Source organism: Mytilus galloprovincialis, chromosome 8 (assembly GCF_965363235.1).
Source record: "Mytilus galloprovincialis chromosome 8, xbMytGall1.hap1.1, whole genome shotgun sequence".
Taxonomy (NCBI): Eukaryota; Metazoa; Mollusca; class Bivalvia; order Mytilida; family Mytilidae; genus Mytilus; species Mytilus galloprovincialis.
In genome coordinates, this window is record NC_134845.1 from 4,832,809 (window position 1) to 4,904,897 (window position 72,089).

The window sequence follows — 72,089 nt, forward strand, 5'->3', positions numbered from 1 at the left end:
CATTGCTTGGTTTAGCCAGGATAGAATCACTCGCACAAAATTTTGTATCAGAAAATTGAAATTTTTGACACCAAATGTGATCAATGAAAAGGTGTAGTTCAAATTAGATCCGTGCTTTTCATTCGGGTTACACTTCATATTACTACACAGTCTTTGTTGCTTTTCCTTTACCTTTTTCAATTCATAAATCCTTTAATTACAATGTATATGGAATTAATCCAGTTTAAATTGAAGGAGTTCTATTCATTTGGATATTTAAGTACGCATTCAATTTCAAATACTGAACCTTTTTCAAGATTATGTTTTATTTATTTTCCGATTTTCAATATGCTTTTTATTTGGAATGTTTAGATACGCAGCCATTTCTGTATCTGTATTGATAGAAATTCTGCCAATGTAGGCGCCCCTCCAAAGGAGTTGAATGTGTAATCCTCCACCACACAATGTTATAATACACAATGAATGTCTAATCCAATTATGAATACACAGTAATATATCGATAAAAAGTGACTTCTATAATGCCACCGTTATGTACATTTAATATTTTATACATACAAAATTTATCTTTAATTGTGATCTGTATGCACCCATATAATAACCAAAATTTATTATGGTTGATTTCACTGTCTATTTGATTTAATTACAACTGATGATACCTGTGGAGATTTCCACCCTGATGTCACATGTTGCTTAACATTCACTCCTCATGAAAGATTGTTTTTCTTTTCACATTTGTGTTGTTTAGTTAGCAGATCATATCGCTTCATATGCAGATTGTTAATAAGCTGTCTACACACTCTTTATAGTTGTCCAGCAATATTTTGACAAATTTCATTGTTACATTTATCCACAGTATAGTAGAAAGGATTAACAATTAGTTGAACTAAGTCTACTTTCTCTGCAAAGTAAGATTTTGCTAAAAGTTCACTACCCATATCAATAATTATTTCCACCAACCTTTTCCTGACCATTTCAAGTGACTCACATGTCAATAGAAAATGTGGCAAGGTTTCAGGACTCTTATTACAAAGTTTACATGTTGGATTGACTTAGTCCAGTAGCTGTGCACTTTATTGTCTATAAATGATTTCCATTTTGTTTTTGTAAGTGGGTTGTCCAGATACTTCTCTATATTTTCTATATTATATAACAAGTAGATTTTTTTTATATCAATGAACCAACTGTTACTATTAAAGGATTTCAATTTAAGCTGTCTTTCTGCTATTCGCCACTCATTTGAAGTTTTTTCTGATTTAGAGATGGTTCCAAATAATGTAAAAATTTTGATATGTAACTCAGCGTTAATTGCTATCATGTCAGAGAGTATATAAATGGCTGGGTCTGCTGTATTTGTAGATAATGATAATAGCTGTTTTAATAATTTCTTGTGGTATAGATTTAAAGTACATAAGTTTTAACTAGTGTGAGTATTTTTTCTGGGTCTAATCCGTTGGTTCCGTGTTGACCTGATCCCATTAAACTATATAAAGTGCGCCTTGCTTTTTTTATGTTTTCTTCGACTGTTAAAAGGACTGAGTTTTTATCTGATTTATGTATTCCAATGTGTTTTGCTGTTTTAACTACTGGCATTGGCTTATCATCCATATTCCAAAATCCTTCTTCAGTGTCTATTGTTTTTGTGGTTGTTCTTACTGGCAGTTTGACACTTTTAGTTGGTTGTAACAGATATCCTTCTCTTCTACTGAGGTCAACTGCAATATCGACCAAAGACTGTATCTCAAGTGGATAAGTTGCTATAATATCGACATCATCAGCGCAGGTAGGTGCACAACAGTTTATGTTACCAATTTTTCCGCCTAGTCCTGTTTCACACAAGAGGTTCAATAAAGGGTTAACATATACTTTATACAAGTCAGCAGCTATAGCTCCACTTTGCCGTACTCCTTGTTCTACTAGAAAAGGTTCCGAAAAGTGACAATTCCATTTAATACATGTAGCAGCATTTTGGTAAAGATTTTGTATTATTAGTAGAGTGGTCAGATATTCCAATTTGGTATAGTCTTCTAATGAGATTTGCATGTACTACAACATCAAGGGCTGATTTCCCATCAAGCATAGCTAAGTAAGTTGGTCTGTTTAGGTCTGTATTTTCTCTCTCTATGATGAATTCACACATTAATGGGGTGGTAACCTCTGTGAATCCACTTTGTAACGGGGTTTGAGATTCTATAATTTTTACATTTTCTCTTAGTTTCAAAATATTTTCTATTATTTTCGATAAGGTTGGTGTGACAGTTATTCCACGATAGTTAATAGCATCCTTAATTTTTCCTTTGTTTTTAAATATTGGAAATAATGTGCCTATTTTTAGTAGGTATGGAACATAGCAGTATTTAAATGACATATTTATGAGTTCACGTATATAAGCTCTCAGATCTTCACCACCATATATAATATTTTCTGCTGCTTTATTTTTGTTCAAACTTGATATTGCTTTTTCTACTTCTTCATCAGTTACTTGCATATGGATATATCTTTCTTGGCAAATATCAAATATAACTTTAACTTCTTTTTCGACATTTTTCAAATGTTTATGATCAAACTTTGTATTGAAAGACTTTTTAGCTAGTTCTCCAAAATGTATATGCCAGCCGTTAATTATTTAATTATTTGTTGTAATAACTTTATAACTTTACCGTTGTTAAAATTTAAACATTATACCAGCAAAATTTGAAGACCTAACATTGTTTGGCTAAACTGAGATGAATTATATACATATACATAATTCCCAAATGAAATAAACTTAAATGAAAAGGATAAATGAAAATACCTAGTAACTCAAATGCAAACTCTAAAAGGGGGAATCCATGAAACCTTACCAAATCAAACGCACGACTATAACAAAAAAAAAAAAACAAAGGCATCGAAAAAAACGCATGCTATAATTACTGCTGGCACAACAGCAAAGATGTGTTTTTGAATACCCTTGAACATAAAAGTTTCGAATGGGGATCGAATATAACATTAGTTTAACTATATAAATGTATGTCAGAGTTGCAGCCATAGCTTTAACAAAATATACATAGGTTATCTTATGGACTAGAAATATATACACAAAATAATCATTTGACTTATGAGAGGTTAAGGTAGAATAAACCCAGGTTTAATCTACCATTTTCTACTGAAGAAATATGACATCTGTTTTTCATTTGTTTGATGTGATTGATCCCTCGATTTTTGCCATTTGTTAAGGTACTTTCCGTTTTTGTCGAGCGTGCGTCTTTCGTCGCAGAAAACTCGACATAGGGATACTGATCCGGCGGCGGCGTTAACTAACTTCTAAAAGCTTTATATTGTAGAAGGAGCAAGACCTGGATGCCTTATACTTTGTATATATATGCCTTATGCTACGACGTTTCCATCAGTCACATGTACATTGTCCTTGACCTCATTTTTATTGTTCAGTGACAACTTGAAACAAAAGTTAAGATTTTTTATAGTGTTAATTTCTCTCTTATTATGAGTAATAACTTATTTGGTATGTGCGTTTTTGTGTTTTGTCTGTTTTTCTTATACAGTATGCAATAGGTCTAATATATTTGGTGTATGGAATAATTGTAAAGTATACATGCACAAACTGACATAGATATAGGAAGATGTGGTGTGAGTGCCAATGAGACAACTCTCCATCAAAATAACAATTTAAAAAAAGTAAACCATTATAGGTCAATGTACGGCCTTCAACACGGAGCCTCTGAATTTGACCTGATTTTCATGGTTTAGTGGTCAAAGTAAGTTTTTTGAGTTTTTGTCTGTTTTTCTAATACTATATGCAATAGGTCAACTGTATTTGGTGTATGGAAATATGCTATGATGTACATGTCAGTCTCGCAGGTTTATTCGACCTTGACCCCATTTTCATGGTGCATTGCTCAGTGTTAAGTTTTTGTGTTTTGGTCTATTTCTTTTAAACTATAGGCAATAGGTCAACTATATTTGTTGTATGGAAGGAATGTGTGCCTGGCATGGTTCATCTGACTTTGATCTCATTTTCATGGTTCATTGGTCAAATTTAAGTTGTTTTTGTTAAGCCATTTCTTAGAAAAAATAAGCAACAAGTTAATTTAGTGTATTGAATGGTTGTAAGGTAGACAATTTCTGTGCATAAAACAATGTTTGACCTAACAATTCATTTAGATAGATCGTTATGTTATTATAAGGTCATGCATCGAGATTTTTGATTGAAGTAAAAACTAATGCTTCACTAAATAATAGATACTGACTTCCTTTTACAGAAGAACATGGGAGGCGTTTTGTGATTCAGCCCTACAACATACTCAAACAGGCATTGCATGGGTTGGATAAGGTTCACATGCTTTGCTGATTCGTTTTAGCATTCAAATGATAAATGAAAGTCGACTGTTTCATGAAGATTTTATTAATAAGCTAATTGGTGCTTATCTTCTTGTTCTTTCTTTGATAATTACATATCCATCAACACTGATATGACCATTGTTTCGGCAGTATCGGAATCTACAAATAAGTAAAATCAAATACATGAGATTCGAATTTTAATTTTATGACCTGAGGTCATTTGGAAAAGGGGGGTCATTAAGACCATTGTGACGTACTCAAATTTGGTTTGTGACTAAAACTTTTCCGGGACAAAAAAGTGACAATAATCATTTAAATAAACATTTGGGAACAGTATAGCAGTATTTATAACAATTGTCCACACCTATATCTTACGTTTATGTATATTTAACACATGACGTTTGGGTTAGAGACCGAGCCGTGCATATTAAATCTTATATACCAATTTGCTTGGTCAACAACTATTACATAATAAATATTGCAGAACCCTTACTTATGAAAAATCTATTATATTATTATCAGTTCAAATATATCAATACCCTCCTAACAATAGGCAAGGATAAAATTATCTTATAGCCAACGATTTATAAAATCTGTAGGATAATTAAGGTGGTTCAACATTTGCAATATAAATAATCTAATGAATGCACTTTCCTGCAAAATTTATATTAAACGTTTCGTATGTGAAGAGCGCAGGATACAAATACTCAACAATTAAATCAAATCAAATTTAAGAAGAAAGTAGGGACTAAACCACTAATATGATAGACTGAAATAGTACAATTATTGGTACAAAGTATCATGGCTGCATTTGTTCTAAATATGATCAAGCATATTACCTTGGTTGTAATTCCTGGGAGAGTGGTTTCGAGTGTAAATGAATACTGGTGCAGGTCCTCTCTTTTCCCATTTACACGGCTTGTATGTATCCGCTATTACGAACCATCCATAGTCTTGAGCACAACCAGCGTAACTTCTGTTAACAAGAAACCTCCTGTCTAACCATCCATTACGAAGGTCACTGAAATATTGTATATGTTAAAATAAGGAGATGTTTTTGATTAGAAATAAGCTTTAATGATTGTTAAATCGTTGATCGTGTGCAAATTTATAGTGAAAGTGCTTCATACAAAACATGCTTCATCTATTTGAGGTAAATCACACGTTACTGTCAGGCTATGAATATAAGGTAGACAAATTATTGTATAGTTATGAAACGCAATTTATTTGAAACTTGCCCTAGCTCTATATTGAAAACAAAACAATCCCCCAATCGCACACAGAAAGATAAGGATGAAGAATTTACTGATGTAAATTATGAAATAGGTATTGTAGTTCGTTAATAGATCGACTTTTCTACATCCAAACATATCGACTTGTCGAATAGTTAACTTATTGATTGATGGTCGACCTGCTAGCCTATTGAACTGTCAGACAATATAATGTCACGCCAGATAAACCTGAAAATAAGAAAGAGGTGGTATGATTGCCTATGAGACAACTCTGCACAAGAGACCAAATGTCATAGGAGTTAATTTATCAGATTAGGGTAGACGCAAAAGTTTGTTGTGCATCGGCGTAATCGTTGCAGGAACTATTTTACTTAGGTCGATTCGACTAAAGTTCAGTAATCATTTAAAAACAATGCATTTATCAAAACAGTTTGAGCTAATTGTTGTTCGTAAATTCAATAAGTTAGAATTAATATTTGAAATGTATATATTTTACCCGTTAATTGAAAAGACATTGAAAGTACTGCATGGAGCCAAATCATTAAAGCTGCTGTCAACCAAGTTTTTCTTATCAAACCAATTCATATTGTTTGTGTTTTTACCATTGAAGGTCATCCACATCACTCTTTTATTCTTATCAAATAGTTCCAATTTAACCTGAAACAATGGAAGAATACATTCGTAATGTTTTCATTTTATCAATTTGTGTTTTACTGCTATATGATCGATATTACTATTATGAGAGATTCTTATCCTTTCAGATTTATCAGAAACGTTGGGACTGTCTTATGATTAGACATTCACAGTAGAGTCTGCTGACATATATTTGGAGAATAACACAATGAGAAAGGAAAACAAGGGAACTGTCAAACAATACGTATTCACTTAACTACTGACTTTACCAGTTGTCAAAACATCGAATATGAAAATACATTATTGTAAAAATATAATGTAGTAAGTTGTCAAGGAGTTCGAGTAACACATCAGGCAACATAGACAAATACAAAAATAACATTTTGAAAGTTAAGGTCAACTTAATAAAATCATCATATATACCAGGATTTTATATCTACGACAGACGCGCGTTTCGTCTACATAAGACTCATCAGTGACGCTCGAATCAAAAAAATTAAAAAAAAAAGGGACACATAACTTACTAATTTAACTTTCCCCCAATTGTCAATAAATCTACTTCTAAGGTGAAAACGTCTACCAATGTGTGGGTAAAATGCAGGGATTTCATTCCACATCGATTGTGTCCGCCATGCATCATACACAGATTTACCATTACCAGCAAATGCCACAAATATCGGAAAATAAACTGAAAAATCAAGAAAATAAATGTTTAAAAACTTATATATGAGAATTATAATTGTTTTCTGCCTGAATCATATATATGTACTTTTCAGTCTCATTGGATTCTTATACGACACATGTTAAATATGTTAATATGGAAGTATAAAGAAATAAAAAAATGAGAACTTTGTTAAAATTGGTTTTTATCTTGGCATTTGAGATTAACCAATAAAAATTTTAGGTAAAAAAGGAGATTTTTTTCCCAACTAATCATAAATAGTAGATTAACTGTACTGAACACCTGCAACGTCAATGGATTTTCATTTCGCTACACTGGTTATGCAGGTTGTTAAACTCTCCTTAAGAAGTACTACACAAAAGGATAAGTTTTAAACAATTACTTGCTAGTCATTTTTAGGGGATTTCGAAAAATACGTCGGTTGATGTCATCATACATGCACAAGTTTCTGAAAGTGACATGAATAATTTCATTACGCACGTAGCCACCAATAGTTTTACAGCCATCTTCAAGAATTAATTGATCAAATGTGTGACTGAAAGTACCCTCTTGTATTTCGTTTTTCCTTTTAATTCTTTAATTTACAGACTGGAATATAGTTGTTACAATCAGTTACAATAATTAGAAAGAGTGTGTTTTTTTCTCCTCCAAAGTAATAGAAACCGTGTTTCGGGAACTTTAAATTCACAATGAAAACCAAAACTTTCTAACTTTTATCCACCCTAAGACCAGTTTTTGATTTTCCTTCGTAATGAACGATCAACCAAACATTCAGACCCTAGGATGTTCACGAACACACAAAATAATTAGTAAAACGGATATCGAAAATCCTTTTAGAGTTGTGTGGGAGTACGAACCTTAATTTATAATTTTGATTACTGTAACATCTTTAATTTGTAATGAGTTAGTTAAAAGCAAGGGAATCATTCATTAAATGATATGGCGGGACAAAACAAGCCGAATATTTGCATTTGTTAGATATATTAATATATTGGAAGTGTTGGGTACTCAGTTCTATGAGTTTCATATTTGCTAAATTGACAACATAAATTTAAGGTTCATTGCATAATTTGATCTTACCTCCACACGAAACAATTTTTATAATCACAAACACGAAAAGGCATGTTAAATAGCTTGACATTGTTTTAGTATAGTTCTTGTTATTCTGAAAACTGTATGATCACTTAAAATTCTTGTAAAAGTATTCGATATTATGTAGTATTGTGTTACACAATAATGTTGAATTTCCGTGCTTTAAAACAAAAGCAAAAACACTTAATAATCTAATACTGAGAAGTCCATATGTTCTATTTAGATATAATTTGAATAATATAATTTATTCGGTTATCGACTATTAAGTAAAAGTATAAAAATGGATTTTCGAAATGAACAACGGCATGTATGACGGACAAAACTTACCAACTACATGTATAAGGTTGAAATGAGTTTTTAAAAAAATGACCTGAAAGCCCACACAGATAAAAATGCACACAATTATAACAATGTTTATTGGTGTTCTTTTACTTGTTTACAAGATCAATGTTATTTGTTGATTTATAAGATCGTACACTATAACGTTTGATAAAAATAAAAACAGAAAACTGGTTGTCCAACTGTGATCAATAGTATCATTTTACGAGAAATATACATTAAGAGTTTTGTTTGATAAAGTTGAAATCATCCTTTCGAAATTGTACTAGTTGATTTAATGTTTTGAAATATATATATATATATATATTTATATATTTGTCTCACAGATGACGACGGATATGTTCAAATCGTCGTAACTACAACTTCATCCTCCTTTTCCTCGAATGTAAACTACCATATGATATTAAAATTATCAAGAACATGAGATCATTTTCGGATTTCGTGTCAATCTTTATTTCCTATGTTTTGTTTATAGTTGTTGTCTTATTGATCCCTCTCTTTTATTTGCCATTGAGTTGTCAGTTTATTGTCGACGTATAAGATTAAATCTCGCTTTTATATGTTTGGCCTCTATATTAGCAGTACCTCGATCCCTGAACCCAACCCGTATGAAAGTATTGAAAAGCGGAGGTAAAACTTTTACATATTCATTAGATTGAATAGCTAATATTAGCCAATATATATATTTAAAGGGCCAGTTTCTGGTAATATACACACAGATTTAAATAAGGCCGTTAGTTTTCTCATTTGAATTGTTTATTGTCATTTCGGGGCCTTTTATAGCTGACTATGCGGTATGGGCTTTGCTCATGGTTGAAGACCGTACGGTGACCTATAGTTGTTAATTAATGTGTCATGTTGGTCTCTTGTGGAGAGTTTTCTCATTGGCAATCATATCACATCTTTTTTTTTATATTTACAGATTACCTGTCTATGAAAGTAAATAATTAAAAGTTTGCAACTTAAACATTCTTGTAATCAGAATGTGTTTTGTCAAATGACCGTCTTCTGAACCATAATTATTTGTAAAAAATTAGAATTAGAAAAATAATCTAAATGGTGTATATCCTATGAGAGCAATGTGTGTAAATTATATACAACAGTACAAATATAACTAACAAAAGTTTCTTATAAAAGCGCAAATTTTTGAAAGTTTGATAGGTCAATCTCTTTAAAGAAAAATATTTAAGAGATCTAATATAAATGTTTGGTTCGGGGGACTTGTACATAAATCGTGAAATTCGAAACTATGTGTGCATTCGTACAACTGAACACAAATAGCTAATAAATCGTAACACTTTTAACAAAGTGTCAGTATTAAAAAAAGTTTAGTATTACATGTACGTCCATTATCACTGAACAAGTATACATATTTGTTTAGGGGCCAGCTGAAGGACGCCTCCGGATGCGGGAGGTTTTCGTTACATTGAAGACCCATTGGTGGCCGTCGACTATTGTCTGCTCTATGGTCGGGTTGTTATCACTTTGACACATTCCCCATTTTCATTCTCAATTGTTTGATAAAACGCCTTGTCAGGAGTGCATGTTATCTTTGACAAACTAAAATGGCATCTTGTATATTGACAACTTTCCATTTGTCTTATTTAAGCTGAGACAAAAAGGCTCAATCTCCAACCTCAAAAATGTTAAATATGTTAAAGAAACGATATACGTTACATAATTATGCATGATTATGAGCTGAATAATCAATATGTTTTTAAATCAATAGTGATTACTTGTGATTATCATATTGAAATTCCTGATATGTCTGAAAAGACATCGTGTATCGTCTCCAATTTGACAGCGCTACCATATTTATAATATTGACATTCAAATCATAGACAACCAGCTATTACCACTGGTATGTTCTTTACTTGTAACAAGCAATTAGATATAAGACAATTTTATGAATTTTTGTCTAATTTAATAATGATCTCTATTTGATACTCTATCTCTACCAACGTACGTGTACCACAATACCACAATTAGAGAGATAAAAGTATGATTTTATATGTAAAAAATATCAAGACGTTCAAACCAAATGTTCCCTTCATACTCCTACATTAAAAACATTATATTTAAAAAGTAATCAATTTGAAGCATGTGCTTGCAGCGTTTTGGTTTATAAAGATTTGATTTGTGTTTGAACATCCTATACATCCTAAGATGGCTATGGCTACTGACATATTTTTATGTACTTTTTTAGTCATATAGCTAATCAACTCTTTCTACATCCAGGGCTTGCAAATACTGAGCTTGGAGAGTTCCGGTTGAAGCAAAGCACTTCAGACGCATGCAATTTATACCTTGTTGTTTTTTTTTATAATATTTTACTAGAAAATGACCACACAAGATATATCTTTGTATCAAAATGAACGTTTTGTCTTTGATATTGTCTATGTAAAGGTATTCATCTTTTTATCTCTGACAAATACATATACACTGCAGTATTTGTAACCTTCATGTCTTTGCAAGTAATAGCATACTGTTAAAAAACGAGTTTTGTACACTCTAAGCAATATTGGAACACTCACAAGTCATTTAATAATGACTGCAACCTTATAAAATGTCGATTTTAGAAATCTCACAGCACATATTTCAAGCTTATGCTTCTCATGACAAAATCATTTTCTTTGCCAATATGTATTATAACAGTTGAAGTATAAAAGAATTTTTTAACCACAGATATTGTCGTTCAATTTGTTAGGCCAATGAAACAATGAAACAAAATAAAATATAATTGACAGTGTTATATTTACAAATCAAATAAATTAACAAAATAGCAGACACGAAGGAACATATAATAAACTGTTTTATCCTTGATATAATACAAGGAAATGTCTTTTAAATTTGTCAAAAAGAATGTTATTAATATATTCAAGAAATAAGTACATCAGAGTTATTCTTTCGTACTTTGTTTATTAATATATTTTAAACACATTAGAAATAAACATGCAGCTTGCAATTCAATTCTGCTTAATCATATACAATTTAAATACTCTTAACTGTCAAAAATATGCATTTCTTTGTAATTTCTCATTACATACTATAACATTTAGTTATCTGGAGAATAATGCATCGAAATGGTTTGAAAATTTGAAAAGATTTTCAGCAAATTCAACAGATTACCTGTAGTCAACTAACAGCACGTTTTACAAAATGTCAGAATCATTGATTGCACACGTTACTCAACATAAATGAAGAAAAGCAATGTATGTACAGCTTTATAACATTGCTTTAGATGACAACGCATTACATCATTCTATTTTAGGCAAAAGATATAACAAGATGTGATATAAGTGCTAATCAGACAAGTCTCCATTGCGTGTTTAGTTGAAATCACCGTTTAACTTATAATCGATTGGGGTGTGTTAAAGTCATTTGCATCCGCAAATTAAAAACAACAATAATGCATATGTTTTTTACAACTACCTGGATAGTTTTCATTATAAACATTGTGTACATATACTTTTTAGGAAGAACATTCTTTAGTTTGTCCACATTTAGAAGAAGTTTTTTGTTTTAATTGCTTGCTTCCAGGAAACAATTTGCCGGAATATTTTCCGTATGCAAGTGACCTTTGCGTGACACTTCTCTTAGAAATCCTGTGATCGCAATACGTATGGATCAATAATCAATTGAAATAAACAATTATCTGAGTGTACATGTTATACACGTGTTCAATATCCATGATTCTTTGTTGATTGTTTATTATAAGATGACAATCGGTAAACTACGGCTTCAAAACACGGCGATTAATTAGCTGTCATATTTGTTAAATCATAACAGACAGAGACAAAAAGATGACGATTATACGATGATTTTGCGTAAGAAATTATAAAATCGTACACAGAAGACTAAGTTCATAATATATACATAAAATGTTAATAATAATAAAAAGATTATTTTTTCACCGTTCGCTCGTTTCATATGACTTTAAGCTGCTTTGTACCTGTATGTGTTCTTTGACCGTAAATTATTAGGAACAAAATCAGGAATAGGGGGATAGATATCTGGTACATTATAGATTATTGTATGTTGTGTATCGATCTAATACATTTGTATGTTAAGCAATTTTCAACTGATATAGTTTGTTCTAATTCTGTACTATCACATCACTGTCCAATATAAATCAGAGGGTTTGGCGCCGGCAAACCAATTTAACCCAGCCACATTCTGTATGTACCTGTCATAAGTCAGGAGCCAATAATGCAGTTGTTGTCATTTCTCTGTATAACCTATTTGATTTCCGTTTATTCTTTTTGAAATTACTTAAGGTCGTTAATTTTTTGTTTGAATCATATTTTTTTTGTAATAGATTAGCCTGAAAATTAGATCATTGTTAAAGGTTGTATAATGACTTATAGTTGTTTACTTTTACGTCATTTGGTATCTGGTGGAGACTTTTCTCATTGGCAATCATATCACATGTTCTTATTCTTAATTTTCAAATAGTTTTAAAAATGGTCTAGATGCATTAGGAAATTAAAAAAAAAACTTTTATCTCCAAATTGATAACTTTTACAGCAATGGGAATATTATTTACCTTATATGTCGATCGAAAAACATATTTATATAAGAACATGGTATCCAATAAATAAAGATCCGATTTCATATATTTTTTAATTATTTCTGCTAGTCATACAATATAACATATATTTTAGATATTTGCAAATCACTGCCATACCTGCGATCCCAATAGACACAAAGTTTTTATTAGCTCATGGTCATTCACAAATTCATGTTTCATAAGTAAATGTCCTGCTCGTCAACTGTTCATTCGTCATTGTATCAACGCTTTGATAAATTTACCAGATCAATTTAAGTATGAATGATATTTCTCAGTATCTTGTTTGAAATACGACAGCGATATACAACGTTCTTTAAAGTTCATACATAGTTTCTGAATCGTTTTCTGACGATGGACCGTACAAGACTAAATCAGTCTTCGTTTGGCTGATTATGGTTTTTGGCGACATTTCTACTTCTGAGGTCAATTCTTTCGACCTTCTGGTCTCTTGTTTGCTGAGTGGATCTCGTATCACGGATTCTCTTCTTTTGAATAAGCAAGATGCAATTTTCTTGTGCTGTATAATCAAACATTTCAAGAATCAATGCACTCTTCTTCTTCCTTCAACAAAGACATAGAAAGCATGTTATTCTTTGGCAAGTGTTTACCCCGTTTGATTGTCATGTTTGATGATGGTTTAAACACATCAATCCACGATTCAACTTCTGCTAAACTCCTGGCTAAAAAGGTTAGGGAGTGTCTGTCAATATTATCTGCGATCAATGTTATTTCATTCGTTCCTTTCTTCCTAACTTGACACTTCTTCAAGTTCATATACACTGCAGTATTTGTAAATTTCATGTCTCTGTGAATAACAGCATAATGTTCAAACCGAGTTCTGTACACTTGTACCACCATCGAAACTTTCACTAGTTGATTATTAACTGACTGTACTATTGTCAAAGTTCCTTTCTTTAGTGCAGTCCTAACATCACTGCTTTCTTGCGCTTGTTTACACATTATCAAAACCATTTTCAAAAGCAATATATAGAACAACTTGATGTATTAAGACAAAATATGTTTTCCATTGTAAACATAGATAGAAATTGTCTTGATATATACCTGCTCAATTTGTTTGTGTGGATTTTTAATTGGTCAACAGATAAAGACAATCAACCAATGAAAATCAAAACAGAAATAGTATGAAAACATGCAATAAAGTATCATTTGTATTAAATGTAATTGACAGCTTTAAATTTAAATAATGAAATAGCAGACATGCAGAAACAAAATATTTATAGAGTGTTTTATCCTTGACATAATATCAGGAAATTTCTGCTCAATTTGTCACCAAGATGAGCATTTAATAAATATGAATTTGAATATTTATTTGAATATATTTTTTAATGTCTTATCAATAAAGGCACAGTATGTAATTTGTTACCATAAAGAAAGGAGTTTTATAAATAATAAATCACACTAAGACACTTAAACACTCCAATAATATTTAATGAGTAGAATGAAATTTATAAATCATGATTACCAATGCTTTTATTTTTATGCATTTAAATAAGTATATGGTGTTTATCTTTATTCTATCTATTTTTGTAAGTCTTCATTGTGCTGACTTCTACAAAAAATAGTACAACGGTTAACAACCGCTTAGTGGTTTATTTTGTAAACGAATCAGGCGTTTGAGTTACAATAAAGGCAACCAGTAGTATGCGGCTCTACGGAAGTCATAAATTGATTGAGAAAAACCAAATCCGGGCTACAAACCAAAACCATGGGAAATATTTCTTTTATCAGAGGAAAAACAACGACACATCAGAAACACTAAAGTGAAACAAAAAAAACCAAAAATTACGCATGTTATCTATTGAATAGCGAGTTATTTATATTAGCTGTTTAAGGTTGAGAAGTCGCAAATATGTTTCACCCATCCGAATACGTCATGTATCTGTCTAAAGCTTAAAGGCATTTTATACATTTGTCGTTGTATATTTTTTGTTCTTATTGGTTTTTGTCAATTTTTTTATTTTATTATATAAATCAGGTTGCGGTTTGAATATTTTAACTTTAATCATTTTCTTTTGCCATTCCCCCTCCCAAATGGCATTCATAGCTTTTACTTACCTTAATCAGGATCACATACCCAAAAATAAGATAACCCAGGCCGTATAACCCAGGCTGTATAACCCAACGAAATGAAATCGACATATGTTTTACGTATTTATTCATCTTAAATTTAAATGTCTGTATACTGTAACACCTATAATTCGGTACCAATAAATAAAATTTCTTTTATTGTCATGTGGTGTTTAGTAATTTTAAAACTTTATTAAAATGATGTTTAAATACATATTCCAATAATTAATAATTCTTACTGGCGGACTAAAAAATATCATTGTGTACTTCAGGTAAGTATTACTGTTTTAAACCAAAGTCTGACATAGCCTTGTAACAATTAATATTAAAAGAGCTGAAAAAGGAAAAAGTAATCTTTTTTAATTATTTAAACGAGATATAACAACAACGACAAAAATATATGCACAATCAACCCGGTTAAAACAAGTTAACCAACGTGTGTCAAAATCAACTTAAGATGTGTGCTTTATTTGTGAGTGAAGATGTGAAAAAATACTCTTTTATGGTTGTTGTCTAGTATTTTCTGCCCACATGAGAAGATATTCCTGTTATCACACTGTACGGTGTGTAATATGAATAGTGATTAGAAAAAAATGTGTTAATTTGTGTGCTAAATATGCAATTAGAGATGGGGATTTTCTAATTTCTATTGGTTATTCAGTAGGTTACTGATGACTTCAAAAATTCATTTTTACCCATTAGCAACGGAGGTTTGCCATGTCGACAATACTATACACTGATGTTTTAAAACCTGAGGTTTTCTTTTGCGATTTGTCCATTTTAAAGCATATAAAACGCTTGCAGCTTTTGTTATTGAATGTAGTCTCGATTCAAATAGCTTGCAAAATGTAGAATATTTCACCAGGACGACAATAAATGCAAAATTTTAAACCGCTGATGCATCGCATATAGACTCTATTTGTGAACGGGATTTTAACAAGTGATATCGACAAGTATCAAACTACAATCAACATATACAGCATAAATGTCTTAAATAATACTTAAGGAAATATAAATACATTTATAGATATGTGTTTGTTCAATTATATCCTCTGTAGGCTTTTTTCTCTCATCAATTGCAATTTTAACACATCGAAATCGGCGTAGTGGTTGTACAAAGGTTACGATACATGAGATTTAACGTGGAAACAAGATAAAGGGTATAAAGAGGGAGGGGTATAAACGGTATCTTCCATTTCTATGAACACATGTAAGTCAGCTCATAATATAGAAAATCTAGAATCTTACCATGCAATAGTTTGAAGAGAGAATCCAGTATGTAGTAAAAGAGTTACGTTAGGAGATATAATAAAAGCTTGTTAACTTGAAAGGCGGAAAATAGAATAAGACAACGAATGATACTCATCAATAAACCAAAATAAAAAAAAATGAAAATAAAAAAATATCACATGCAGTTTATTAAATAATTACTTAAGACCTGAACTTCTGTGCTGATGTTCCATTCTGTGACACACGTGCAGTACGTGTTTACAATTTATCCGGTCTGATAATTGGAAAAGGTTTGGTTATTAAGATTATTACCATGAAAAGCTCTCCGTTTTGGAGATCATGCTATTGTTCTGTTTTGTTTTGCAATATCGTGCATACACAAAATAAATAGTTATATGTACATATTGAACCAGACCACCATAGATGCACAGTTCTGAGATAAAAAAAAAAGGGTGTTTCCTGATGGTTATGTCATGTGAATATAAATTTATATATGACTTTTTATTATATTTACACGATGTCTGCAGACCGCTCGAGATGAATACCATTGTATCACATTTTATATTGTGAATAATTGCCTTGTTTTTAACTCTCCTAATGAAAGTTGTGATAAATAAAATCATTGAAAGCTCATGGCCAAACATTCCATATGAACAGTTTAGGTATCTAGTTTGATTAATGATATAGTTTTAATGTATGTCTTTTGAATATACATAGGCGTTGACAACTATTGTGTTCATGTTTTTGACACAAATATAGTGATCGATATTCTATACATGTTTTTGTTGTTGCATATTCCATGCTAGATATTATTGCATACACATTTCTATTTTATTCACTACAAATGATACCCTTTTCTCTTTCTTGTTTTTCTTATCATTTTGAACTAATATATATATATCTGCGTTCGAGCTGTTGGTTCGAGGCGATAACACGGGTTTTTTTTTTTTTTATGTCATTTTATTTATACACATCTGATTATTGTATGTTCATTTCACTGAAAAATATTATTGATATTATGAATATTGACTTTGAAATAATAGAAGACAATTTTTAAACCCGCAATACTATTCATTGAATACATGTATACCCCTAATTCTCTCTTTTTTCATTTGTAGGATTTCTGATGGCTCTGCGATGCATATATATGTTACTTACGAAGACTAAGTAACAACAACAAATCAAACGTTAAACACTCTGGTTTTAAAGGATCAGTCATATACAATATGAATTTTCAAAGGAGAAAATAACCAATTTTTCATGAATTTCGTTTATTGGATATGCTTTTGTGGATTTCCATCAAGAACGCTGAAACAAACAAATCAATCAAATTGAAGCCAAACATGTTTACAAATCTCAATATTTGATGTGCTTTGCGATGAGATATCACCAAATTATATAAAGTCAACCTGGCCTGAGGTATAAAAGCACTGGCTACTGAGCTGATGTTACCATAGGGGACTTATATTTCAAATCTATCATTTTCTATATTTGAAAATGCCTGTACCAAGTCAGGAATATGACGGTTGTTGTCCATTCGTTTTTTATGTGTTTTTTCATTTGATTTTGCCATGTGATTAGGGACTTTTCGATTTGATTTTCCCCTGAGTTCCTAATTTTTGTGATTTTAATTTTTACTAGTACGTGTAAGAATATACTAAGAAAGGTTCAGGGATCTCCTTTAATGTTGCGAAATTCACTTGCCATTTCCTATGGAAAGGTGACTGAATATTGAAATGCACTTATAAAAATGGATTCGGACACTATTCAAATAACAAAAAAAGACTCAAAGATCTTCGAGCTGTCATAAATTAGCATGTTTGCTCTACTTGAGAATTCAAATAGATAAAGGCAGATGTGGTGTGAGTGCCAATGAGACAACTCTCCATCCAAATAACAATTTAAAAAAGTAAACCATTATAGATTAAAGTACGGCCTTCAACACGGAGCCTTGGCTCACACCGAACAACAAGCTATAAAGGGCCCCAAAATTACTAGTATAAAATCATTCAAACGGAAAAACCAACGGTCTAATCTATATAAACAAAACGAGAAACGAGAAACACGTATATATTACATAAACAAACGACAACTACTGTACATCAGATTCCTGACTTAGGACAGGTGCAAACATTTGCAGCGGGATTAAACGTTTTAATGGATCCAAACCTTCTCCCTTTTTCCGAAACAATAGCATAACATCACAACATAGAAAAACATACGATAAAATATCAATTGGCAGACTTAACTCAATCAAAAAACGTATGATTACACAATGAATGAATAAATTTGATCTGCGATATCTGAATACAAATGCACAGTTAAATAAATATTAGAGACAAACATTCATGACCAAAAAGCTGACAAACAAATTCAAACACACTGAGAAATATTTAACCAATCAATGTTCACTATAGAAAAAAACCGGTTTTTTATAATCTTGAAGTTTATACAAATGTTGTAAGAATAAGTGAAAAATTGAGGATATTACAAATAATCAAATGCATACATTTTATAAATTAGGAAGTGTGGAAAGATTGCAAATTAGAAATTATCCAAGAAACAAATAGATTTTCAGTCTCGAAAATAACTTGTTGTGACATCAAAGGAGTCTCTGCACGGAACGCTTTAAATAAATGATTAATGTTATAATATCAATACAATTAATTACGCGTTTGTCAAAACAAATGCCTCATTGCAATGCAAAACAAGAAAAACTTATATGTAAGGAATGCTTAAAAGATATATTGAAATTATATTCATGTATACTTAATATTTTACATGGATGGCATTTTTTGGTATATATAAAAAATTGGGAAACACCCAAAATTACTAAAAAGTAAAATCACAAAAATACTGAACTCAGAGGAAAATCAATTCGGAAATTCCATAATCAAATGGCAAAATCAAATAACAAAACGCATCAAAAACGAATGGACAAGAACTGTCATATTCCTGACTTGGTACAGACATTATCAAATGTAGTAAATGTCGTTTTATACAAACCGCTTGTATTGATTAAATATCTAAAGTATTGCTCAAACCTTCACAATTAGCAGTATACTTAATATAAATGGGTATTTAAAAATATTTCCTGTATTTTGCTAACTTAAATTGGTCTTTCTGCAGTCTCTTTAGTTTAGTGCACTTCTTATGTTGTGATACACAAATAATGTATCTGGTTGCTTTATATATCAAAGTGTATGTTTTCAATAAAGGTGTGTGTTCCTTTTCATCCTCAGAAGTCCTGTCGCAAGCGAAATCACGTCTTGTTTTCGTAGACAATAATTGAAATATCACATACAAGCGAATTAGCTACATATGCTGTTTCTGGTAGATCTTATTTATTTGGAGACTATTGAACAAATGTAAGCACTTGTAAGTGTATACACTGAATGTTTATGTTTTACCGTGTTACTTACAGGTAACATGCAATGATCGGTTTCAACTTTCAATACTCATAAAGACAATCTGTGATTTTAGTTGTTGCTTAGAGAAAGTTGTTTTTGCAGTATGCGTGATATCAAATAATATTCTTAATGTGCCTGTCCAAAGTCAGGTCTTGTGTTGCAGCGGTTGCCATTTGCTGTATACAATATTTGTTTTATAATAAATCAAACCGTTAATCTTTCGTTGATATTTTTCATTTCGTGGCATTTAAAAACTTTCTGTGCGGTTTTGTTTTTGCTTATTGTTAAAGGCTGTACAATTCCTTATAGAATTTTACATCTACGTCATTTGGTTTTTGTTGTAGACTTTTTCTCATTGGCAGTCATACTACATATTCATATTCTAATATAGCTTCAGAAATGGTCAATATGCATATTGGATTCAAAACTAATAGCTTAAATTGTCCATCATTTCTAAAGCATACACATATTTAAAACTGCAATTATTGTGTATATGTACATGTTTCTCAAAGTTGAAGAACTATTACAGCAACGGGGAATTTTAATTACCTCATATGCCGATAGCAAATATATATGAAATATGGCACACAATAAATAAAGATTAAATGTATTTTATATTTATTTCTGCTATTTAAACAAAAATACATCAATTTCAGACCATTTGCAAATTACTGCGATTGCAATAGAAACAAAGTTTTCATTAGGTTTTCATTTCACAAATACATGTTCCATACGTAAACATCCTACTAAAATGACTGTTTAACACCACCGCTACATCAACGCTTTGGTTACATTAAGAGATCAATTTAACTATAAATGATATGTCTAAGTATATTTCGAACTAAGATAGTGAAACAGAGCGTTCTTTATAGTTCACACGTGGTTTGTAGCTCCATTTCTCACCATGGACTGTTCCAGACTTCAACAGTCCTTGTTAGGGTGCTAATCGTTTCTATTGACATTTCTGCTTCTAAAGTCAATTCTTTCCATGAACAAGTCTCCTTTTTTTTGAGTGGATCTCTTGTCATGGATTCAGCTGTTTGGAATAGGCAAGGGTGCCATATTCTTTGACGTATAATCCAACATTTCAAGAATCAATGCACTCTTCTTCTTCTTCCTTCAACAAAGACATGGAATGCATGTTATTCTTTGGCAAGTGTTTACCCTGTTTGATTGACAAGTTTGATGATGGTTGAAACACACCAATCCACGATTCAACTTCTGTTATATTCCTGGCTACAAATTTTAAGGAGTTACCCTCAATATTATCTGCGATCAATGTTATTTCATTCATTCCTTTCTTCCTAACTTGACACTTCTTTAAATTCATATACACTGCGGTATTTGTAAACTTCATGTCTCTGTGAATAACAGCATAATGTTCAAACCGAGTTCTGTACACCTGAACCACCATCGGAACTTTAACTTGTTGATTATTAACTGATTGTACCATTGTTAAAGTTCCTTTCTTTAGTGCAGTCCTAACATCACTGCTTTCTTGCGCTTGTTTACACATCATCAAAACCATTTTCAAAAGCAAGATATAGAACAAATTGATGTTATGAAGACAAAATATAGTATGTATTGTGAACATTGAGTCAGACATAGACTTTCTTTATATATACTACTCGAATTGTTTGTGTAGATGTTTTGGTTGGTCAAATGATAACACCAAACAACCAATGAAAATGAAAATATAAATACATGTAGTATGAAAACATGTAGTAAATGATCATTTGTATTATATGTAATTGACAGTTTTATATCTAAATAATGAAATAGCAGACATGCAAAAAACATATTTATAGATTGTTTTATCCTAGACATAATATAAGGAAATATCTGGTTAATTTGTCACCAAGATGAACATTTAATACATTATAATACTGATGTACATTTTGAGTTTTCGTTTCAATATTAATACATAGTTTATCAGTAAAGGCACAGTATGTAATCTGTTAGCATATAGAACAGAGTATCATGAATAACAAATAACAATGAGACACTCCAATGATTCCAATGATCAGGTAGAAAATTTGTCATCATTACTATTAAAAATTATATTTTTATGCATAGAAATATCTATGGTGTTTATCTTTTTTTTTTTATTAAATGGCTTTTGTTTGTGCTGATTTCTACAGGACGGCGTGTTTTGTTTGCACAGAAATCAGTATAACTGCTTTGTGGTTTATTTTGTAAATTCTCAAGTTATATTTGACATGTTTGATGAGCGTACTAGTTAATATATCTTTAGGGTTGTGAATGCAAAAATATATTTAACTCATCCAAAAACGTTATGTACCTTTCAAAATCAACAGTTTAACAGTTGTCGTTATTTGCGTATTGTTCTTAATCTTAAACAAAACAATATTACATGCAGTATACAAAATAATTACTTAAGACCCGAACGTAATTAACTGCCAGCATACAATACATGTTCTTATTGATTATACGTTCTTACGGAATTATGATAAAAACTATACCCATTTTTGACAATTTCATACTTAGCCTTACGGGAATAATACATGGTATAGGACACACTTTTTTGAAATTCTGAGCTGATGTTCCTGGCCATGGTACACGTACTGCAATGTTTACAATTAAACCGGCCCGATAACGGGAAAAGTCTTGGTTTTTAAGATATTTATCATGAAAAGCTCTCCGATTGGAGATCATGCTACTAGTCTGTTTTGTCTGAAATCTGAAACTTTGAATACAAAGATATGCTATCTTTTCAACTAACAGTGACATTATGACAATCACTCATTAGACTGGAGTATGATTCGAATAATCACTTGCAATATCGTGTATTCACTAACTATATAGTTATAGGTGCATATTGAACAAGACCACCAAAGATGCATAGTTTGGAGATAACACCGAGTATTTCCTGATGGTAATGTCATGTGAATATAAATTCATATATGACTTTTTATTATATTTACACGATGCCAGACAGTTCGAAATACTTACAGGCGCAAACCATTATATCACACTTTATATTGTGAATAATTGCCTTGTTTTGAACTCTTCTAATAAAAGTTGTGGTTTATAAATCATTAAAAGCTAATGGCCAAACATTCCATATGAACAGTTTAGGTATCCAGTTTGATAAATGATATACTTTTAATTTATGTTTTTTGAATATATATAGGCGTTGACAAATATTGTGTTCATGTTTTTGACACAAATTAGGTGATCGATATTCTATACATGTTTTGGTTGTTACATATTCCATGTTAGATATTAATGAACACAGTCCTGTTTTGCTCACTACAAATGATACCTCTTTCTCATTCTTGTCTTTTTTTATCATTTTGAACTAATATATATCTGCTTTCGCGCGGTTGGGTCGAGGAGAAAACACGGTTTGAATTTAATTTTGATGTCATTCTATTTATTCACATCTGATTATTGTATGTTGATTTCACTGAAAAATATTATTGATATTATGAATACTGACTTTGGCATAAAAAAATACAATTTGTAAACCCGCAATACTATTCATTGAATACATGTAATCTCTCTGTTTTCATATGTAGGATTTCTGATAGCTCTGCGATACATTTATATGTTACTAACGAAGACTAAGTATCAACAGCAAATCAAACGTTAAACACTCTGGTTTTAAAGGATCAGTCATATACAATATATGGAGAAAATAATCAATTTTTCATGAATTTCGTTTATCGGATATGCTTTTCTGGATTTCCATCAAGAACGCTGAAACAAACAAATTAATCAAATTGAAGCCAAACATGTTTACAAATCTCAATATTTGATGTGCTCTGCGATGAGATATCACCAAATTATATAAAGTCAACCTGGCCCGAGGTAGAAGTTCTTATATAGTTTGTAAAGAGAATTTTTTTCAAAGTATTCAATAAATCATGTCGGTATAATAGCACTGGCTGCTGAGCAGATGCTACCATAAGTGATTTATACTTCAAAAGGAGTAATAACAATTACTAGTACGTGTAAGAAAATACTATCATAGGTTCAAGTATCTCCTCTGCTTTTGCAAAATTCACTTGCCATTTTCCTAAGGAAAGGTGACTGAATATTGAAATTCAGGTATGAAAATGGATTCGGACACTATTCAAATAACAAAAAAGGACTCAAAGAGCTTCGAGCTTTCATAAATTAGCATATCTGCTCTACTTGTTTATTTAAAATGCATATATTATATCAATTAGGAAATGTGGAAAGATTGCCAATTAGAAAATTATCCAAGACACAAATAGACTTTCAGTCTCGAAAGTAAATTGTTGTGACATCAAAGGAGTCTCTGCACGGAACGCTTTAAATAAATGATTAATGATATAATATCAACACAACTATTCAAGCGTTTCTCAAAACAAGTACCTCATTGCAATGCAAAACAAGAAAAGCTTATATGTAAGGAATGCTTGGAACATTATGTACTAAAGATATATTGAAATGTATATTTAATAATTTACATGGATAGCATTTTTTGGTATATATATAAAATTGGGAAACAACCAAAATAACTAAATGTTGTTTAATACAAACCGCTTGTATTTATTAAATATCAAAAGGATTGCTCAAACCTTCACAATTAGCAGTAAATTAAGTGCAAAAAGGTATTTGAAAATATTGCCTATATTTTAATCACTCAAATTGGTCTTTCTGCTGTCTCTTTAGTTAACTTCTTATGTTGTGATACGAAAATAATACCTCTGGTTACTTTAAATATCAAAGTGTTATGATTTCAGTAAAAGTGTGTGTCCCTTTTCACCCTCAATAGTCCGATCGAAAGCGAAATCATTTCTTGTTTTCGTAGAAAATGCTTGAACTATCACATACCAGCGAATTAGCTACATATACTGTTTTATGGCAGATCTTTTTTTTTTATTTTGAGACCATTTAACAAATGTAAGCGCTTGTAGGTATATACATTGAATGTGTATGTTTTACTGTGTTACTGACAGGTAACATGCAATGGTGATTTTCAAGTTTTAATGTTTAGAATGACAATCTTGTGTATTTGATGTTCTTATGAGAGATTGCATTGTTTATATATTTATAAAACTATAATCTTCAGTTATTTTTGTGGTATACGTAGTATCAAAGAATATTCTTTATGGGAGTTAAATGGAAATTGGGAATGTGTCGAGGTCGCAACAACCCCCACCAAAAGAGCAGAAAAATATCCGAAGGCCACCAATGAGTGGTTTACATAGTCAGATTCTGTGTTTCAGTGGTTGTCATTTGATTTAAACATTATTTATTTTCCGTGTATTGCTTTGAAATAAATTAAACCGTTAACTCTCCGTTTCAATTGTTCATTTTATGGCCTTGAATAGCTAACTGTGCGTTTTAGATTGTGCTTTTTGTTAAAGGCTGTACAATTACTTATAGTTGTTAATTTCTACGTCATTTGGTTTCTGGTGGAGAGTTTTTTAATTGGCAACTATACCATACATTCATATTTTTATATAGCTTTAGAAATGATCTATATGCATTTCGTAATTAAAAGCTCAAAACTTTGATTGTCCTTTTTTTAACGAATACACACGTTTTAAATTGCTGGTATTGTGTATATGCACACAATGTTTCTAAAAATTGTAGAACTATTACAGCAATCAGGAATTTTAAATACATATTATGCCGTTTGAAAATATATATAAAACATTGTACCCAATAAATAAAGTAATTAAATGTATTTCGAGTTTATTTCTGCTATTCATACAATATTACATCAATTTCAGATATTTGCAAAATACTGCCATACCTGTGATTGCAATAATAACAAAGTTTTCATTAGGTCATGATCATTTACAAATACACGTTCCATAAGGAAATGTCCAACTAAAATGACTATGCATTCAACACTGCATCGACGCTTGGGTTACTTTAGAAGATACATTCAATTATGATTTATGTGTTTTAGTATCTACTTTGCATAATCCAGAGCGATGCACAGTGTTCAATATAGTACATACAAAGTTTCTACACCATCATCTAACGATGATCTGTTTCGGACATCAGTGTTCGTTAGGCAGATTATCGTGTCTGGTGATATTTCTGCATCTGAGTTCTTTTCTTTCCACCTAGTCTTCGGTTTTCTGAGTTGGTCTCATCTCAAAGATTCAACTGTTTTGAATAAGCAGGTGCCATATTATTTGACGTGTAATCCAACATTTCAAGAATCAATGCACTCTTCTTCCGCTTCTTTCAACAAAGACATGGCATGCATGTTATTCGTTGGCAAGTGTTTACCCCGTTTGATTGACATGTTTGATGATGGTTTAAACACACCAATCCACGATTCAACTTCTGCTATATTCCTGGATAAAAAGGTTAAGGAGTTTCCTTCAATATTGTCTGCAATCAATGTTATTTCATTGATTCCTTTCTTCCTAACTTGACACTTCTTTAAATTCATATACACTGCAGTATTTGTAAACTTCATGTCTCTATGAATAACAGCATAATGTTCAAACCGAGATCTGTACACCTGTACCACCATCGGAACTTTCACTAGTTGATTATTAACTGACTGTACCATTGTCAAAGTTCCTTTCTTTAATTCAGTCCTAACTTCACTGCTTGCTTGCGTTTGCTTACACATTATCACAACCATTTTCAATAGCAAGATATAGAACTACTTGATGTGTTAAAACAAATATGTTATGTACTGTGAGCAGTGACAGAGACTGTCTTTATATATAGCTACTCGATTTGTTTGTGTGGATGTTTTGATTGGTCAAATGATAAAGCCAATCAACCAATGAAAATGAAAGCATACATAGTACTAAAAAATGCCATAAAAGATCAATTGTATGATATGTGATTGACAGTTTTATATCTATATAATGAAATAGCAGACATGCAAAAACATATTTATAGAATGTTTTATCCTTGACATAATATAAGGAAATATCTGGTTAATTTGTCACCAAGATGATCATTTCATAATTAGGAATGCCGATGTACATTTATTTTGTTTGAATAATTATGAATCATAAAAGCACATTATGTAATTTGTTACCATAATGAAAATAGTATTTAAATTACAAATTGCCCTATGACAATCTAAATACTCCCAATGAATAGGTAGAAATTTGTTCATGTTCATCCTTATTATCAAGATTTATTTTTTCATGCATTGAAATATATAGTATTTATCTTTTTATCTTTCCATTGTTGAATGTCTTTTTGCGCTGATTTCTACAGAACGTATTGTTTGCACAGACATCAGTATAAGGTTTCACAACAGTTCAGGGGTTAAATTGTAAACGGAAAAAGTTTGGCATGCAAAATTATCTTGTTGAGTGCGTTAATATTTCTACCGATCAAAATAAGTTATGTACCTGTTTAAAGCAAGAAACTATTTTATATAGTAATCGTTGTTTGCTGCATGTTTTTACTGAGATTTTTTGTAACATAAATCAGATTGTAGGTTGCAGGTTTTATTTTTTATCGTTTTTCTGTCTTCTATCATTTATCACAGCTTACCTTAATCATGATTACACATACCCCTAAAACATGAACGCCAAGGCTGTACAACATGGACATAATTTATACATTTCTATTCATTTATTCATCTTAAATGTAAATGTATGTCTATTGTAACATGCACCAATGAATAAAATGACTTTGCTTGCGGTTTCAATCATTAAACATTATGTGATGATGTTTAAATACATATTTCTATAATCAATAATTCTTACTGGCTGACTACAAATAATTAATTGTGTAATTTCGGTAAGTGTTACTGTTGTACACCAAAGTCTGACATTACCTTATAACAATATTTAAAGAGAGGGAAACACACATTTTAAGGTTATTTTAACAAGTTATAATAAAAGAAGTCGCACAATAGACAGTAGTGATTCAAATTTAAAAAAAACGTGTATATAAATAATCAACTAAAACATGTGTGCCTTATTTGTGATCGGAGATGTGAAGATCTTATACGGCTGTTGTCTGGAATCTTCTGCCCACAGGAATAGATATTTCACCTATCACCATTTGCAGTGTTCAAAATAAATGGTGATATGAAAACTACGTTACTGTGGGTGCCTTTTTATTCAATCAATGACAGGATTGCGCTATTTCTATTATTTATTTAGTAGGTGAATGACTAATTTCGAAGGCCACATTTCTCTTTTAGCAACGAAGATTTGTCAAGTCGCCAATGCATTTCATGTTTTGAATTGCCTGTAGAACGAAAGCAACATGAATTTTATAAAAATTTTCGTTACTATAAACGAACTTTGTTGATTCTAAAAGAATGAAAATAGTATAAGACAATGCGAGGTACACACGAATAACAAAGTTGCCAATTACCACAATGAAATCTAAAAAAAAGACAATTTTCATGTAGTATACCCTATCAATACTTTAGACCTTAACGTTATCGAGTGTCACCATACAATTCATCTTTGGACTTTGAACTTACAATAAGAACTATACCCATTTTTGATGATTTCACACCAAGCCTTATTAGAACAATACCTGTAATTATCAACACTTAGTGAAATTCTAAGCTTATGTTCATGGTCATGATACCATTCTACATATATATATATATATATATATAGAGTCTATAAGAATCTACCAACCAGTAAACTTTCAGACTCATATATATATATCTTTATTTCTAAACAAACCAAATTATATTTGTATTGAGATTATTAATATTACATAAGGTATATGTAAAGACATACAAAATTTCTACGAAAGCAAGGTCACATATCATATATCACGATATGCATGTTACACTAAATTGTATCAAATACATGAATACCCTGGAGAACCTACTTGTCTTATAGATTTGGAAAAATTGTTACGATCAGAACGATTTTAACTATTCATTAGTTTCTTAAATATCAATGAATTTGGTTAATTTCTATAATTTTTTCTCAAAAACTGTTTACGACCATCATTGACTACAAACCATATAACAATATTATGAAATTCATCTCCGATGGAAAGCTCTCCGTATGGTGATCATGCACGGTCGACTGTTTATATATTAATTATCTTCTGTTTTGTTTGAAATCTGAAATGTTGAATACAAAGATTTTTCACCTACCACTGACATTATGACAATCACTTATTAGACTTTAGTATGATATGAATCATCACTGATAAGTAGTAACTTGCAATCTCGTGCATAAACAAACATAAATAATGAAAGGTACATATTGAACAAGACCATCAAAGATGCGATGTTCGGAGATAACACCATGTCCTTCCTGGTGGCTGTGTCATGTGAATATAGATTAATGTATAGTCTTCTTAATGAATGTACACGATGTCTGCAGACAGCTCGAAATACTTACAGGCACATACCATGATATCACACTATATATTGTGAATAATTGCTTTTTTGTGAACTCTTCTAATAATAGTTATGGTTTATAAAATCATTAAAAGCTCATGGCCAAACATTCCATATGAACAGTTTAGGTATCCAGTTTGATTAATGATATACTTTTAATGTATGTCTTTTGAATATACATAGGCGTTGACAACTATTGTGTTCATGTTTTTCACACAAATATAGTGATCGATATTCTATACATGTTTTTGTTGTTGCATATTCCATATTAGATATTAATGCACATTCCTGTTTTACTCAATACAAATGATACCTCTTTCTTATTCTTGTCTCTCTTGTAATTTTGAACTAATATATATCTGCGTTCGAGCTGATAATTAGATGCGATAACACGGTTGTCATTTTATTTATTCACATCTGATAATTGTATGTTCATTTCACTGCAAAATATTATTGATATTATGAATACTGACTTTGAAATAATAGAAGACCTTTTTTTAAAGCGGCAATACTACACATTGAATACATGTATACCCCTATTTTTCTGTTTTCATTCGTAGGATTTCCAATGGCTCTGCGATGCATTTACATGTTACTTATGAAGACTAAGTAACAACAGCAAATCAAACATTTTAAAGGATGAGTCTTATAAAATATGATATTTCAGAGGAGAGAAAAACAATTTTTCATAAATTTCGCTTATCGGATATGCTTTCCTGGATTTCCATCAAGAACGCTGAAACAAACAAATCACTCAAATCTAAGCCAAATATGTTTACAAATCTCAATATTTGATGTCGCCAAATCATATAAAGTCAACCTGGCTTAAGATATAAGTTTCTTATATAGTTTGTAAATAGAATTTTTTTTCAAAGTATTCAATAAATCATGCCGGTATAACAACACTGGCTACTGAGCTGATGCTACTATAGGGGACTAATACTTTAAAAGGAGTACTAACAATTACTAGTACGTGAAAGTAAATAGTATCATATGAGTAAGCATCTCCTCTGCCTTTGCAAAATTCACTTGCCATTTTCCTATGGACAAGTGACTGAATATTGAAATGCACGTATGAAAAGGGGGACGAACGATACCAAAGGGACAGTCAAACTAATAAATCTAAATCAAACTGACAACGCCAAAATAATCCAAGACACAGATAGACTTTCAGTCTCGAAAGTAAATTGTTGTGACATCAAAAGGAGTCTCTACACGGAACGCTGTAAATAAATGATTAATGATATAATATCAACACAATTATTCAAGCGTTTATCAAAACAAGTACCTCATTAAAATACAAAACAAGAAAAGCTTATATGTAAGGAATGCTAAGAACATTATATATTAAAGATATATTGAAATTATATTCATGTATATTTAATATTTTACATGGATGGCATTTTGTTAATATACAAGAACTTGGAAAACAACCAAAATTACTAAATATCGTTTAATACAAACCGCTTGTATTGATTAAATATCAAAAGGATTTCTCAAACATTCACAATGAACAGTAAACTAAGTATAAATGGGTATTTGGAAATTTTGCCTATATTTTGCTCACTTAAATTGTTCTTTCTTCAGTCTCTTTCGTTAACTTCTTATGTTGTTGTACAAATATAATGTATCTGGTTGCTTTATATATCAAAGTGTTATGTTGTCAGTAAAATTATGTGTTCCTTTTCGTCCTCAGTAGTCCAGTTGAAAGCGAAATCATTTCTTGTTTTCGTAGACAATAATTGAAATATCACATACCAGCGAATAAGCTTCTTATGCTGTTTTATGGCAGATCTTATTTATTTTGAGACCATTTATCAAATGTAAGCACGTTTAGGTATATATGTCGTGTACATGTTATTATTTTGTACTGGTTATTACTTGTACAAACATTTTGAACAAGTAATTTCTTGTATGATGTCATCATACAAGTAATAACTTGTACAAATACAATTGTACAAGTAATTACTATAAGTGCAACATTTTGAATTTTATTTGATAAATATAGTAGCCAATTTGTACAGTTAAGTAGGATATTAAAGGATAAAAATGGAAAACATGAAGTAAAATCTTCTAATAATTGAGTATTCACTTGTGAAAGAGAAAAAGAGAAAGGGATACTTTAAGTAATGTAAAGGAAGCCAAGTTAAGTTCTAAAAAGACAGCACTTCAAAACTATTTCTTAAGATGGCATGATGTTTTGAGTGTAGCAGGAATTAAATTAATAAACTCATTTTCAAAGGAGACAAAATTATTTATTATTGTAAAGTTGATCAACTTTACCCTCTTACTATAACAGCACACTCTGCAGTTAAAATTGGTCATGGAGGCATACATATAATAATTATAAGGAGCCACAATTTGCTAAGATAAGCACAGAAATTATCCGGATTTTAACTCATATGTATAAATAGTTTTAAAAAGGTCGCTCCTTCTATTATTACTACAGTCTTTAATGCTTGTTGTCAAGTCAAAGTCAAAGATGTTTCTGCCATGTTGGTAATCAATCATGAACTATCAGGATCACTGTATCAAAATCAGTGGACTGCGCCTGTAAAAGGCAGAAGTGGCTTACCAACTCACTGACATTGTTTTTACTTTTTCGAGTTCCACATATCCTGCATGATGTTAATTGAAGGGAATTTCGTCTTTGGCTAGAACTTTAATTTATGTATGATAGACCACTACCACCTCAAAGTCACGCGTCCATAACAATATAGAACGCTGACATAAAAAGTTTGATAATTTCATGAACTCATTAGAACAACTGACGCTGGTCTCAATGATTACGAAAAACAAAAAAACAAAAAAAAACAAGTAAATAAATAATTATAATAAAACCCAACTTTCAGAGAACTGAATTGAATATTTCCCTCCATGCCTCCATTGAAAAAATGATAAATCAAAATAATTGGAAGAAGAGTTTCATTTCATTTATTCTTTTCAATGACTTTGTCACTTTGCACCAGTAGCCCGTATTTTATTAGTAGCACCTAGTTGTTCAACCCAATATGCTCAAGTGTCATGTTTGCTGAAGCTATTTCTAAAAAAGTAGATAGAAGGAAGAAACAAATAAAACTAAAAAATAGCGAGTTGTACAAGTTATTATCTTTTTCTGAACAAAAACTGTACAGGTAATTATTCGTACAATTATATTTGTACAAGTAATAACTTGTATGATGGCATCATACAAGTAATTACTCTTACAAAGTTTTTGTACAGGTAATAAGCTGTACAAAATAATAAAATATACACGACATATACATTGAATGTGTATGTTTTAGCGTGTTACTGACAGGTAACATGCAATGATGGTTTTCAAGTTTTAATGTTTATAATGACAATCTTGTGAATTTGTTGTTCTTATGAGAGATTGCATTGTTTATATATTTATAAAATTATAATCTTCAGTTATTTTGTGGTATAAGTAATATCAAGGAATATGGGAGTTAAATGGAAATGGGGATTTTGTCGAAGTCACAAAAACCTCACCAAAAGAGCAGAAAATAAGGCTACCATTTAGTGGTTTCCATAGTCAGGTTATTCGTTTCAGTGGTTGTCATTTGATTTAAACAGTATTTATACTCCGTGTATTGTTTTAAAATAAATTTAGCCGTTATATTTCCGTTGGAATTGTTCATTTAATGGCTTTGAATAGTTAACAGTGCGTTTTACATTTTGCTATTTGTTAAAGGCTGTACAATTACTTATAGTTGTTAAAATGTACGTCATTTGGTTTCTGGTGGAGAGTTTTTTCATTGGCAATTATACCATACATTCATATTTTTATATATCTTCAGAAATTGTCTAGATGCATTTCGGAATCAAAAGCTAAAAACTTTCATTTTTTATCTTTTTATAACGAATACACACATTTCAAGTTGCAGGTAGTGTGTATATGTACACATTGTTTTTCAAAATTGTAGAACTATTACAGCAATCAGGAATTTTAATCACCTATTATGCCGATAGAAAATATATATTAAACATGGTACCCAATAAATAAAGATACAATTAAATGTTTTTTTTAGTTTATTTCTGCTATTCATACAATATTACATCAATTTCAGATATTTGCAAAATACTGCCATACCTGTGATTGCAATAATAACAAAGTTTTCATTAGATCATAATCGTTTACAAATTCACATGTTCCATACTGAAATGACTGTGCATTCAACACTGCATCGACGCTTGGGTTACTTTAGAAGATCCATTCAATTATAATTTATGTGTTTTAGTATCTATTTCGCATAAACGAGAGCGATGCACAGCGTTCTATAAAGTACATACACAGTTTCTGCACCATCATCTTACGATAGTCCGTTTTGGGCGACATCAGTGTTTGTTAGGCAGATTATCGTGTCTGGTGATATTTCTGCATCTGAGTACTTTTCTTTCCACCCAGTCTTTTCGGTTTTCTGAGTGGGTCTTATCTCAGAGATTCAACTGCTTTAAATAAGCAGGGTGCTATATTTTTTTACAGTATAATTAAACATTTCAAGAATCATGGCATTCTTCTTCCACTTCCTTTAACAAAGACATGGAATACATGTTATTCTTATGCAAGTGCTTGCCCCGTTTCATTGACAAGTTTGATGATGGTTTAAACACACCAATCCACGAATCAACTTCTGTTATATTCCTGGCTACAAATGTTAAGGAGTTACCCTCAATATTGTCTGCGATCAATGTTATTTCATTTGTTTCTTTCTTCCTTACTTGGCACTTCTTTAAATTTATATACACTGCAGTATTTGTAAACTTCATGTCTCTGTGAATTACAACATAATGTTCAAACCGAGTTTTGTACACCTGTACCACCATTGGTACTTTCACTAATTGATTATTAACTGACTGTACCATTGTTAAAGTTCCTGTCTTTAATGCAGTCCTTACATCACTGTTTTCTTGCGCTTGCTTACACAATATCAAAACCATTTTTAATAGCAAGATAAAGAACAACTTGATGTATTAAAACAAACTATGTTATGTATTGTGAGCATTGACACAAGCTGTCTTTATATATAGCTCTTCCATTTTTTGGTGTGGATGTATGATTGGTCAAATGGTAAAGCCAATCAACCAATGAAAATGAAAATATAAAGAGTATGAAAACATGCCATAAAAGATCAATTGTGTACTATTTGATTGACAGTTTTATATCTAAATAATGAAATAGCAGACATGCAAAAAACATATTTATAGATTGCTTTATCCTTGACATAATGTAAGGAAATATCTGATTAATATGTCACCAAGATGATCATTTGATACATATAAATGTCTAAATACATTTTAAATTTTCATTTGAACATTTTATAAATATCTTATCATTGAAGGGAGTATGTAGTATACTACCATAAAGAAAAGACGAAAACAAATAACAATAACATTACAACACTCGAATAATTTTAATAAATAAGTAGAAATTTGTAAATCATTATATCATTTTTTTATGCATTTAATTATGTATGGTGTTGTTATTTTTCTACAGACGTGTTTCTTTGGCTGAAACCGGTATAACGTTTAAAACCGCTTAGTGATTCTTTAAACGAAAAAGTTTGCCGTGCAAGATTAAACTGTAAACTATGATGAACGTATTTTCAAATTATTATAGCTCTCTAGGGTTGATAATTTGCAAACATAGTTTACACATCATAAACGTTAGTAACGTGTCCAAAGCAAGATGCAATGTTATACAGTTGTCCTTGTTTGTCTTCTGTTCTTATTGGGGTTTTTGTATGTTTTAATATTTTTATTATATAATATAATTAAAGTGACAGGTTATATTTGCATTTTTTAAACCACATGTACAATGGCCTTTTTAGCTTATCTTAATCAGGATTACACATTCCTCCAAAACATGACATCCAAGGTTTTATAACATCCTGAAATGAAATCGATATAATTGATACATGTTTATTCATTTATTCATTTTAAATGTAAATATATTTCTATTGTAACATCTTGAATTAGGTACCAATAAATTAAATGTCTTTGATATGCATGTGATTTTCAGTAATTAAACATTATAAATGATTTGAAATACATATTCCTATATATTTAATGATTCTTACTGGCAGCCTACAATCGATTTATTTTGTTTTATAGGTTAGGTAAGTATTACTGATGTAAACCAAAGTCCGGCGTTAACTTGTAACGATTAATATTTAAAGAGGGGGAAAAGACAGATTTTAAGTAAGATATAACAAAATAAAAGTTGCACAACAAACCCAGATAAATAAAATAAAAAGACCTGTACAATAATCAACTTATAAAAATGTGTATCTTATTTGTGATGGAAGATGTGAAGTGTGTATCTTTTATGGTTGTTGTCTTCGATCTTCTGTCCACATGAGGAGACATTTGTCTTATCACACTGTACAGTGTTTAACATGAATATACAAGAAACATGCGTTGATGTGGGTGCTTTTATGTTCAATTAGTGGCGGGAATGCAACAATTAAATCATTAACAAGTGCAATTTTACATATAGTACAAATGTATACCTAAACAACAATTTAGACTATACTGTTGTGAAATGTCATCATACAATCAATCTTAGAATTATTTGTATGGATCTACAGTAAAAACTATACCCGTTTTTGATAATTTCAAACTACACCTTATTTGAATATTAACTGTAATGGTCAACATTTTTTGAAGTTCTGAAATAATGTGCATGGCCGTAGCACGCATACTACGTTGTTTACAATTGACCAGGTGTGTAAATGGGAATGAGTTTTAATTATCAGAGGATAATTATTACGGTAAGCTCTTCGTTTGGAGATCATTCACGGTTAACTGTCTACATCATACTAATATTGTTTTGTTTTGTCTGAATTTGAATGTTGAATACACAGATATGCTATCTTTTCACAGAACAATAGCATTATGACAATCACACATTTGACTTGATACAAATCATCACTGGTAACGAGAAACTTGCAATCTCGTGCATACACAAAATGAAATGTATTAGATACATATTGAACCAGACCACCAAAGGTGTGATGTTCGGAGATAACACTATTTTCCTAATAGTTGTGTCATGTGAATATAAATTACTGTTTGACTTCTTATTATGTTTACACAATGTCAGACAGCTCGAAATACTCAAAGGCACATTACATTGAATCACACTTTATGATGTGAATAATGGCTTTTTTTACTCTTCTACACAGGCAAATTTCATTCACATCAATTTCACGCGAAATTAACCTCAAACGAGCTTATACGTGAAACTCCCGTGAAATCAGTTTATGTAAGTTTCACATTAATATCATGTGAATCGCACGTGAAATTCACATGAAAATCACATGAATCGTTTTCACGTGAAATTCACATGAATTTTTGAAATAAAGTAATTCAAACAACATCTAAATTTTAAAATTTAAGTAAAATCATTAAAAACTCAATTTTTTTTTGAAGGGTTCACGTGAATTCATGTAATACGTTTCACGTGAGAATCATGTGAATCTCAATGTATGTGAAATTCACTTGAAAACTTTCACATGAGTTTCATGTATAAGCTCGTTTGCAATTTTTGACGTGAATTTCATGTGAGATTCATGTGAAATTCACGTGAGCACATTTTGCCTGTGTAATATAGGTTGCGGTTTATAAAAAAAAAGATCACAGCCAAACATTCCATAAGAGCAGTATGCACGATTAAGTATCCAATTTGATTAATGATATTCTTATAATTTATGTCTTTTGAATAAATATAGGCGTTGGCAATTCTTGTTTTCATTTTTTGACAAAAATATAGGTCGTGTGTAATTAATTACAGAGCGATCGATAGTTTATACAATCTGTGTTGTATTTATTCTAAACTAGACAGTAAATCAAACACATTCCTAATGTTCCCACTAAAATGATATCTTTTTCTTATTCCCGTCTGTCTTTTCATCCTAGACTGTATGAGCATATCTACTCTTGTGATGAATACAAATGTATTTATTGTAAGAAAAAGTAAGAGATTTAGAAAGGTTGCCAATTGATAAATTATTCATGAAATAAATAGGCATTCAGTCTCGAAAACATTTTGTTCTAAGGCGTCTCTCTAAAGAACTCTTTGCAATAATGATCAATGATCTACTATTAACAACATTATATAAACGTTTGTGAACACAAATGCCTCCTTGCAATGCAAACCTAGAAAAACAAATATGTAAGAAATGTTTCATAACACTATGCATACTTACTGTGAATATAGATATGAATTGCCTTTATGTGATTGGGGACTTTCCTATTTGAATTTTCCTTGGAGTTCGGTATTTTTGTGATTTTACTTTTTAATATTTTTTTATTCAATGCATATGTTTGTGTGTATCCGAGTGGCATTCCATACGTTCCGCAAATCTTCCAGGTCAAAGGTCTTCTTATTGTTAATGTGTTCTTGTCCTGAACAGGCATGGCGTGTTTGCCACTGGATGTTTAACCAAACTACAATTAATCAAGCAATTTAATGTATAATAAGTTAATTTTTATACCAAATTTACTTGAATCAGAGGAAACGAAATAAAAACGAAACATTATACCAAGGACACAACATATAACTTTTAAAAAATCATACTCTTGAACTGAATTTTAATGTGCGTATTGTTATGCGTTTACTTTTCTGCATTGGCTAGAGGTATAGGGGGAGGGTTGAGATCTTACAAACATGTTTAACCCCACTGCATTTTTGCGCCTATCCAAAGTCAGGAGCCTCTGGCCTTTGTTAGTCTTGTATTATTTTTCACTTTTAGTTTCTTGTGTACAATTTGGAGTTTAGTATGGGGTTCATTATCACTGAACTAGTATATATTTGTTTAGGGGCCAGCTGAAAGACGCCTCCGGGTGCGAGAATTTCTCGTTGCATTGAAGACCTGTTTGTGACCTTCTGCTGTTGTCTGCTCTATGGTAGGGTTGTTGTCTCTTTGACACATTCCCCATTTCCATTCTCAATTTTATTGACACATATGAAGAAACAGTTCCTGATATGTACATGGTGTACAGAGAATATGAAATTTTATGTAAACGTCTCGTCCTGAGAGTGCATGACATGTTTGCCATTAGACGTTGAACCAAATTACAATCAATCAATCAATTATATCAATGTATAATCGTTTTTTTTTGTAGGAAATTCATATGCATGGAAGGAAATAAAATAAAAACAAGACATGTTTTACAAGGCTTAAAAAATAAACATAGTTGACATATATCAACAGGACGTTCCTGATATTTACAAAGTATACAAAGCTTCATGAACTTTTATGTTAATAGTAAACTACTTGAGTGTTGTCTCAAGAAAAGGTATAAACTTATTTGTGTCAATCATTTAGTGTCAGTAATACATAAATCATTGACGTATATCCAAAAAGATCGTTAATAACAACATTAATTAAACTTAACTGCTTAATTGGGAAGTAAAAAACAGATTGCAAATATTTTGATGCTAAAGTGCCAATTATGTCAAAATATGAATCATTTGCTGAAAAAATGATACCATCTATGTTTTATTTTCTGTGGCTCATACGTTTGATCGATCTGAAATCATATTTTATCTCTGATGGATTGCAACTTATGTAAAACTATAAAATAAAATGCAAAACAATACTATTTCTGATTGCACATTATGCACTGTGAAAGGACGGAGTATTTTTTGTTTGTCATAAGAGGGGCGAAATATACCAGAGGGACACTGAAACTCATAAGGCGAAAGTGAAATGACAACGCCATGGCTAAAAATAGAAAAGACAAACAATAGTACACACAACACAACATAGAACAAAAGACGAAGCATCATGAACCTCATCAAAATTTGAGAGTGATCGCAAGTTCCAAAATGTTTACTCTAATACTGACTTTTGAAATATGAACTCAAATAATATGGTTCTCCAGTTTGTCCTGTTTGACTATTGAATATGCAGCCATTTCAGGTCAGAAAAGAAATGTTTAATATGATGCCTAAAGTTTTAGAGATGTCCTACCTATATAACCTTCGCAATAACTATCTGATAGGTTGTCCAACATCAATAATAAAATTGAGAATGGAAATGGGGAATGTGCCAAAGAGACAACAACCCAACCATACAACAGACAACGGCAGAAGGCCACCAACAGGTTTTCAATGGAACGTCCTTCAGCTGGCCCCTAAACAAATATATACTGGTTCAGTGATAATGAACACCATACTAAACTCCAAATTGTACACAAGAAACTAAAAGTTAAATAATACAAGACTAACAAAGGCCAGAGGCTCCTGACTTGGGATAGGCGCAAAAATGCGGCGGGGTTAAACATGTTTGTGAGATCTCAACCCTCCCTCTATACCTCTAGCCAATGCAGAAAAGTAAACGCATAACAATACGCACATTCAAATTCAGTTCAAGAGAACCTCCTTTCCCAGCGGTATTCCGATTTGTCGACAATCTTTCCGGTCAACCCCTACTGGTGGATATGCCTATTGTAACTACTGTTATTTTGTTCTCTCTTGAACGTGTTGACATGTTTGCCATTGGAAAGTAGTTTTTTTAGTAGGAAATTCTTATGAATCTAAGGAAATAAAATAAAAACAAGACATGTTTACAAGATGACCACCTATGACTAATAAGACGTTCTTGATATTTAGAAAGTGTACAAAGATCTATGAACATTTATGTTAATAGCAGACTATTTAAGTTTTGTTTCAAGAAGAGGTATTGACTTATTTGTGTCAATCATTTTTGTGTTAATAATACATAAATCATACTGATGGCTTATTGTTTTCAAAAGAACGGCGAAAGACACCAAGATATCAAACTTATAAGTCAAAAGTAAACTGACTACGCCATGGCTAAATAAGAAAACAGACAAATAATAGTACGCATATCACATCATAGAAAACTAAATACTAAGCAACACGAACCTGGCCAAATCCCGTGGTCTTATGTTCTCAAAATGTTTACTCTAATATGGACTTTTGCAATATGATTTCATATAACGTGGTTGTCCTGTTTGATGATTGAATATGCAGCCATTTCAGGTCGGAAAAAAGACGTTAAGGTTGATGCCGCAAGTATAGATAGTGTATTATCTGTAGAACCCTCTCAAATATCCTCATTTCCAACGTCATCTTAAATTATCAACAATCTTTCAGATCAAACTCTTAAAGCAGGGCATACCTATTGTAACTATTGTTAACTTGTTCTTGTACTGAACAAGTATGACACATTTGGCTTTAGACTTTTAACCAAAATAAATCAATGAATTAATTAAATGTATAATCAATTTATTTTCATCGAAAATTCATTTAACATCTAAGGAAATAAAATAAAAATACTTTAAGACCTGTTTGCAAGTTAATATCAAATGATTTATAAAATATGCATGCTTGACAGTTATCAACGCGACGTTCCTGGTATTTACAAAGTGAACAAAGATATACGAACTTTTATGTAAATAGCATATGACTACTTAATTTTTTTCAAGGAAAGTTATTGAAATTTGTGTCAATCCTACAGTGTTTGTGTTACATACATCATTGACTTAAATCCAAAAGACAGCGTCAATAATAACAGGAGTGTTTCTGTCACATTTATACAAAACAAAATAAAATGATTTATCAATTGGGAAATGCAAAATAATTTGCGAATACTTTGATTATATTCACTATCATTTATGTCAAACTGAGCATATGGTGGTATTATTGTAAAAACAGTGGCCCACATGGTCTTTTTAATATCTGATTTTTTAAAGGATTGCAACTTATGTAGGACTACAAAGGATATATACCAATACTATGTCTGACATCAAAGTATGCACTATGAATGGACTGAGTGCCTCATTTGTTTACATGTTTCTTTAAATATGTACTTCTTAAATATGATTCCCAATAGCAGTATAGTAGACTGTTCATAGTGAAGAGACTGTATTCTCTATTATGTCTGTGATAGAGATCTCAGCACTTCAAAAGGATATATGTGATTTACGACGTGATAAATAAACCACGAGTCATCAAAAGATGTTAAAGAGAGGCGAAAGGTACTAAATTGTTTGATTCTAACTCACTAGTCGAAAATAAATTGACAACCCCATGGTTAAAAAAAGCAAGCAAACAATAGTACACAACATACATGTACTTTATAGACAACTAAAGAATGCCTATATGAACCCAACTTAAAACTGGGGATGATATCAAATGCTGAATTTTGGTAAGCAGATTGCAAACTATAGTACAAACCCGGTAATACTTCAGTAAAATTCGGGGCTATATTGAATGACAGCACATTTTGTTACTTTTGGAGGACGTGTATTTCAACAAACAATCGTAATTCCCATTGGAACCAACTTATCCCTCTTCTTGACGATTTGTCCCTAATTCATTCATATAAAAGCTAAATTCATACCGGAACTTCCTATGAATAAAGAACAATAGTTAGCATTGTCCTTTAACTTTATTTTATTTGCATATGGAATAACAAAGGGTTTTTTTTTAAAATAATATTCTGCATTTAGATTGCATTGTCGTGTTATCTGCAAATAGCGAATACTTATGACAAACTTATTGACGTTTTGAAATGAATCAACAATTTTATTTTTGCATTGTTTTATTATGACTGTTTATAATAATACATATACACATATGAGTAATAAAAACAATGCGATATTTATCTCATTTTTTCCAACGTTTTCAAATTCAGTCTTGTTTTAACATAGATGTTTATTGCTATTTATTAAACATTGTTACCACTTGACCTCTATATTCCACCGTACTGTAGTACATGTATCTAAAGCTTTGATAGCTCAAAGTGTAAACAAGTGTTCCTTAGAAACAATTGGCCTATTTCTTATTGATCGGTCATTAATGTATGTTTCAGCTATTCGTATTCTGGTAATAACCGTTCATTACACCAATCTATATTCTGGTACTAATATTCTCCACACACTTGTCAGTATTATGGTACTAACCATTCTCTGAATTTATCCATATTATGCCACAGCCATCTCACGCCACAGATAATGCGAATGTATCTATTAGATTCAATATACCAGATGATCAATCATCCATGAATGTATTACAATCTCATGATTCAATGTCTTCCTCGTCCTCTTCCTCTAAAGACGTCATTGAACACGTGGAAAGACGACGTTTCAATAACGGTTCTGGCCGTAACGCGTTTATCCAATCATCAACTTCTATCCCATTGCTCGCTTTAAATGTCAATGCGTTACCATCGATATTGTCCGAAACCACACTTATTCCATTCGTATTTGTCTTTTTCACTTGACAGTTCTTCAAGTTCAAGAATACAGCAGAATTGGTAAATTTTATATCTCTGTTGATAACGGCATAATGTTCAAATCTGTTTCTGTATACTCTGACCATCATAGGAACTGTTATGGTCTGGTTATTAAATGATTGGGTCATCAGTAAGTTTCCTGTCTTCAATTCAGCTCCAGTCGTGCTAAGCGTGACGCTACGTTTATCCAGTGAGACAACCATGTTAACAATATGTAGCAAATCTTTCTATTGCGATAGATGTTCTTTCGTGCAAATATCAGATTGATTTAACATTGTTTCTAATTCGTTCTTTATATATCGACAAAGCCATGATCAGTATTGTATAAACTTTGTCTTTCATTGGACAATTCATTCAGTCAACAATCCAATGAAAATGCAATTATTTATGGAAAAACATGCAAGCCATAAAAGGCATCAAAGGGTTAACAATATAATAAAATTGGTGCATCAATGTCAGGACATCTGTTTATCTATATATCACAATGAACTGTTGTTACCTTGAATTAATATCAGGAAAAGTTCGAAAACTGTCAGCTATGAATACTTTGTGGTCTACATGTCTTCTGCTTGTTAAAGAGGTGACTTGTTTACTTTTATTTAAATACATAATTTGCATAAAAGAATAATGTTTCAAAAACAAACTGATTGAATCAACACTACGGTTGTCCTTTGGACGTTCGATCCAATACCTCGGGTAAAGAACAAGAAATGTTATCTGTTTGATGAGAAATCCTTGCAACAACTTATATGCGATGGAATAAGTGACATATTAAAAGTCATATAGAATAATATGAAATAGTGTGTGCGTCAATAATAAGAGAAATTTATATCGCGATCGTTCAATTTGGCTATAAAAGATCCTAACATGAAAAATCGGAAACAATTAAAAATGAAAAAAGGAAGAGACATAATTTTTCATAAGAATACAGTTAACGAAAACAAACAAAAAAGGCAGATATCAACCAACGACAACGCCTTAAATACAGGTTTTTGGCAAATTTAAAAGATTCTCTGGTTGTCATGCATCACAAGATTTCATGATAAAAACTAGCCAACATTGTCTGTACACGTTCACATCATACGAAATATTCATAAAATACAAGGTGTATAATCAACAATCAGATTGGTGCAAAACTTTGGTTGAATTCGTTATTCATATCTATATATATATATATAAGCTTTGATTACTGGTGTATATACTTTGTGTTTCATTGGAGTAATCATCTGAACAATGATTCAATGAAAATGCAACAATTTATAGAAACAAATGCAAATAGTTAACGATATGAAATGATTGACAATTGTATGGTTTTTATTTGACGTTATAATGAAATTGGTGCACTAGTAAAAAGACATATAAAATAGTGAGCTGTAATAATAACCCTTACTTAATATCAGGAAACTAAAGAAAAAAAGGTATGTTATGTATAGTATGTGGTATTTTTGTCTTCATTATTAAAAGTTATAGTCAATTTCCTTGCAATAGAACACTAGTTTATATTTGATGTTATAATGTATCTTTAATCGATACAACGAAAATGTCTCTGTTCGATAAAGTATCTTTGCAACAACCCTTTGATCAGTCCGTAAGTGATTTATACAGAAAAACATTTTACCCCTATATGCAACACATCATAATTTGCATTGTACTGCCGCAGTCCACTTTTCTTATTAGTTAAATATGATATGCTGGACGATAAGGTTAAAAGTTTTCTGTTCAATAAACTACTTTTGCAGCAACTCTTTAGTTGGCCTTTAAGTGAGTCTTTATTGCAAGTCGATATTCCTATCCATATAATGTCCAAACAATAATCTTACTGTATTTCTCGTATTAATCCTTGTCAACCCATTTGGCGCACATACCAATAAGTTCAATGTGTATTTTTCCCGTCCTTGATATTTATGAAATATTTGCCGTTCAGACTTCCTTAAGCAAAAATGAATTACTTAAAATTATCTGTTAGATATTAACAGACTTTCACAAAAGTGCAATTTGGCATTTTGTTAAAAAAATTTGAGTATTCATTTAAAGTTTTCAGTTTAGAATAATTTTAAATTTTTCCCACATTTTACGTAAATACAAAAAAGAAGATATTGTATGATTGTCAATGAGACAACTCTCAACAAGAGATCGTGAAAGTACGTTATATGGACGCTATGGCAGTTTTTTGCTTACCTTAAATGCACACTTGAAATCTCCCAAGTTTGGAGGAGGATCTTGCTGCTAAGAGCTAGGTTTTCTATGTGTGTTTTATGAACTATAGTTTGCCTTTAAGACATTTTTTAGCCAAGTTAATTTCCAACTTACGAGTTTCAATGTCCACCAAACAAATAGACCTCAAATTAGCTCTTTGATCGTGTAAAAGTGTTTCAGGCTCTAGTCCTTTTTACGTCTGATCTAATGACATACAATATTAGACAACATTAGAATATTTCCTGGTATATTCCGACGAATCAATCTACAGCAAACCTTAGATTGTTTAAAGGTAATTAGCATCACTAAAGACCATAACGAAGAAGACGTATGATAGGCTTAAAAACATAACAATGAGTTCAAAATTAACACCAACTCCGTCAAAATCTGAGTATGGAACTCATGTAATCCAGAAAGGTAATAACTAGTATAACTAGCGGCAGCTATCTTGTTCAAGTAAGCAAGTAAATCAAGCAATTACGTACTGATTAATTATATTATATGTTTTCACATCCGAAGAAAGAGGACGGAAGTGTAGTAACGAACAGATGAACATTACTATTCATGGTCAGCTGCAAACGATTGAACATAGTCCATGCTTACTTCAATAATTAATTGAATGCATATACCATTTCTAAACGAAGGTAAAATGAGTATTTAAGATGTTATAGTTCTTTAGATTTGAAGTAGTACATTAGTTTCAAACATTCTATATACAGACTTACTAAGTAGTTTTACTAGGACTAGTTTTCAATGTTTATGATTAGTTATGTAATTCATTGTAGGTTTCCATTCCTTGCCACGTCCTTCTTCCTAAGTTGGAAAGGAAGACGACAACACACGTTCAACAAATTTGGTTATGAGTTAAAAAATTAATTACAATTCAGTAGAAAAGCGATATAATGCAATAACAAACATATACACATGTACAATGAGTCAATTTAAAACGAATAAAAAACTAATTATAAACCTTTTTTCTAAATGTTAAGTGATTCAAAGGAAACAAAATTTCCAAATGTTTTCAAGGAGACAATAAGATAATTTTTAAAATATGCATACCTGACACATATCAACCATACTTTCCTGATATTAACATGGTAAATAAATAAAGTTATGTCCTTTAATGTAAATAGCAGATAACTTTAGTTGTTCCACGGAAATTTATTGACATATATTTGTCCATCATTTAGACTTAGTAGTAAATACATCATTAAACCATTATTTCAGAGTTAATTCAATAACTTTAAGTGGCTCAATATCAATACAAAAGACAAATAAACTTATTAATTGGGAATTGCAAAACACAGTCAGTCTAGTCTGTCTTGGTATACGAAGGAATTATCAGTGGTGCAGGAATGTGAACTATAACGTCATTTCAAATGTGAAGTTCATTATTTACTAACCGATAAATCCAACATAAACTGTGCCAAATTTGCCTTGACAATTAAGACGAAAATGTATAGACTTAATAACGCTCAGAAACTATTTCAAACGTTTTTTTTTTCTCACAAACTTTCGTCTACTTTTGATAATAATTTTAACTTTTAAGAATAGATAATGGTTTCTGGTTAACGTGTTATGAAATTGATGGCTGTACCATTCAAAGATACATATAGGAGTAAATTATTTGCAACGTCATAATTATGCAAGAGAATGAAAGTCAGAGTAGGAGATTAAAGATCTAAATTTCTTGGTACAAAGTGCAGACCTTAAAACAAATATCATCAGGCTTGAGAATGAGGATTATCTTACTGTAATTTCGGTTGCCTCTGGTTGAGAGTAGTCCCATTGAGAAATTATGCCACATCTTCTAATTTGTATAATACAAACATTCATGATAATTCAAAACTAACCAATGCTGTCTTCAGACGATTACCCCATTTTCGTAATGCGTCGTTTAAATCGTATTGTAATGGAAATGACATAGAGATCTATAGAAAATAATATACTGCAATAATAATGTAGCATTTTATTATTTTCGAATATTAGACGAGTGACATTACCCATAAAATTTTGTTTTTAATGCACCACCCAACATACGGCTAAATTCTTTTACAAGATTACAGCATATTTGCATATTCTGTCTCCTGAATATCAATATTTTGTATGGACATATGGAACTCTGTTAGAACAGATGTTAAAAGTAACTTATCAAAAGCACTTTGGAATATTAGTGTCGGAATTTTAATAAATAGCGATGTTTTTCAGAAATTCCATTGAAAATGACAAAAAATGTATGAAAACAAATGTTTTGTCTGTGATTCAAATGTTATTCACAATAAAACCAAATAACATATTTTATTTAATGTTAAGGATGTTTTTGACATAATTAGATTACAGCAATTACGCTTCTTGTTAATTAAAGAGCAAATTGTAGCAACCATGCAGTTGCACAAAATAACGCCATCTGCAAAAAGATAGCTTTTTAGCTGTTGTTTGTTAAAACAATTTGTATGTAGTCAATATTAGGTTGAAAACACAAATCTTCAAAGTGCAAAAATGTAACAGGACAGAGTACACAGGCCATTCATGCTTTAAGGGGAAAGTTTTGGAGCGAATTTTGATGTTTCAATATTTCAATATTTATATGTTTCCTTGGTTGCTTATAATGCATCTTGCATTGACTTAGGGAGTGAAAATTATTATAAGCTAGCCACTGAAGTGTTCTTTATGCCTGGTCAAGGTATTCCATCTTATCAAACTACGTTATTCTTGTAAATAACATGAGACTTCCGAAATTATTCTTACTTACATTTTTTTTTTAATGGAAATAGTAGTAATTTGCAAGAACAATACATACACTCCCTGAATAGTTTACATATACATACATTGTTATATAAAGATGATTGATGAATTGTTGGTGTTTGACGCAATTTTCGGTTCAGCACTTTTGGCTACTAAAGTTATTGGTTGCGATCAGTTTTTAATGACTTAGGCCCACGAACTGCCCAAGGAACCACTGACCATCGGCAGGAAAACTGGTGATTCCCATCAACAATACATTAGTTATATTTTCAGTATCAATTTCTACTGTCTATGTGTCACAACAAAAATCTGCAAATCAGCATCAACTACTTTTTGTAAAAAAAAAGGCAACCTCTTACAAAACAAAGAGGTTTTGATTTTGATGTTTACTTCAGCTAAATGTTACAAGTAATGTTGCTTAATAGAAACAGAAATGTAAATGCATTTGAACCACTTGTATTACAAATTTAATTGGCCATGATTTTGTATTACAATTTCAATGTAGATGTGCCACATAATATTCTAAAGCTTATAGAAAAAAGAGCACTATTCTAGTAGATTATCCGTTAATCATTGGTTGGACATTGACATATTAATTTTAAGATAGTACATGTACATTAAGAATAAATATATACCAGCAGCTGATTGCTAACCTGGGCAATCGGTGGAATATTACAGGATGCATCAAGAAAAGCTTGGTTTCTTGGTGTAACAATGTAACAGGCATATTTGATGAATAAATATATAATGTTGTTACAAAAAAAAAGAATAAATATGGTTAAATGAAGTTATTTTATTCTAATTTATCAATGCAATTGTGAGAAATGATAAATGTTACTGAATTTATCCATTGGCAGTCGTTATCTTATAGTCCCTTCTATGTATGTTGCATTGTCGTTGTTTCTTTTTTGTCGCACTTCAGTTTTTTTATTATTCCATTGTTTTCCTCTTATAGGTGATGTGTTTTCCTCGATTTTAGTTTGTAACCCGGATTTGTTTTCTCTCAATCGATTTATGACTTTTCAACAGGGTATACTACTGTTGCTTTTATTGATCCAGTTGTTTAATTGGTTTTATGTCATCTAATCTTAAATTATGTTTGTGGATATGTATTGTGCACTGAGCCCTCTGTTGTTGATCTGACTGCCTTTTGGTGGTTTTCTCACTTTATTTTCATATTTTTTTCCGTTCTGATTTCTAATGGTGCGAAGATTTCTCAACAATAATAAGTGATATATAAGTTCATGAAAAATCCGTACAAAATGTTATGTATAAGTGTTAAAAACAGGGGTTAAAACAATGTGTCTTAAATTCAGATCTTTCACGACTCGCCTGCATGCTCATTTATGGTATGAGAATAACGAAATCAGAGATCGACATTTTAATAAGATTGGGGTTAACTTTATGAGATAGCTTGAAAGTAAATTTTAAGAGAGTAATATTTCTAACTCTGTTTGAATATGTTTATTATGAAAAAATACTTTCACATAAAACCTCCATATGTGCATTTTGAACTCCCTTAGTTCTACCAAGCAATGTAGGAGGAAATATTGCACATTACAATTTTTGTTTTCAAATCGTTAGATGTGTTTCAAATTTTGGTTTTGTCGTTTGATAAGAGACTTTCCGTTTTAAATTTTCACTTGGAGTTCGTTAATTTTTGTTGTTTTACTTTTCAATATTTTGCATCAATATCTAAGTTTTAAGTTCTGTTGTGTTTGTTTCGCTCAGCTTTCATCCTAATGGTTTTATTTTCTTTGGTTGAAAGAAAGAATAAAATGACAAAGAGGCAGTCTCAAACCATAGTCAAGGATAAACAGATGACAGCACGGTAAAGGTTAAAAAGTAGGACAGACACACAACACTGCTAAAAACACTATATCGAAATGTGCGAACACTACATAAACCAGTATGGTGTTTACAGTTGCTCAGGAAGGATATTCAATCTAAATTAATCTGAGTTATTAATTTTCAGTCGTATTTAATAAAACAACTGATAAAGTATATATTAATGGTCTAACATGAATTCGCCGGATTTGATATTGAAAAGCGCATGTAACAAACAGTTGTCATTTGAACATTGAACGATAATAAAATTCGTTATTTTGCTTTCCACATCGAAAAACTAAGTTGTTTCCAAATATACCTTTTTTGTTCCTTAAAGTTCTTTCATTACACTTTCTTTAAAATATGATTGATCATTATCTGCCGATATTGGCAATATTATCCAGCCAATAAAAGCAACATGATCCTCATTTACAGATGGTGTTTTCATCAGCAACTGCAAAAGCTTCATTAGAAGGCTGCATTTTGACCTAAATCATATAAGTTGCAGTTTAAATTGATGAAAAATTCCCTCGGCCTATAAACGATTAATCTATTCTATTTTTGACATACAAATATTCAAACTTCAAATAATATTTAGATTTTATTGCAATATTATGATTTTTGGACGTTTTTTCAAGAAATGCATTTTTTTGTAAATAAAGCGCAATCAACATTTAAGTTTGCATTTGATTTCGAATTATGGTAATTTCTTTTATAAGGTTTAGATAATTTTTAGGAAAAAAAATCCATGTAAGTACCAGAAAGTGGCATTTTGTTTAATTCTGGCAAAATTAAGGAATGTTCATTTTTAACCTTTGACCTTGATTTAACGAAAATTGCACCGTACGAATTATTGACGACTGGACAAAACAGAAATTACAGGTAATAAGCTTTTAACTGATATATAAAGGCAACAGTAGTATACCGCTGTTCAAAACTCGTAAATCGATGGACAAAAAACAAAATCGGGGTAACAAACTACAACTGAGGGAAACACATTAAATATAAGAGGAGAACAACGACACAACATTAAAATGTAACACACATAGAAACGGACTAAGCATTAGACAAAATCCAATGAGAATAACAAATATAACATCAAAACCAAATACATTAACTTGGGATAGAAAAGTACCGTGACACGTCTTATAGTAATGTGAATTCGCACTCAAAAATAAGAGAAAACAAACGACACAACGAAAACACAACGTTAAAATGCAACACACACAGACACAAACTATAATATAACAATGGCCATGTTCCTGACTTCGTACAGGACATTTTATATAATATGGCCGTAATTTAGGTGGGTGCATTTAAGTCGTTAACTTGGCTTCTTTTTGAAAAATGTCACTCGCCTATATTGGATACTGATGACAATATCATAAATATTTCTAAGAAATGAACCAAAATTGTATTTTTTTTACTTCTTTTTGATAGTACATGTATAAATATGTAATACAACACTTGCACTATTTATACTCTCGTAAAATCAATGTACAATCGCAAACAAGAGCAATCGTGTCAAAATCAGTTTATTCTGTCCACCGCGTTCAAATCCCGTTCCAGATGTTTATTACAATCCGTTTTAGAAAATTTCACTTGTAATCTATGTTCCATTGTTCCATTGTTCTGACTGTAGTACCTCGAAGCATCCACATCTTAAAATATGGATTGTCCAGCATATATCGATCGACCTGTCTCTTATAACTAAGTACCAACCATATTCTACACTTAACGATGTTCTGCCTCAGTCCCATTCTACATTCAGGTTGTACCAATATTCGAATCGATTGATGAATTCAATAATCCAGATGATCAATCATCCATGAACGTATCAGACTCTCAGGATCCAATGTCTTCCTCATCTTCTTTCTCTAAAGACGACATTGAACACGTGGAAAGACGCCGTTTCAATGACGGTTCTTGTCGTAAAGTATTTATCCAATTATCAGCATCCACTCCATTACTGGCTATAAATGTCAATGCATTACCATCGATATTGTCCGTGATCACACTTATTCCATTCGCATTTGTCTTTTTCACTTGACAATTATTCAGGTTTAAGAATACCGCAGTATTAATAAATTTGACATCTCTGTTGATAACGGCATAATGGTCAAATCTGTTTCTGTATACTCTGACCATCGTAGGAACTGTTATGGTTTGTCCATTTAATGATTGAATCAGCAATAAGTTTCCAGTTTTGAGTTCGGCTCCAGTAGTGCTGAGCTTGTTAGTACGTTTATCCATTGATACAACCATTTTAACAATATGAATTAAAACTAAAGGTAAGATTGATATGAAACCTTGGTACAATTGGTTCTTTATATATTCAGTATACCATGATAAATTGAGTACATACTTGCCGTTTCATTGGACAATTCAATTAGTCGACGACCCAAATTAAAGTACAATTAATTATGGAAAAACAATGCAAGCAATTAAAGGTATGAAATTGATTGACAATTATACAATTTATTTTGATAATATTATAGAATTAGTGCATTAATGTTAACATACACAATTATATAACACAATAAAATGTCGTTACCTTAGATTAATATCAGGAAAAAGTAAAATAATTGTCAGCAATGCATTAAATGTGGTCTTCATGTTTTTAGTTAGTTAAAGCTTTGCCTTATTTACTTTTATTTGAAAAAAATAATTTGCATAAACAATATGATGTTTTAAAGATAGATTTAATCAATACGAAGATTGATCTTTTTTAAAATATATCCAATCCGAGGTTCAAAAAGGTGCAACATCCTTTGTTCGATAAGGACATTTTGTTGGGTAATTAAGAGACATAGTTCAAGGTATTATAATAACTCCTAATCCAACACATTAGCATTGTCCTTTGACAATCCACATTTTCCATGCCTAATGTCGGTCGACCCTCATCAGAGAATAAAAATAAAAAGCATTAGTTTCCCTTGTCCTATATATGCATGAAATATTTGTCATTGTACGTTACAAAAACAACAATGCATCACCATAATATATTTTGTTAATCAAGGAGCCGATTCCTCAGGTATATTCTCTTATGATATTTAACCATATTTTGTTAATCAAGGAGCCAATTCCTCAGGTATATTCTCTTATGATATTTAACCATATTTTGCTAATCAAGGAGCCGATTCCTCAGGTATATTCTCTTATGATATTTAACCATATTTTGTTAATCAAGGAGCCGATTCCTCAGGTATATTCTCTTATGATATTTAACCATATTTTGTTAATCAGGGAGCCGATTCCTCAGGTATATTCTCTTATGATATTTAACCATTATTCAATTAAACCGTAACAGCTTTCTTTCCCAAATACTTCGATTTGTTAGATTGTGACAAATTTTAGGATTTATCAACAATAGTCCATAAAGAAAAAATGAAAAAAAAATTCACATGACAAAAACACCTACAAAATAAGCTCTCTATAATGATATACTATTGTTTCAGAAAAAGAGAGACGGTTTGGTACCATTAGAATGTTTAATCCCGCTGCAAATGTTTGCACCTATCCTAAGTCAGGAATCTGATGTACAGTAGTTGTCGTTTGTTTATGTTATCTATGCGTGTTTCCCGTTTCTCGTTTTTCATATAGATTAGACCGTTAGTTTTCCCGTTTGAATGTTTTTTACACTAGTAATTTTGTGGCCCTTTATAGCTTATTGCTCTGTGTAAGCCAATTCTCCGTGTTGAAGGCCGTACATTATCCTACATGTATAGTGGTTTACTTTTATAAATTGTTATTTGGATCGAGAGTCATTGGCACTCACACCACATCTTCATATATCTATATATTGTGTTGTTTTCATTGGTATTTAAGACTGATCTACCGATATAAAGATATACTGATATTTTGTATCTATGTGTATGTGTGTGTTTTGTTGGTTATGTTTCTTGTGATCTTGGAATGTACCGTCCTGTTTATTTGCCCCACATGTTGATCATACTAATATACAGACCATCTGAATATGACAATTGACAAATGTTGACGTCACTACAAATACTTGCAGATATTCACAAAATGCTTGATTGTTTTTTCTAGAACGGTAAATATTGACTTTAAATTTGAATCAAAACAAATCACTTAGTTATTAACAACTAATGTTAAACTTATTATTATGTTTATTTTACAGAAAAATAAAAAAGCCCATGAACAACAAGAATCTCTTGTCAATGGTTTACAATGGTTTACCGTGTTTTTATATTGACACATTTGACTAATACTTGACATTCCCATATTTTTAGATATAAATTGAACAATGCTTTTTTCTGTAAATGATATAATTCTGCTAATAATTTAATAACCTTGATTGCCATATTTTCTTTTTTACGAACACAATTTACCTTTTTTTTCAATGTTGCCGAAAAGGCTGATGAAAAACTTCTGTTTCGAACAGATCCTTAGATAAATAGTTATCAAAGGTACCAGGATTCTAATTTAGTACGCCAGACGCGCGTTTCGTCTACATAAGACTCATCAGTGACGCTCATATCAAAATATTTATAAAGCCAAACAAGTACAAAGTTGAAGAGCAATGAGGATCCAAAATTCCAAAAAGTTGTGCCAAATACGGCTAAGGTTATCTATGCCTGGGATAAGAAAATCCTTAGTTTTTCGAATAATTCAAAGTTTTGTAACAGGAAATTTATAAAAATGACCACATTATTGATATTCATGTCAACACCGAAGTGTTGACTACTGGGCTGGTGATACCCTCGGGGACGAAACGTCCACCAGCAGTGGCATCGACCCAGTGGTGTAAATAGTTATCAAAGGTACCAGGATTATAATTTAGTACGCCAGACGCGCATTATTGTTTTCAAACGAAATGGAATATGATTAACAGCAAATAAATATCTCAGTAACACATAAAAAACATTTCTTAACATTAATATGCTTTATATTTCTCTTTATCTGAACACACCTTTACTTCATTCCTTCGGTAATATTGCACCTAGCAGTAATTTTGAAAACTCTATGAAAAAAGTGTTTCATTCGATTGAAAAAAAGGAACTTCTTATGACCAAATCTTTTTTAAGACGGTTACACCAGTCATAATATTCATAGATTTCAAACGGTTTTACTATAAAGCATAGTAATGTCAACGGCTAAATATGTGTCGTTTGGTATCTAGTTCAAAATTGTTTCATTGACAGTAATACCACATCTTTCTATTATTACGGTACATGTATATTTCATTCGAGATTATTACCATTTTCTACATTTGAAAATGCCTGTACCAAGTCAGGAATATGACAGTTCTTGTCCATTCGTTTTTGATGCGTTTTGTTATTTGATTTTGCCATGTGATTATGGACTTTCAGAATTGATTTTCCTCTAAGTTCAGTATTTTTGTGATCTTACCTTTTATCTTTTTTATTTGATAATTCTTCAGGTTGAAGTATACCATAGTATTGGTACACGTAACGTCTCTGTTAATAATGGCAAATTGTTATCATCTGTTTTTATATGCTCGAAGCATCATATGAACTGTCATGTTCTATTTACTTAATGATTGCAGCATCAGTATGTTTCCTATATGTTGCAGAACTTTCAGATCTTGATGATGTTCGTTCGTGCAAATATCCGATTGATTTAAAACCTTTCTTTATATATCCATGAAGCCAAGATATGTAATGTATTTATCTTGCATTTTATTGGACAATTCATAAATTCAACAATCAAAAGAAAATTCGATTATTTAAACCAAATCCATTCGAGCATTAAATGACAAACAATGATTGACAATTGTATAATTTTGTTTTTGACAATATCATAAAATTGGTGTATTAATGTAAAGACATATAAATAAGTTAAATAATGAACTGTCGTAACCTTGACTCTTTACAATGTATCAGGAAAAAGTACGAAAATTGTCAACCATGCATAGTATGTTGTCTACATTTCTTCAATTAGTTAAAGTTATGCTTTATATGACAGTTCTTGTCCATTCGTTTTTGATGCGTTTTGTTATTTGATTTTGCCATGTGATTATGGACTTTCCGCATTGATTTTCCTCTGAGTTCAGTGTTTTTGTGATTTTACTTTTTATTTACTAGTAATTGAAGGAATACTTTGCATAAAGAGAGTATGATGTATTAAAACCTTCATGGTACTATCAGTACGATGATTGCTTTAAAGTTACATGTGATACCTCGGTTGTGGAAAGTAAAAAGGTTATATGTTCAATAAAGAACCATTGCAACAACTCTTTGCTGTTGTAGGTGATATTGCAATGCATTATTTCTACCCTATATACAACACATTTTCGTTGTTCTATGACAGTCAAATTCCCCATACTTAATGCCTTTTTAAGATAGATTTTCCTAAAAATGCACATTTGACAGATTGTTGTAAGACAATACAACATGTAACAATCAAAACCAAGGAGTAAAAAAAGAGTCACAAAACCAAAGGACATTTACATCAACAGTTATAAATAATAATTAAGAAACAACACGAACTCCACTCAAAACCGGGAGTGAAATCAGATGCTCCGGAAGGGTAAGCATTTCCTGCACCGTATACGGCACCCGTCGTGTTATTTCTTTGTTCAGTTCAGTAATGATGGAAGGTTATTATGACTGAGGAAGAATATCAGATATGATTTCTGACACACTTTTGTCATAATGGCCAATCAGCTCATGATGGCGACCGTAAAATTTCTTGAGTGATGACCTTAATTTGATTGATTCATATCCCTGTCTCAGCAACTTTTGAGAAAGCAGTATTCCTCGTTCAACAAAATCAACGTACTTTGAGCTAGCTCTAGAGTAACGTATCAATTGAGACACATGTACTCCATATGCTGGTGTCGCTGGGATGTTGCTACACAGAAATGGAAAGTTGACTATAGGAAAATTAAAATCATCGCGTTTGTAATAAATTTTGGTATTCAACCTACCATCAGTAGTCATTTCGAGAAAAAGGTCTAAATATGAAGCAGATTTATCTGTGTCAGTAGTATCTTTACTTTCAAGTTCAATTGGATATATTAAATGTAAGTGATCACTGAATCTATTATTATTAAGAAACAGTACATCACCAATATACCGAAAGGTGAAATTAAAAGACTGGGCTAATTTCTTTTCTGTACAAGTCCTTGGATAAATTCTGCTTCACGTGTATGATTTTTTTCACAAAGTTAGCTGAATTCCAGCCCAAAACTAAATTTGACTATTCATTTAAAAATTGTTCGTAAAGAAAAAAATTCTATATCTCATATATATTTATTATAAGATTGATTTACGCTTTCAGGTACAAATGATAAAAGAGTAAATAAGCTCTCAAACAATTTTTTGTGTCTTTTGCACTAGTATTTATGTTAAAAGGAAGTGAATAAAGATGACGTTCACCAGCTGTCTTAATGTTATCTCATTGTCAGTTATACCTCATCTTTCCTGCAACTGCCTCCTATATAAATAAATTATTATCTTTAAGACTGGTATTTCTTGTTTGTGTGTGCGTGTTGCTATGATAGTGGTTCTTAGTGATAAAGGTCGGTTGTGCATTTAAATTGACCAGTATTCCCTATAGCATGTATAATAAATCAAATTATTGTATAAAATGTTTTTAAAAGAAATATATTTTTCGTGTATTAGTTGCTCTACATGTGATCCTACACAAATATTTCTCCATTGCGTGGTAAAACATCTTCTTCAAATTGAATTAAACAAATTATTTATCATTTGACAACGTTAATTTACTAAAAGTGGCAATTTACGAGATAATGATATTATCACTTATAATCATGTTTAATTCATTGAAAAGTAAATATTCTCATTAACGACAAAAATCTTATTACAGTTTTATGTATGTTTGAAGTTAATGGCAGACACACCTGACATATATGTGACATTTCATACTTTAAATAATCAATGTATGAATAATTGTTCCGTTACTTAAACAATGCTTGTCTTTTTTGTCTTTTTACTTTAATAATGTATTGTGTCAAAGTTGTAATTGACTCTTCATTTTACGCCCAATAATGTACCATCTTGTAACATGGCAGAAAACGTTAACGAAAAGCTAAAATTACAATTAAATAGACAATAATCAATTATTTCAAATGTAGTTGGATTTTCGTCAATGAAACAGCATTCCAACAACACGATAAATCAAAAACTAAAAATTCATCTAAAATATTCAAAGTACCGTCTTAAGCAATGGTCAAGCATTAAATCGTCCGATTATGAAGATATTTACGTAGAGATAAAATAACATTGCGAAATAAGTTCTACAAAAAATACAAGTGATCGGCATAATAATTACGTTCAATAGCAAATTATTTATGCATTTACAGAACGAGAAAGTCATAGAAATGTAGTGGATTCTTCAAAGTTGATCATCTGCTGAATGATATCAAAAGAATTTAGACAATTAAAACAGGTTGCATAGGTTTTTGCAACGTTTGTAGATCATGATACTCTAACTATATGAGGGATATTAATGTTACTCCCCATTCCAACTGAACGTGGCTGCGTATTTACACATCCAATACAACTAAATGTAAGATCCTAAGGATGGGTGTTATTTCTATAAGAAGGGAGACGTCTAATTGATATAATGTACATGTACGTACCCAAACCATTTTTGACATAATGTACATGTACGTACCCAGACTATTTTTGACATAATGTACATGTACGTACCCAGACCATTTTTGACATAATGTACATGTACGTACCCAGACCATTTTTGACGTAATGTACATGTACGTACCCAGACCATTTTTGGGAGTCTTAAACACAGATAAACATTACATAAGGTAAAATATAAAATAAATGTATTGTAAAGTCCGCTGTTAAAGTATATTTAATGGTACATGTATATTACACTCGACGCAGAATAATTTTGTTTTTGAGTTGTGTCATATTTTAATATATGGCGTCAACTGTATTTGGTACAATTTTGTATTTTTTGTTTCCAATGCTCTTTAAATGATTTGGCATTGCTATAACATTGGTTCGAGTGTGACTGATAAGTCGTATATGGACGACACGCGCGTCTGGTATACCAAATCAGAACCTAAAACAGCATATTGTAATTGAATCACATAGTAAACAATCTCCAATGAGTGGTCGATGGCTTAACTAATGATAGTTGATATTTTTAACGGGAAATAGCCAATATTATGTTAAACTTATTAACAAGATATGTTTATCTTAATTTGTATGTTAATTATAGAATTCCGGATGTAAACAAACTTAGACAGATTTCCTGTGTAATGTACAATGTTGTTAGAGATAATGTAAATTCAGGTCAATTGATATATTTACTTTATTTTAAATAATATGTTTACCCTTTTCAGTGTATGAAAGGAAGTTTCATCTAATGCTTGTCTTTTCACAATCTCGTCGTTGCGTCAGATAGCCTTTTACTCAAAATAATTTAAAGCTGCAGGTATATTTGACGTACACTCCATCGATCACAATTCTCAACGCATGCATTTAACAGAAGCAAAAAAATAGCTAAAGCTAGGTTCACACTGCCGATCAGATCAACTCGATCAAGCCCGATCAAGACAAATTACGTGATCGGGAGACTGGTCTGACTCAATCGACAAGGATGTTCGGTATAGTCTACCCTACTCGTCATCGATCTGACCATCTACCCGAGAGTTTTTGACATGTCAAAAACAACCGAGTAAGGACCGAGAAGCAAGTCACTCGAGAAGAGATATCGAGAATTCGTCGAGTAGCGGTCGAATTGATCGGGAAACGATCGTGTAGAGATCGAGATTGGTCGGAATACAACAAAATTTCCAATCAGTTGTTGTATTCCGACCAATCTCGATCTCTACACGATCTTAGACTATCCCGAACATCCTTGTCGATTGAGTCAGACCAGTTTACCGATCACGTAATTTGTCTTGATCGGGATTGGTCGAGTGGATCTGATCAGCAGTGTGAACCTAGCTTAAAGAAAATAAACAGCTAATCAAGGAAAACGAGTGGCAGAAACTGAAAGAGATATAATTTAGGTTGTACACTTTGTTCCTCTTTCAGGCTTAACATGTGTTCCCATGTATTTGCACATGCATTTCCCATGCATTGTGTTTGGCCAATTGTATGTAGCATGCGCTGAAAACAGGTGGGTTTTTTTTATAAATTTAAAAATCTCTTTGGTGTAAATTGTGCTTGAAATAGTTTCACGGAATAATGTGCATTTCTCCTGAATGCAAGTTAATCACACAATTTTGTTAAAAAAAAAGACTCGAGCTCGATAATAATTTACAGCTAGTAAAAGGTAAAACAACTTTTGATACTACCTACCTGGTCGATAGTCTATTACAACAGTTAGTGTTTCATGGTCAATGAACAGGTTACAAAAAGAAATGTTTGGTGTTGTTGGCGTGCTGCTGTGTCATTGACCCGACACCCTTTTTTATTTCACAACTAGTGTTTTCATAGTTGTAATTTCCGACTAGTTAATTTTTGTGTCATATGATTCCTTTTTGAGAGTTGTCGCATTGGCAATCACACCACATAATGATCCTTTTAATATAAATAATCGCTTCGCCCATGCGAACATTTTATATAAATTTATATATGTAAAATCATTTAAAGCTAAACTTTTAAATGAGATAACAATGTAAGATGTTCACACAACTACCAAACACCCTGTCTTAAAAACTTAATTATTATTTGCATAAATAATTACATAACATTAATGTGTCATAAGATTTCGTTCTTTTGACAGAAATTGCGAGGGAGGTATTCCTAAATTATATATTTTATTTCGCAATTAAATGCAACATTTGTAATAGAGTGTGTATCTGATGAAAAGGTCACAACCATGCATTAATATTTATATAGGAAAACATTCAAAACAATTAAATAGCTAGCATGAAAAATAAAGGTTTTATAGGTTAAACCGACCCTGTCAGGGAGGCCATTTTACTGTTGTAAGGCAGCAACCATTTGATTTTCTGGGGGGGGGGGGGGGGGGGCTATGGTTTTTTTTGGAAAAAAAAGTTTGTTTCCAGTTTTTGGAGAAAAAAATAATTTGTTTTTGATTCTGAGAAAAAAAAATTGTTTGTTTCACCCCCAGCTGCCACTATATGTAATGCTAAAATTGAAAGAAAAAAAATGTTTTCGACTTGTCGCGAAAAAAATAGATTGTTTTTCGCCACAGGCGAAAAAAAAAGTTTGTACAGAAAAAAAAACCATAGCCCCCCCCCCCCCCAGAAAATCAAATGGTTGCTGCCTAATGACAATGGAGTCCATGCTTCCCGATAAACATAGTATGATTATATCGGCGGAGGACATTTAGCGCATTGATAGGACATTTGAGCGAGAAAATATCGGACGTTTTAGCGCCAAACTAAAACCCATTATATATATATTATATTGCAATGGCATTAGATAATCCGATATGTCATTTTACTGTTTTGATGAAAGTAAAGTGTCACAGTACATTAAAGATGGCATATTTTGGCTCTAATATTGATTCACTGATAGGGTCTTTGCATCGGAAATAAACACATTTTATTTTATTCTTAAACAAGTTGTTGGCATGATACGGGTTATGTTCTTCTCATATATTTTATGATGGTATGATACTAAACCCTTAATTGGAGGGATTGTACTTGATGTTCATATGATGACTACATAATATTTCAATCAATTTAATTGAGGTCTGTAGCTAGTCCTTTGTTAATTAATGTATCACTGTCATTTTGTTTAGTTTCTTTTGTTATCTTTTCTGACATCGGACTCGGACTCCTTGTTAACTGAGTTTAACTGTGCGTATTGCTGTATACTTGTTTTTACTATATTGGCTAGAAGTATAGGGTAGGGTTGAAATTTCAAAAAAAAATGCACTTTGCGCCTATCCCAAGTCAGGAACCTCTAGCCTATGTTAGTCTTTAATATTTTTTAATTTTAGTTTCTTTTATATATTTCGTAATTTAGTATAACGTCCATTATCACTGAACTAGTACACATTTTCGTGTAGGGGCCAGCTGAATCACGACACCGGGTGCGAGATTTTCTCGCTGTATAGAAGACACGTTGTTGACCTTCGGCTGTTTTCCACTCTTTGGTCGGGTTGTTGTTTCTTAGACTCATACCCCATTTCTATTCTCAATTTTACTGTCAAAATAAGCATAGTAGGATTATATTGGCTTTAGATAAACCGACTATGTCATGGAGGCCATATCATCTGTTTAAAGAAAGGGGATGCTATAGTTTTCGATAAATATGGTACCAATAAACTGAATCCATATGACCTTCTTATAAATGTGAGAGCTTATCCCCCCCCTTAACTTGAACTGGAGCAGAACCCAACCAAACGTTAATAGTTAGCTAGAAAGGGCTTGTATTTGTTCGCAAATCTAGCAGTATTTTACCGACGCATTTGTGATTTTTGTTTAATTCCAAGTTCAAATAAATACATTGATACCGACAATTGAATACCGAAAAAAACTACACGTCGAGTCAATGTACCTTCATGACAAAAATATTTTGATCATATATTTTACGTCAAGTATCTATCTTTTAACTAGGCTAATTAGTTTTAAAACAGGATGTTTTCCCAAATCATACGTGTTACTTCTCTCAAGAAACACAATTATTGAGGTTCACTTAACATACAGCCACAAACTAATGTTTTAAGTGAATCGATGATTATATCAAGTCTCTCATGTAAGGGGCACAGTGTCACAAGGTTATTAATTACACAAGAAACCTACAACGTACAAATATGTTGTTAAATGTAAATCTAATTTTCCGTCGTATATATAATGGTCGATTTCCTTCATTTAACCTGTGCATAACTTAGCTGGATTTCGTTAATGATTATGTGTGTTGATAATTTATTATTAAAAATTGTGGTTTAACTATGTATGTGCGTGATATTTTTGAAAGTGAATTTATTTAAAACACAAGAAATAGATTTTTCAAATGCAAAATTCTAGCATGAAGGTTATTACTTCGTTTGGATTGAAAACAATACCATTTCAACAAAGTTATGAAGGATTAGAAATAAAATGTGGAAGCTTATTAATGGACCAAACTTGCAATGGAAAAACACAACAAGCACCAGTATTTGTGAGAATTTATAAAACTCTTTTCGATCATTATGCTATTGTATACCGGAACGAACTTATACCAAGTACTGCAGTGTACATAAGTCTGAAAAACTGTCAGGTATACAAGGGTGACAAAGATGACATCAAGATCATACCGGACAATTTAGAGGGCACTAAAATAACGTTTAAGGTAGCAGAGGCGTTTGACGTAGACAAATGGGTCGAGGCATTAACGCCGACATGTAATGTTATCAGTGACAGCCTGTATCAGTCGTTTACACCACCATCGTCGCCAGTCATTCCAAAGTCTCCTACGATGCCGCCATTACCGGAAGTTGAAGAAAGCTGATTGCTAAAGGGAAATATATATATGTTATAATTGTTTTTGTACTGTATTTATTATTTTTTTCATATTTTTAATTTTGATTCATAAAAAAACGTATTTACAAAGCGCATTTACAGCGTAAATTGAAAGGTTTCTATATCATAATGCTGATAGTTTACAAAATTTGCCTGTTGATCACATTGGTATTTGTTTTAGCTAGAAAATATTTTATATCTCAAAAAACAAACGTCCACCTTCAATCTATCTTGACTTAGATCAGTTTAGAATACAATGGCTGCAGTTACTAAATAATATTATACAAAATACTTAAGAATAAAATTTTATCACGTTTATAATGTAAATTTCGGACTAATACATGTATCTATGGACCAATTTCGTTATCAAGTCACAATCATGTTTTTTCGGACTAATACATGTGTATAGATCTCGTCATCAAGTCAAAAGCAAGTTTTCCATCATGTGCGGCGTATAAAAACTTCTTTGCAAAAAGGTTTTCGTAAAAAAATACCGAAAACATATATTTTAAATTAATACTGTAAATGTACTTTCTTTCGTCCACATTTTGAATCCTACTTATTATGCTGAGGACTTATCACGAGCTATTATTCTCATCGTATGTGGTTTTACAATGTAGAAAGATTCTCTCAAATAAATGCAGAACGAACTATTTTTTTAATCATATGTTTTTGTGACTGACTGTAAGTGTCATGTGAACACCTAAAAGATCGTATCTGATAGATTTAAAATGTATTTTATAATAATTTTGAATTCATGAGGTAAAAAGAAGGGTTATCATAAGTTCTGTGTTGATCATTATTGCCTATAATTGTAAATAATTAAATGTTAAAATGAAGAGTGATCTGACATTGAAACCATGTGATTAAATGTATCTCATTACCAATATGTATGGTAAGAATGTTTTTTTTTTTTCAACAGATTTTCAGGATTTCCTTCCAGATTATTTGTATGGTTCGATTTCCTCAATGTTTGTTGTGTAAGATAAAATAAAGAATATTAGTCAATGACACAAATTCATAGACATAGCACTTTATTGGCTGTTCTGCATCTTAAAGACCACAATTCTTTCGTATGGCTATGCGAATGAACGAATAAAGAGTCGTGTTCGGTCGAAATTGTAATATTGAATCTGATGCCTCTTGTGATGAAAACCGTGCACTAACGTTAAGTTGTTAAGGCATCCGTAGGTGGCTTCTTTTAAGGCACATACATTGGTATTATCCAATAAACCGTCATAGTCGGTACCTGTTTCCCCTCGGTTTTTAAAGACATGACTTACATCCAAGTCATGTTAAGAATTGAAACAATTACATTGATGTTGGTTTATAAATGCAGATTACAGATCAATGTCGATGTCGATGTTTTCCCATCTTATATGTGTGTAACAATTACTTCGTCTGATTTATCTACCGAACACAGTAACCCAAACCTTGATGTGACTGCATGGTATGTATTATCATTCTTTACTGCATGCAGACAGAAATAATGAATCAGGGAAAAAAGTCCATCTACATGCCATAAAACGTCGTGTAAGAACTGTACATTAAACAACGATGAAAGGCATGACTGGACTACGAAACTTTATATTTGGTAAGCTGTGATGAACAAGGTGTTGCCGTGATTTTGCCTAAAATAGATCAAAATCCCGCAGAGGGAACAACAAACAATTGATACGGAAAATTTGCAAATCTAACATGGTTGAGCCATTTCAGACAAAGCATTAGTCATTCATGTTGGCTATGTAGAGACCTGTTATAACACATTATTCAATAGAAAGCAGCTGTGGTAACATTGTCATAAATCAAGATTTTTTTCGAGAGATATCAAAAGATACTAGATGGATATTCAAACTCATAAATTGAAAATAAACTGACAACGCCATGGATAAAATGGAAAAACAGTTGTACATAAAACACATGATTACATAGAAAACTAAAGACTAAGCAACACGACCCCAAAACAAAATGGGTGTGATTTATAGGATAACTATATGTGTGTTCTGTTATTATTTATATATCTGCGAATTAAAGTCATATTAGAAACATCTTATGAGTACACGCGTGAAGCTGTGGTATTATAAAGGAGTAGGTCCGGTAAGAACCAATTTTGGCCTCAAATTTCAGGTTCATCTGACGAAAGATTTTGACCACTTTTTAAACACTTAAGTGTCTATTTTATTTGATTCAATTAGTTTATGTGAAAGATTTTAACTGATTTAGTCATTAAAAACGATCCGATTCAAGCTCAAATATGAAAAATCTACCAAATATGCCGAAAAATGTCACTTTTCAGATGGTTTTTGTCAAAAATGAAAGTGGCCACATCTGTGTTCATCCTCAACCTTTATATATGTTATGTATTATCATCAAATACAACTTACATTTCAATATTAAGGATGAACACGAATGCGGCCACTTTCGTTTTACACGAAATCCGTCTAAAAATTCACTAAAATGCTAGTATTGTGAAGATTTCAGTAATTTAGCATGATTTAATGGTGCTAGTACCCGATATATGTGCATTGCATTGTCAAAAACAGCCCATATTTATGTAGCAGAAGCATTCTACTGTCCAATAAATAACTAAAAGTTTACAATTTAACAATTTTGTAAAACGGCTATATTTTGGGGCCAAAAAGGGGTCTTACTGGACCTACTCCTTTCGTAGAATGAAATATCTAAGAATGGCCCTGTTGTGTAAAAAAAAAAATAGCCCTTTAATGTTTATCATATTCATTCAATTTATAAATATTTTTTATTTTGTTTATATAGGAAATCAATTTCTTAAATCTGTTGTTCATTCTTCAAGTTTTTGTGAGATCAAACAAGTCATCGCTTTTGACCTTATAAAAAAGGAACAAATGTCTGACATGAACACAAGACATATAAAGACATGTTTTACTCTCATGTGAAAATGTTGTCTGGTGGATCAAATATCCGTCTATTCTTTTATAAAGTAAATATTCTGATGCAATTGTTTTTCTTTAAATCCACCTACTCTCAGTAATTGATGTGAAAATGTATACCATATAGAGTTAAATTATTCAATTTGCTCACAACATGCATTACAGAAAATCATAAATTGTACACAGGCAAATGTTGCCAATAAAGCGCTACATTAAATTTAACCAGAACAGAGCGACCAAATAGTGTTGGGTATACGGAAATGCGCACCAAACTATCAACATTTTACGTAATAGATCATGGAAATTTCAATTTAATTATTTATATTTGATGGTTGATTGTCGACTTTCTAATCTTTTACTGTCAAATGAATATAAGTTATTCCCCTTAGAGCAATGCTATTTGTGATGTTTTTAATGTTCAGATTATAGGGGTAAATTCAGTAAGACTTTAATGCTAATCTATGTCTTGAATTAAATTTATACCAGATTTACCTTTAGAAATTAAAAAAAATTCATATATCATTCATGAAAGTACAAATGTAGCCCTATCATTTGCAACAATAAAAACATAGGGTCATGTGGCATTTTTTGGGCATTCACATTGTCTTTTTTACAAACGCTGTAGATTCGCACCTAATTCCTTCACTGACCCCCATTACTTTTTAACCCTGTAGTTAAAAAAATAATACATTCAGCATTTATTTTTATTTTTTTTTAATTCTAGTTTTGATCCATTTATCAAACAATATTTATTATAAACATTATCTACCAATCGGAAGAACACATGACTTCAGTTGTATACAGAAAGCTCTCCCCCAAATGGGCAGTCCCTGATGACGTATATATTTACTGAATTTACCCCTTTATTGGTATTTATGTGTAGGAAGAGATGATTGTTTAGAAATTGTTTATAAAAGACCAAGATAAACAACAACAATGAATTTAAAGCGCTGTTTTTTGTTATTTTGCTATGCATTATCTGATTTTTCTGGCCTTTGTTTTCTATCATGTACTTATAGTTCATACTTTCAGTCACTGCGGATGTTCTTTGTTGTGTTATCTATGTAGCGTTACTTATACTTTCAGTAACTGTGGATGTTCTTTGTTATTTTATCTATGTAACGTTACTCATACTTTCAGTAACTGCGGATGTTCTTTGTTGTGTTATCTATGTAACGTTACTCATACTTTCAGTAACTGCGGATGTTCTTTGTTGTGTTATCTATGTAACGTTACTCATACTTTCAGTAACTGCGGATGTTCTTTGTTGTGTTATCTATGTAACGTTACTCATACTTTCAGTAACTGCGGATGTTCTTTGTTGTGTTATCTATGTAACGTTACTCATACTTTCAGTAACTGCGGATGTTCTTTGTTGTGTTATTTATGTAACGTTACTTATACTTTCAGTAACTGCGGATGTTCTTTGTTGTGTTATCTATGTAACGTTACTTATAATTTCGGTAACTGCGGATGTTCTTTGTTGTGTTATCTATGTAACGTTACTCATACTTTCGGTAACTGCGGATGTTCTTTGTTGTGTTATCTATGTAACGTTACTCATACTTTCAGTAACTGCGGATGTTCTTTGTTGTGTTATCTATGTAACGTTACTCATAGTTTCAGTAACTGCGGATGTTCTTTGTTGTGTTATCTATGTAACATTACTTATACTTTCAGTAACTGCGGATGTTCTTTGTTGTGTTTTCAGTAACTGCGGATGTTCTTTGTTGTGTTATCTATGTAACGTTACACATACTTTCAGTAACTGCGGATGTTCTTTGTTGTGTTATCTATGTAACGTTACTCATACTTTCAGTAACTGCGGATGTTCTTTGTTGTGTTATCTATGTTACGTTACTCATACTTTCAGTAACTGCGGATGTTCTTTGTTGTGTTATCTATATAACGTTACTCATACTTTCAGTAACTACGGATGTTCTTTGTTGTGTTATCTATATAACGTTACTCATACTTTCAGTAACTGCGGATGATCTTTGTTGTGTTATCTATGTAACGTTACTCATACTTTCAGTAACTGCGGATGTTCTTTGTTGTGTTATCTATGTAACGTTACTTATACTTTCAGTAACTGCGGATGTTCTTTGTTGTGTTATCTATGTAACGTTACTCATACTTTCAGTAACTGCGGATGTTCTTTGTTGTGTTATCTTTGCAACGTTACTCATACTTTCAGTAACTGCGGATGTTCTTTGTTGTGTTATCTATGTAACGTTACTCATACTTTCAGTAACCGCGGATGTTCTTTGTTGTGTTTTCAGTAACTGCGGATGTTCTTTGTTGTGTTATCTATGTTACGTTACTCATACTTTCAGTAACTGCGGATTTTCTGTGTTGTGTTATCTATATAACGTTACTCATACTTTCAGTAACTGCTGATGTTCTTTGTTGTGTTATCTATATAACGTTACTCATACTTTCAGTAACTGCGAATGATCTTTGTTGTGTTATCTATGTAACGTTACTCATACTTTCAGTAACTGCGGATGTTCTTTGTTGTGTCATCTATGTAACGTTACTTATACTTTCAGTAACTGCGGATGTTCTTTGTTGTGTTATCTATGTAACGTTACTCATACTTTCAGTAACTGCGGATGTTCTTTGTTGTGTTATCTATGCAACGTTACTCATACTTTCAGTAACTGCAGACGTTCTTTGTTGTGTTATCTATGTAACGTGACGTATACTTTCAGTAACTGCGGATGTTCTTTGTTGTGTTATCTATGTAACGTGACGTATACTTTCAGTAACTGCGGATGTTCTTTGTTGTGTTATCGATGTAACGTGACGTATACTTTCAGTAACTGCGGATGTTCTTTGTTGTGTTATCTATGTAACGTGACTTATGCTTTCAGTAACTGCTGATGTTCTTTGTTGTGCTATCTATATAACGTTACTTATACTTTCAGTAACTGCGGATGCAGTAGGACAACCGGAAGCGCCTGAGTAAGGATTTCGCCGCTCAGTGATACGGTTCACTAGAGGACGTTGTCAACACGTAATGGCGGCCATTATTTGACGTTGGATTTGGCATTCCATGCTGAAAAGTTGCATTTATGACATTCTTGGATGCTTAATCTTTATGCTAAACAGTTGTCCTACTGATGTTCTTTGTTGTGTTACGTATACTTTCAGTAACTGCAGATGTTCTTTGTTGTGTTATTTATGTAACGTTACGTATACTTTCAGTAACTGTGGATGTTCTTTGTTGTGTTATCTATGTAACGTTACTTTAAGATTTAAATTATGACCAGTTATGCATGTTTTATTAATCTTCTAATAGAGATATAAAAAGATATAAATGAATATGTTTTTGCAGCCGGATTTCCATATGCCTTTCCCTAGCTAGAAACCAGACAGTATAAGTACCGGGCCACGTCCACTTGTATTTTTGTCCATCTGATGAGTTAAGCCTTTTTCAACTGATTTTTATAGTTCGTTCTTATGTTGTACTGTTATACCACTGTCCCAGGTTAGGGGGAGGGTTGGGATCCCGCTAACATGTTTAACCCCGCCACATTATTTATGTATGAGCCTGTCCCAAGTCAGGAGCCTGTAATTCAGTGGTTGTCGTTTGTTTATGTGTTACATATTTGTTTTTCGTTCATTTTTTTACATAAATAAGGCCGTTAGTTTTCTCGTTAGAATTGTTTTACATTGTCTTATCGGGGCCTTTTACAGCTGACTTTGCGGTATGGGTTTTGCTCATTGTTGAAGGCCGTACGGTGACCTATAGTTGTTAATGTCTATGTCATTTTGGTCTTTTGTGGATAGTTGTCTCATTGGCAATCATTCCACATCTTCTTTTTTTATAGTAGTTGGTGTATGGCATATTTTAGTCTTTTTGCGTTTTTGAGAAAAGTGTTTACAATGACAGAAATTGATAAAAGTAAGAAGAGGTGGTATGGATGTCAATGAGGCAATTCTCCGCCAGATTGATTATCTCTTTTTAATATTCACCACTTTTACAGACACATTAAACTCAGGAGCCTGTAATTCAGTGGTTGTCGTTTGTTTATGTGTTACATATTTGTTTTTCGTTCATTTATTTACATAAATAAGGCCGTTAGTTTTCTCGTTTGAATTGTTTTACATTGTCTTATCGGGGACTTTTATAGCTGAGTATGCGGTATGGGCTTTTTTCATTGTTGAAGGCCGTACGGTGACCTATAGTTGTTAATGTATGTGTCATTTTGGTCAATTGTGGATAGTTGTCTCAAAATTGGCAATCATACCACATCTTTTTTATAAGATTTGGAATTTGAAATAAGGGTATAGACATTTGTATTTTGTGGAAGATTTTTTGTAAACGATGTGTATTTTGTGATTTTGTCTTTGGGACTGTTGACCGATTCAAGTTTACAACACCTCTGTTATTTTCATCTTCCTGAGTACAGCTGTGACATAATGTCTAAAGGTTAAGACAGTTAAACAATCAGGCTTTTTAACATCTTTATTTTGCACAAGATTTATTAAATTCATATAAATCTCAAACGGTCAAAATCGAATTCTGAAATACGAGTATGGATATCTGTTAGACTAATTATTATATTATGAACAAGTAACATGTTATTTTTATAGACTTATTATGCTTTTTGAATTTTTAATCTAGTTGCCACATATTGGCTTCGTCAAACGTCTTCATATATAGCCGTCATGTCAAAATGAAAGTGTATTATATTGATATACTTCTTACAGCGACATGTACAACTCAATTTTAAACTATGTAAAATCTGTTTTAATAACATACATTACCTTTGATCAAAATAGTATTAAACATAAAGGATTGTATTACTGATCATTGAAATTGTGATACTTGACCACAAATGACTATTAAGTATTGTCTTGTAAAGTTGCAAATATTTATGTTACGAATAATAAACCGTAAACCTAAAAACGGTCAAAGAGTCATTGACCATAAGGAAAGAGATAAATTCATCGAAAACTTCATGTTACCTGTTATACAGCTTAGGTCACTGTCCGAACGGGTCACATATAGATTATGTCATTGATAAAATATTGTAAGAAATGTCACGAATTAAAACCGAATAATTTAATGAAAGATAAAAATATACAATTATTCATTATAGGCCTTTCTTATATTATTACTGATTATTTTTTTCAAAACAAAAAGTAAAAAAATGACGGTCATTTAAGTCTTAACTTGACATGATGCTATCTGGAGAGATAAAAAGTTTTAAAGGAAAGAAAATTAGCCGGTTTTTTTTTTAACAATTCAAATGTAAATTTAAGTTGAATTCAAAACCACCCTGCAACTCTGACACATTTTCCGTTGGATAATAACACCATAGTCACTGATACTGTTGCCTGCAAAGTTTTCCCAATTTCATTAATTCTGAACATTTCTGTACAACCTTTGCTGTTGAATAATGCAGGATTAAAATTAATACAATTATCACTTATACTATTGCTTGTAAAACTTTAACAGTTTTAAAACATATGTATATGTCGTGTACAAGTTGCAATTTTGTACAGGTTATAACTATTTTAAATAATATTTATTAAATAATAAAGAACAATAATCAAAAGCAAAAGAAGGTGGATTATTTACAGCATGCATTAAATACTACATTTTCATTCATTTTAGAAACAAGTTTTCTTACTTGTTGCTTACGCAATATCTCTCTCACGCTCATTGTGACAAGTCAAACATATTAAGTTGCATTTGCAAACAAATGAATCTGGTTTCTACTTTTAAAGTATCCCTTAGTTTGTCCAACTTTAGTTCCAATTTTATAACCGCTGTGTTCATTCACATTCATCACCTCACCTTTTATATTTCTCTCATTAGCAGGGCGAGGGAACATTAAATGAATTTATAAAGCCCCAGTCCCACTAGACCACGATCGCACCACGCTCACCGCGATCTAAAATAAATTTGGATCGTGGTGAGGTCGCATTATGAGCGGCATGAAAATGTAAATTTTCGTTGCTTTCACGATGCTACTACGTCCTCATTACGCTTCTACAACGATCTCGCTACGATTATACCACGTTCTCACCGCGCAGTGCGACCTCACTACGCTTATCAAGATCTTTCTACGCTCTTCACGTTCTCACTACGACCATACCACGAGTTATCCGATTGCAACACGATCTTACTGCGATTATAGCACGTTTTTACCACGATTATACTACGTTCATACTGCGATCTTACTACGTTCTCAGCAATAACGTCAACATCGTGTTCCAGTTCCATATCAATACAGTTTCATTCCTTCTTTTTCTGATTAATACGTATATTTCTCGGAAACTATACAGTCATGCCACCAAAATCTAATAGAACACGTAAGCGTGGTGGTAGGGGTTGATGTAGAGGCAGAGGTAGCAAAGTAACGAATCCTGATCAAGCAGAGATGTCGGACCGACCAATCCAACCTACAATACAACCTATTGCTGGTCCATAAAACTCAAATGACGATATTTCAGTGAACGATAGCAGAGATGACACAGATGTGTCAATAATGTAGATATAGGAAGGTGTGGTATGAGTGCCAATGAGACAACTCTCCATCCAAGTAACAATTTATAAAAGTAAACCATTATAGGTCAAGATACGGCCTTCAAAACGGAGCCTTGGCTCACACCGAACAGCACGCTATAAAGGGCCCAAAAAAATACTAGTGTAAGAACCATCTTAAAGGGAAAACCAACGGTCTAATCTATATAAAAACAAGAAGCATGGTTGAGCCGTTAGAGCAAATGGATAATAACAATTAGACAAACAAAATACAGTGTAGATCACTTCTAACCTCTCATTAGAACTGTCAGAA

General features: G+C 31.6%; 1 long non-coding RNA gene across 1 annotated transcript; it reads right to left on the bottom strand.

The window, feature by feature from the left end:
- Window positions 1-4,378: 4,378 nt before the first annotated feature.
- LOC143043085 (uncharacterized) lies at window positions 4,379-8,102 on the bottom strand. Its single transcript, XR_012968186.1, has 5 exons — window positions 7,963-8,102; window positions 6,725-6,888; window positions 6,064-6,224; window positions 5,175-5,356; window positions 4,379-4,494 (listed from the first exon to the last, which is right to left on the bottom strand). It is a non-coding gene; the product is annotated as an uncharacterized LOC143043085 (long non-coding RNA).
- Between the last annotated feature and the right edge of the window lie 63,987 nt (window positions 8,103-72,089).